Source organism: Symphalangus syndactylus, chromosome 17, assembly GCF_028878055.3.
Source record: "Symphalangus syndactylus isolate Jambi chromosome 17, NHGRI_mSymSyn1-v2.1_pri, whole genome shotgun sequence".
NCBI lineage: Eukaryota > Metazoa > Chordata > Mammalia > Primates > Hylobatidae > Symphalangus > Symphalangus syndactylus.
In genome coordinates this window covers 52,060,678-52,132,766 of record NC_072439.2, presented here as the reverse complement: position 1 = coordinate 52,132,766, position 72,089 = coordinate 52,060,678, and the positions used below count along the sequence as shown (strand labels likewise).

General features: G+C 38.4%; 1 long non-coding RNA gene across 1 annotated transcript; it reads left to right on the top strand.

The window, feature by feature from the left end:
* The first annotated feature begins 22,043 nt into the window (after positions 1-22,043).
* LOC129465331 (uncharacterized) lies at positions 22,044-53,811 on the top strand. Its single transcript, XR_008651940.1, has 3 exons — positions 22,044-22,181; positions 52,421-52,477; positions 53,559-53,811. It is a non-coding gene; the product is annotated as an uncharacterized lncRNA (long non-coding RNA).
* The last annotated feature ends 18,278 nt before the right edge of the window (positions 53,812-72,089 follow it).

Below are 72,089 nucleotides of genomic sequence, written 5' to 3'. Positions count from 1 at the left end.
TTGCCTTTTCTGCTTCATTAGTATATTTTCTTTGGTCTTATTCCTTGACAGTTCAAATAGAATCATATGATTATTACATTCACAATATGGGCACACAACGATTTGTTTTATCAACCCATTATTGATGAATTTTTGTGCAGTCTTTTTTTTGCTATTGGAAATATTGTTACAATCCTTGTACTCTTTGTTAATATGTGTGTTTCTTTAGGACAGGTATTTAGAATGAAATTGCTGGGCCAAAGATTTGCCCATTCAAATTTCTAAGAGTTGCTTCCAAACCACACTGTGAGAAGACTTTATCAATTTTTATCTCCATAAATTTTTTTAAAGAAAATAGTCAAAACCAGAAGTCCCATGAAACTAACTTAAGAGATAAGCAAAAGTGTCTATACCCCATTGATTTCCATACCAGAGGTAGGTAACTTAATTTTAGTTTTACTCTTTCAGTTATTCTCAGAAATTTGACTAACTCATGATTCTACCATACCCCTCATTCATTTTTTACTTTGACTTTACTTTGACATTCTGGTCAGTATGCTCATTTCTAGGTTTTGTCCTAGAAGTGTGTTTCAACTGGTTGGATCAACTTAGTAAATAAAGATGAGTAACTTTGTAAATAAAGCTAATTTCGACACTGTTCCTAGAGCCACTGGGCCTGGTTGTGCTGTTGTGCTCTACAAAGGGGACTCAAGGGCACTGACATCCTGTCTGTGCTCCACTCACCAAGCCCTGTGAGTCAGGGGAGGGCAGAGTCTGCTTGGAGGAAATAGTTCCTTTCCAAATTCATGTAAAAAATGGTTTATTGAGGTCTCAGCTGCCCTGATGATTCATAATTAAAATTTTTTTAATTTAACTGATTCTTTACCTCTCAATAAGGTTTGCCATATTAAAAGGATGATGAAAAATTTACAATTAGCCTTAGAATTTAAAGGGTAAGTATAGTTCAAACATAGTTCTGCCAGAATTTGGCTATAATGAAAAAAAGTTTTGGTGAGCTAAGGAACCCAATGAGAATACACATCATTAGGACAAGAACTATAATTGAAAATTCAGAAGCACTCTAATAATTTCCTTATCATTGATAGATTTTGGAAAATCATAAAATGAACTCATGCGTATACTGCCAAATAATGAAATAGAATAGGGCTAGGATACATCTAGTTTATAATTATTATAGCTATTGAGTATTGTTCCACTGTTAAATATCTTTTTTTTGGAAAGCCCTAACTGAGATATATTCAAGCAGATATAATTATTGCTGTTCCATAGATTCTAAACAAGATATTTCACATTATCTGTAATGAGGCATGAAGTAATTACAATTTCAATGGTGAGCACTTGATAAATTGTAGGTCATCTTCCAATGTAAGAAGACATCCTCACTCCACTTTATAATGTTTAAACTAGAACACACACAGTGTGCCTGTAAAAGCAGTCAGCAGTGAACGACTTAAATAGAAAATACTGAGCATAGAGTTGATGGACTGATGTGCATGGATTGGGCAAGGATCTCACAAAAATCTTAACATGAGCTGATCCTATGGGCCTAAATAACATCAGGAAAGGTTTAGGTTACACCCAAAGGTAGGAAAGAAGAAAGGAAAAGGACAGACTTGCCAAGGGAAGTATTGTTACCTGAAGTTTCCAAGGTAACAAAATTATCTTTTGGGGATACCTTTATAATAAGACACATGAGTTTATGAACGTAGGCTTTAAACTTTTTTATTTTTATTTTTATTTTTTTAGAGATGGGGTCTCGCTAAGTTGACCAGGCTGGTTTCAAACTCCTGGGCTCAAGTGATCCTTTCACCTCGGTGTTCAGAGTAGTTGAGACTTACAGACACACACCACCATGCTTGGCTATGGCTTTTTTTGTTTTTGTTTTTGTTTTTTATTTCTGGCGATGGCAGGAATGTAAATTTTAGGAGAGAATGAGAGACTAGCTCTTGTTAGGGATTCTAAAATTCCACTAAATAATTCCTGACTCTGACAGTTGGCAGGTATATTCTGGATGGGCTCTAATAAATTATATCAGTATTTAACAAGCAGAATTATTTTTGCTTTGCTTTCTGCGACTTTGGATTCACTCAGAAGGAAAGTGAGGACAGGATGAGTATGGACCACAGCTCTCATGCTCCTTCTGGCAGCTCTAAAACCATCAGAGTCTAAGACCATCCCTGCCCTTGACTGCATGGGGAGTTTGGATCTACTAACATGAAGTTGCCAAATCACAGTAATATCAAATTCAGCCTGGGCCCAGCTGTTGAGTCCATGAAGTTCTCAGGCAACATGAGAACTGGTAGGACTGGTAAGAACAGAGCATCAGGTGGGTGGGCAGCATAAGATGTGTGTGCTAGAAAGAGGAGAGGGGAGGATATGCATGTTAGCAACGACTATTTGCCACATTCTCTGAGGCTGGCAGCAGCTCTGGAGCAAGACATTCTGAGTTACTGGGGCAACAAAAACTGAGTTGGTAAAGCAAAGCCACAAGTAGTTCTTAAATTTCGTTTAAGCCTCAGAATCAAGCCTCTTTCTCATTAAACTGCTAAACTGGGTCAGTTTACAAATAACATTGGACTGGTCTCAACCACCTCATTAATTCTCTTCTAGTTTATGTCACAGAAACTAGTCTATGCCTTCTCACCTGTCTGTAGGATGATCCCCTGGTTAACTGAATATAGTCTATGTGTTTTTATCTAGAAGATATGTGTCCTGAGGTGAAATCCCAAATCATAAGACACCCATAATTTACCATTATAAGAAGACAAAGAGCTCAATTACAATGACAATAATAATAGTTAACATTCATAGAGTGCTTATGGTTAACTACTGTGCTGAGTGTTTGTACACATTGCATAATTCAATACGGAAAACATCCACTTTGAAATATAGACTAGTAGTTATTATCCTTATTATAAAGTTGAGGAACCTGAGTGACAAAGAAGTTAAGGAGCTTGCCCATGGTCACATCACTGGTAATGGCAGTAACCAAGATGTTTGGCTCCCATAAGGAAAACCTAACCAAACCTAAGGAAATCCTAACCCTTAATATACTCAAGGAGTATATTAAGGCTAGATCCACTTATTTATTGTAGCTTCTTTTTCTTCTCTTTATCCATGAATAATAAACTATTCCTGAACATCACCCTGGAAAGATAGCTTTGAGTTGCATGCCTCCAGTGCATATGGTATACACATTAAATTGTATACACCTAGTAACAGAATAACACGAAAGACTGGACCCAGCAGCCTGCTTGGCATACTGCAGTCTTTGAGCCCCCTTGCAGGACCCCCAAAGCAGATTTAGTGCTTCTGGGAAAGAACTGTCCCCTCTCAATCACAGAATTCAGTCGAAACACTGTGAGTATGTAATCCATGACACATAGTGAGGGAGGAAACCAGTATTTATCTATGGGGCTCAGCCCCCAGTGATAAGGGACAATATGAATGGGACTTTTTCTTTCCTCATGGTTGGCAGAGGCCCAGTCAAGCTGCCAGCAGCTCCTCCCACGGCCAGAGGCTTAAAGGAACTTCTGAGTCTAAAAAAAAAAAAAAACAGCAAAGCAAAGGAAAAAAAAAAAAAGAAAAAGCTAGGTCACCCAACAGGTAGAGCACGGCAGGTGGCAGGTGACAGGCTACACGCCCTGCTGCTGGGACTGTGTTCACAGCCTGGCTCTAGCAGTCCTTTTGCTATGGCTGTGAATTTTTCTCTGACAGCTTAATACTTTTGGGTGGGACAAAAAAGTGTTAATGTAGTGTAATTTTAGATCCATTTAAAGGAGCTTAATTCAGAATGCTCTCTCCCATTCTTTTGGCTAGGACGCCTGTGGGTCAGCATTTGAGATACAATTAGATTTGATCCAGCTGAGCAGGGAGTACCTTGCAGCCAGCTAGTGATCTGGAAAATGTTCATGACACCTTGTCAAGTGAAAACAACAGCATATAAAACACTAGTACACTTGAAATATGCACAGAAAAATATTAGTAGGATAGATACCGCCAAGTTAACAGTGTTTACCTCTAGATGGTGGAATATGGGGGGTTTCTCTTTCATTTTATTCTTCATTCAGATATCATTTGAGTGGTTTCCATGACTGAGGCATAACAGATTCTCACAAGTATTTTCTTTTGTATTTTAAAACATTTATGCTATACAAACATCTGTTTCTTTTGTAATAAGAAAAGAGCTATTTTTCAAAGACTACCTCATATCTCTAATAAAAATTTTTACCTCTTTAGAAGACAATCCAGTGCACAAAAATCCTCAACTTAAAAACAAGTAAACTATGATGTGACCATTCGTCTTACAAATAGATTTGCCACATGGTTATTTTTAATAGAGTGCTCCCTTGCCCTCCATATCTGATTCAGTTTTCAATAATTTGCCTCGATAACAAGGGAAATGTAAATTCAAACTTTGTAAATTAGGATAAAATTATTTACATGCCCTTTGGTTTAGCTTTTTAATCCAGGTTGGAACCAATAAATGAGGAAAGTAAACTATGGTGATGGAACGCCCTTGCCCACAAAATAGGGATACACGTGTAGCAGAGACGGCCTCTTCCCATTGACATCTCTATCAGGCCTGGTGAGCTGGATCTGCTGCAGGGACTCTGCTGCTCCTGCCCCTAACCTCGCCCCTTCTCCCTCTCCAACAAGCCTTGCTGCTTTCTCTCATTCATAAGTGCCTTGGCTGTGATGGGGCCAGTGGAAGGTGAGGCATGTGAGAAAAGGGGAATGATGCTCTGCAGCCGAGTGCATGGCCTAGTGTTAGTGCTCAAAGAACAGAATGAAAGAGGTTTCATTATTTTCAGAGTTAACCATAGAACTTGAGTATCTATCAGAAGGAGTTTTATGCAATCCGAGAGGCTGAGGGAGCCTTGGGCAGAGTGAGGGGTATAGTTGGTGCTGAGACCCCGCATCGCTCCTGTGGGGATTGAAACTGTAAGGGGCTGAGGGATAGAAACAAGGATCTGCCTATAATCAGAAACAGTAGAAAAGGTGAGTTGGGCCAGGACTAGTGTGGCTTTGTATGCCCACTTGAATCCACTCTATTCAGTTCCTATCATGTGCCAGACTACGCACTAGCATGGAAAATACAAGTGTTGTGACTCAACTGGCTTCCAAGGCAAGGCAAGGCAAAGTAAGGGTTGCATAGGTCACAAATCCCGTAATATTGGAAGAAGTTAGCCGTGGGTTGTGGGAGAAGTGTCTACAGAAAGTCTGAGCATACAGTGGAGACTTACAGGAGGAAAATATTTCCTGGAGTGGGTGGCATTCAAGAGGGTCACAGACTTTGAGAGGCAGGAAAGGGGAGGGGGATATCAGTGGATGTATTAGCTTAAACAAAAGTGTGAAGCTGGGAGACATTACCTGCTCCTGTCTGGTTGGAGGGTAGGGTAGAGATAGGAGCGCGGTGACACCCTCTGTACCTGTGCAGGGAAAGTGCCAGCTACAGAACTAATAGGGTTTGTTTTAACTATAGAAAGAGATATATGTCCATGGGTATCTTTTTTTTTAAGTTTGTATTTTAAAAGTGCAGAATCAGAGCAACCATCACCACTATCTAATTCCAAAATATTTTTTATCATCCCCAAAAGAAACTTCATACTCATTAACAGTCTCTGTTCTCTCCCTAGACCCTGGCAAGCACTAATCTACTTTCTGACTCTACCGATTTGCCTATTCTGGATATTTTATTTTATTTTATTTATTATTTTTTTTTTTTGAGACGGAGTCTCGCTCTGTCTCCCGGGCTGGAGTGCAGTGGCGCAATCTCGGCTCACTGCAAGCTCCTCCTCCCGGGTTCACGCCATTCTCCTGCCTCAGCCTCTCCGAGTAGCTGGGACTACAGGCGCCCGCCACTACGCCCGGCTAATTTTTTGTATTTTTTAGTAGAGACGGGGTTTCACCGTGGTCTCGATCTCCTGACCTCGTGATCCGCCCGCCTCGGCCTCCCAAAGTGCTGGGATTACAAGCGTGAGCCGCGCCCAGATATTTTATTATAAATGGAATCATACAATATGTGGCCTTTTGTGTCTGGCTTCTTTCACTTAGCATAATGTTTTTAAGGTTCATCCATGTTGTAGCACATACGAGAACTTCGTTCCTTTTGATGGTCAAATTATATTTCATTGTATGGATATACCACATTTTGTTGATCTGTTCATCATTTGATGGACATTTGAGTTGTTTCCCTCTTCTGGCTATTACGAATAATGCTGCTAAAAACATTTATTTACCCATAGGCATCTTAAATAAATACACAGGAGTATCCACTTGAGTGAATGAAGTTTCAAATATTTTCTTCTCTACCAATGAATGTGGAAGTCTTTCTAGGGCTTCTCTCTGGCTTAGCTCTCAAAAACCTTTATAAACTCTTTGAGGACAAGCTTGCTTTTGGCCAGCTTGCTCTTTTTGCAGGCTCTGAAGTGGATCCATTTCTGGGTTTCTGTTTGGTAGTTTCTTAATCTAAGAGCAGGCATTGCCCCCTCATTCCCTGTACAAACAAGGTTCAGCTGCCACCTGCATGTGTCAGGCTGGACAGTTATTTTACAGGGAGGATTCCAGGTCTCACATGTTCACTGCTATGCTCAGGGCTGTCTTGAAAAAAGCAGGATTTTCACCCTGCCACAATCAGAAGAGAAAAAACTCTAAACTCTGGGCAATCTTACACCATCGATGCATCAGAATGTTACCTAAATATTTATTTCAAAGAAGGAAACATTCAGATTTATTGTTTAAAAATACTCACTGTATAATATTCAAAACTGCATTTTTGTTCTTTTGGGTATATTTTTGAAATGTATATATTTTATATGTGACCTAGAGTCCGAGACAAGTAAATTGTGGCCCAAATCCAAAGGTCATTTCTTCAAACTACTTTTCTTTGTTCTAATTTTTCTTTTGATCCCCTTATTCCAAACCACAGCCTTCTTTCTTCTATTCCCCACTCAATAACTCTAGACCCTCCTTTGAAAAAGTCCCTAAATCATAGCCTCTCTTCTTTAATCTCCCTTTCCAGACCTCACCCCCTGGTCTTTCTAGTTACCTCATCCTCCAAATCACAGTTCTCCCTTTCAAAACTTTTAAAACTCATTTCCTAAACCAGCTTCTTTTCCCAAATCCACTTTTCTGAAAACTATAGTTTACTTCTTGGAACTGAAAGACACACATGTCCTACAATCAGTAATGGGGCTGGGACTGCTTCATGGAGAGAAGAGACCAGGAAGCTATGAACTTTGGAGGCTGTGGAGACACGTGGAGAGGCTGCTGGAGGCAGAAATTCAGAAATTCTAGAACCATGACTTCAGGGCCCTCTGGATAAGCCTGAGGCTGTGGGCAGCTGCCCTCATTTTGCTGAACTTTGATTTTCTCATCTGGCATGTACTAAGCCTCTGGTTCACAGGAGGTCTCAATAATAATATTTGTTGACTTGATTAAGTGGTCGAATGAAGGACTAAGACAAGGTGACTTCTAAGCTGCTTTCAGCTCTATGTAAAACTCTAATATCCATGAAGTCAAGATGAAGAGGATTGGCAGAACTTTTGAAGTTTGAATTATCCAACCAATTATTTTCATTTTGTTCTTCACTTTGCTTGTGTACATGAAGTCTTTTATTGTTGAGGAGGAAAATCAGTTGAATTTTCCTGGGAATAGATACAAGACAGTTTACTCCCCTCTTTGGACTCCAAACTCCTTGACTATATATCTGTCAGTAGGAGCTAATGAAAGTAACTTTGGTTCCATGGAAATAACTGTGAGGACTATGAAATCCAGCGATGTGAGCTGGGAGTACAGGACGTCCAACCAGGATTGTTCTAAAGTGCTCAGAATGTAGTAATGAAAGTGAAATGCCATGGCTAATAAATATTTGTTGATTGATTAAAGAACATCAAATACTGGATATACCTCTGACAAAAATATCTTGTAGCTCTAAGTTTATACACCAAGGACCAAATGTAAATGGGAATGGTGGTTTCAATTAACAAGTAACCCCTGTCAAAAAGTTTGAAAAAATTTTTTAACTCAAAATGGGTCACAGATCAAAATGTAGAAAGTAAAACTATACAACTTTTAGAAGAAAACATATGAGAAAATATTCATGAACTTGGGCTAGGCAAAGAGTTCTTAGATAAAACACCAAAAACATGATCCACAAAAGAAAAAAATGGATATACTGGTCTTCACGAAAATTAAAAACTTTGCTCTGTAAAAGACACTCTAAAGAGAATGAAAAGACAAGCTATAGACTAAGACAACATTTTCAGAAATCACATATTCATAAAGAGCTTGTATCCAGGATATATAGAAAATTCTTAAAATTCAACAACAACAACAATAACAACAACAACAAAAAAAAACCAAAAAAGAACGGCCAAGCACGGTGGCTCATGCCTGTAATTCCGGCACTTTGTCGGGCTGAGACAGGCGAATCACTTGAGGCCAGGAGCTCAAAATGAGCCTGGACAACATGGTGAAACCCTGTCTCTACTAAAAATAAAAAAATTAGCTGGGCGTTGTGGCCTGTAATCCCAGCTACTCGGGAGGCTGAAGCATAAGAATGAACCTGGGAGGCAGAGGTTGCAGTGAGCTGAGATCACACCGCTGCACTCCAGCCTGTCCCCCGCCCCCCCCAAAAAAGGAAACAACCCAATACAACTGAGCAAAGTATTTGAACAGACGCTTCACAAAAAAATGATATATGGACAGCAAATTAGCACATGAAATAGTACTGGAGTATATTAGTCATTAGGGAAATGTAAGTTAAAACCACAATGAGCTACTACTACACGCTTATTAAAATGGCTAAAAATAAAAACAAAATTGACATTTTCAAGTGCTGGCAAGGCTATGGAGCAACTGGGTTTTCATACATTGGGAATGTATGAAATGCTGGTAGGAATGCAAAATGGTACAGGCACTCTGGAAAACAGTTTGGCAATTTCCTACGAAATGAAACGTACACATATCGGATGACTCAGCAGTCATACTCCCAGGTGCTTACCCTAGAGAAATGAAAATTCAAGTTCACACAAACATCTGTATCCAAATGCTGATAGCAACATTATTCATAATTGCCAACAACTGAAAACTATTAAGCAGCGGGTGGATGGATAAGCAAACCATGATCCATTCATACAATGGAATACTACTCAATAAGGAAGGACTGTTGATATGTACAACAATATTGATTATTTTCAGATGTATTATGCTAAGTGAAAGAAGCCAGATTCAAAAGGTTACATAATATATAATTAAATTTATATGACATTCTGGAGGAGATAACACTATAGGATGGAGTTGCCAGGGGTTGGGGGTGGGTGAAGAGTTTGACTCTAAAGGGGAAGGATCAGGGACATGGGGTGAGAGAATTGTTGTGTGTCTTAATTGTGGTGATGGTTACGTGACTATGCATTTAAGACGTTCACAATTGTACACCCCCGCAAAAGTTAATTTAATATATGTAAACAAACAAAAAACTTCTCTAAGTAATGGAAGGGAAAAAATTTAGTCATCAGAGATCTACCATAGGTTAGTCATGAGGCTTTAATTTTTACTCAGAATAATCTTGTTTTTGATGCTAAACTGACTGTACAATGGGTACAAATGAATATTTTCCCGGTACTATATTTACATAGCAGCTAGAATGACCCTTAAAGACAATCCCAAACACAGGGCAGCTGCATCCCCTAGCTTTCCTAACCAAGCTATCCGACACTCAAGCTCCTGTAATGTCGGAAGAATTATGACTGCCCAGCCAAACAAGGCGTAGATAACACCACACCCTGCACTTTTCACCTGAGCAAATGTCACCAAGATCTCATGCACGTCATCTGCCTTGGTGAGTGTGCCGGCCTGAATGCAATCCAGGGGAGGCTTCCACGTCCTCCTCACCAAATCCTTCCTGACCTTGCCCCAGTGATTAGATCCTACTTTGATGATAGCTGAGATGCAACCTGGGTGCTGCCCGTGGGCGCGACTCAGCTTTGACAAACCTGATTTAGCACTCCATTTCTTTCCCTTATAAATCCTATCTTTAACCTCAGACCATTCATTGTTTAGGAATTCAAGGTCTCCTTGGGAGTCTCATGTCCTTGCCAAGCCTTTGCCAGGCTCTCGCCACTGCTGTTCCTCTACCAGCCCAAGGCTACATTCTGAAGCTCTAGGAACACGAGAGAGAAATCCAGTGCTCACATCCCATATTGACCCTCTTTGTGTTCTTGAATTACCACCTGCCTGAAAAAGCCTCAAAGTCTCGGGGGAACATTCTGGAGTCCCTGCTGCCGAAGAGGGTTTTTTGAGTTTTGGTCGTCTTCCAAAGTTTATTGTATGAAGTCTTAGTGCTTCACTGGAGTTTGTCATATGTCTGGATAATCAATAAGTTTCAAAAATGTAACTAACATAAGTTCCAGTTGAATTTCCAAGGCTAGTAGAATTGTGTTCTTCTTCCTCTCCCTTTCCCTCCTCCCTGCCTCCACCAACTGCCACAGCATATATTAAAAGCTGACGTGCCAAACTTTGCCTTCCGGCAGAAATTACCTCGGAAATAAAGCTAAGATTCCAGGGGTCCTGGCCTTGAAGAGAATCTAATCCAAGAAGACAAGCGGAACTGAGAGGCCTAGGAAGACTTAAAGTTGGAAGAAAAGAATTCACAGCTAATTTGGAGGATAAACAGAAAAGTAGTTCAGCATAATGTGAACATTTTTCCATGTGCTACAGCAAAGGAAGGGGATTTGGGATATTTAAGGAGGAGAATTGCCCTTTCCACCTTAGCCTTCTTTTCTCAGAGTTGGCATTCAACCACCTAAACAGCCAGAAACCAGAGGGCTGTTCCCACACCCACAATTTATATAGCTTTACTCCATTCATAGCAGGTAGGTATCTAACGACACTAAGGCTTCCTACCATTTTTTTTACAATTTCATTTTATTGCTCATGATTCTCTTTTGCTACTTTTATCAGCTTTGTGTCCTGGAATTTCGCTTAGCCTGGCAGGCCTTCCCTCTGCCACAGCTAAAAGAGAACTTAAATAGACTTTGTCTCAGGAGTGGGACATGACCCAGCCATCTGGGGTAGCATATATCCCTTCCCACACTAATTGTTCTACTGGTTTTTTAAATCCTTGCTTTCAAAAGAAATGTAATCCTTATGTTTCTACCTCATTTACAGTCAATTTAGGAAAGCCCTCTTTCGTAAGAGCTGTGTGATGTCCAAATAGCCTTCTTGACACACATGCCCCTTTTCAAGAGCCTCTAGAAGTCTTCCAAAGTCAAAACCAATGCCCTCTGACTCTAAATTGAAAATCCAATGAAACATGCAATTTAGGTGAATGCCAGAAAGTTTACCCTTGAATTTTCAGCTAGCGCCTACTCTCACAAAAGTATTTGAGAGCATCGAAATTCTAGAATCTAGAAAAAGAATCTCTAGTGTGTGCTAACAATTCACTTCTCTAGCATCAATAATTTCTGACCCTGCGCAAGTCCCAGCACCAGGAAGTGACGCATTTGAATTCCATAGGTCACCTTAGCATCTAGTAGCAATGCCCAAGACATGGGCTCCACAGCATACTTCCTGCATTTGAATCCTTCCTTTTACATCATAAGTTATTTGTAAATATCGAATGAGTCAAAGCAGGCAAAGGACTTATTGTAGTGCTGGACGTAGTCACTACTCGGTCCTATTACCTGTGATCACTAGGCTTTTGCACACTGCTCTTGGTGCTTATTGGGAACAATATGAGAATTTATTGTATCTACAGGAAGATATTTCTGCAATTTTTTGTAAAACTACTTTTAAAGATACTGCTCATTTTTCCTTTTAATGTCTCATCTAGTAAATAAGCCTTTGTTAAATTAATGTTAGATTACTCAAGCTAGAAAAACAGAAATGTGCCCTCCTGATTAACTAATAGGCTTCCTTTAACTTTAATATCATAAATACAGATGAGTGACTAGTTTTTAATTCTTATTTTATTCTTTGCTTTGGCTGTCAAAAAAGTCAGGGTTTATGTTTGGCTATAGTAGCAATCCTGAGTTTAGCAATAATAATAGCTCTCAGTTATTTATGAAAAAAGTGCTAATGTTTAAGAGCATTTTGTAATGTTATTGTCTGATTTTTGCACTCCAAAAATAAAAATTAAAAGAGGGCAATTCCTGCAAATAAATATACCTGAAATTAATACACAAGAACTTTTTGAGCCACTTGCTTTATTCCTGTCCTGGCTCTGACCTATGTTATATTCTGATATAAACAAGAGAAAAGTGTATGTAGTCTAATGTTACAGATTTCAACAGCTGTTAAAATCACACAGTAATTGTTCCTTCACACTGTGTAGAGTTACACCATGGTGAATTTGCTGCTCATACACAAGGAAGGAAATCAGAATCTAGGCATTGATGAGTACTCAATAATGAGACACACACACAAAATACTTTGATGCACTCTTCTTTCTTTTGTCTTTTACTCTAGTGCCATGTAAAATATACAGCCAAGACTTTCTGGAAGTTTCTGATTCTCCATTGCTTCATGGAAACGCACATGAATATAAAGCGTACAAGTGACCAGATCTGCGGCTACACCCATCAACTGCTTACTATCTCAGACACCCCAGTCCAGAGGACCACCAAGGGGAGCACAAATTCAAATTACAGTTCTTAGAGGTTCCAGATGGACTTTTCATTTATGATCATAAATGAAAAATTGAGAGAAAAAGAAGGCACAATGAATAATTTTGCCAGGACTATAGGTGTAAATATATACTAGACAAATTAGAATGCATAATCACCATACCTAACAGGCTCAGATTATTTCAAATCTACCGTTGCAATTGTTGGTGGACTGGAAAGGATGTTGAGCCAAAATATTTCTGCACCTCCCTTTCCTTACTGATGACTTAAATTTCACCATTACAGATTCATTCCTTTGGATTAGAAGTTGTCAACCAGGGATAATTTTGCCACCAGGGGATATTTGCCTAAAAATATTTTTCATTGTCACAACTGGGTTGGGGGCTGTCCCTGGCATCTAATGGATAGAGAACAGGGATGCTGCTAAACATGCTACAATGCCCAGAACAGTTCCCCACAACAAAGAAATTATCGAGCCCGAAGTGCCCATAGTGCAGACTGAGGTTTAGAAACCCTGCTTTGGGTTAAGCAGTCTCTTCTGTTGCTCCCATTTGAAGATACATGAAGATCAAGAGAATGATAAGACAAGCCACAGTCTGGGAGAAAATATTTGCAAAAGACATACCTGAGAAAAATTTACAATAGTTATCCAAAATATACAAAGAACTCTTAAAACTCAACAATAAGAAAACAACATGAATAAAAAAATGGGTAAAAGACACGGACAGACACCTCACCAATGAAGAGCTACAGATGGAAAATAAGCATATGAGAAAATGCTCAACATCATATGTCACTAGGGAATTGCAAATAAAAACAACAACGATACTATTACACACCTATCACAACAGCCAAAATCCAGAACACTGACACCACCAAATGCTGGAAAGGATGTGGAACAACAGGAACTCTCATGCATTGCTGCTGGGAATGCAAAATGATACAGCTGCTTTGGAAGACAGTCTGGCAGTTTCTTACAGAACCAAACATTTTTACCATAGATCTAGGAATTGCACCCCTTGGTATTTACCCAAAGAAGTTAAAATCTATACAAGTTTTATTTATAATTGCCCAAACTTGGAAGCAACCAAGATGTCCTTCAGTAGGTAAATAGAAAATTTAACTGTGGTACATCCAGGCAATGAAATAGTATTCAGTATTAAAAGGAAACGAGCTATCAAGCCATGAAAAGACATGGAGGAACATTAAGTGCATATTTATTAGGTGAAGGAAGCCAATCTGAAAAGGCTACATATTGTGCGATTCCATCTATGTCACTTGTTTGAAAAGGCAAAATGATGGAGACAGTAAAATGATCAGTGGTTACCAGGGGTTAGGAGGGGGAAGTGATGAATAGGCAGAGCACAGAGGGTTTTTAAGGCAGTGAGATTATTCTGTATGATGCTATAACAATGTATGCATACCATTATACAGTTGTTAAAACCCATAGACTGTACAGCACCAAGAGTGAACCCTGGTGTAAATGGTAGACTTTGGGTAGTAATGATGTGCTGATGGAGGTTCATTGATTATAACAAATGTGCCACCGTACTGCAGGATTTTGATAGTCGGGGAGGCTGTACATGTGTGGGGGGCATATGAAAACACTCTGTATCTTTTGCTCAATATCGGTATGAACTTAAAACTGCTTTAAAAAAAAGATACATGAAGGACACACATAAGTCCCTCATACTTCATATAGAATGATTTTATCAAATGGTAAGAGAAAGTGAAAAATGCAGGAGTAGCAAGTAAAAATATTATTGTCTTTAGATTATTGCCTATGCTGACTCTACTGTAGTGGACTGGGGGTGGTCAGGAGATGAGGGAGCTGACTGAAATTCGCTGATGCTTTGAGAGAAGATATAAAAATCATATATTCATTTATTAATTTCACTAGCCAAATTTTATTAAGCCCTGCTGTTGGCCAGAGCCTTAGGGATTTCCCATAAGCCTCCCATTTCCATAGTGGAAAACAACCTAAAGCTTGAACTAGTGAAGCCTAACATCCTGGCCATTCTGCTGTCCCCAGAGGCCACCATTTACCATGCAGTCACAAGACCTATGCTGGCATCATCACAACTTTGAGTATGAACCTTAAACTGAGGCTACAGCTTCCCCAAATGTGACATGATTGGTTTTACTCAACGATTATGCATTCCAGTTATTCATCTTGTGGGTAGATTCGAACTACAGCAGTACCCTGAGTTTTAGTGTGTAGAATGGGTGAAGTTGAAATGAGTGGGAGAGAAGGAAGACATTTATCTAAAGAAGCATTTCCCTTTGTGTCCCATGCATGCCAATGATTGGCTTCTGTACTCTTCTAAAATGTCCTAACTTAAACTATAGAGTTTGTCCTGTCCCACTAGCTTCAGACCTTAGAGACATACAGGGCATATCCAAACAACAACTAGTAATACCAACCCTGGTTACACTGATGACACCAAGACCCTATGTAGATGCCTCAGAGTGCATGTTGCTACAGAAAGACAGGCCAACTAAATTGATGGTGGGATTAGCATGTGCTGAACCCTAGTAAAAGCAATTTATTTTTTTGTCTCATTCCAGGCAGCCTTGGTGAGATTTTTCCCCACCCCACCCCCCAAAATAGAGAATCCTTGGTTTTCCCAAAAGTAGCATAATTTTCTTGATGTAAACAGTAGATACTGCCATAATCTCTTGTCAAAGATTTCTTCAGAAGGAATAATTGTTCTGTGAAACTTTAATTAAGGAAAGAAGTAGCTCAGTGAGTATGCAAACATATAGCAGGTGTAACTCTGAAAATTCCATTGCAAGTATTATTCTATGCAAAATATTATTTTTCTTTTTATATATGATGGGGAGGTGAGATTAAGAATTATTTTAGACCCCATTAAACCACTCCCCCTGTCTTTACATTTCTTCTAGTTATCCTTTCATCTTCTAAGTCCCTATATTTTGAAGTTTTCAATTCCCTTTTGTTTCTGACTTCTGTTTCTAGATTTTTATAATCCTCCTTTCACTGCCTTTCTTTTGGTTCAATCTGATGCCTTTCTTATTTCATTCTCTTTACTACAACATTTTCTATGTGTACTTTTGCACTTATTTCCACTGCCTTTTTGCTCCCAGTTTTAGTGTCTAATCTCCTTTATCTGTTGTGTGTGTATGTTTTGCTTTTTGCCAATAATGGTAATTATTTTTACTTCTGAGGATTGTTTCTTTCTTTCAAAAAAAAGATTTAGAATGTGAATGTTTTATCTGCTCTCATTTTGGTATCTTTGTTTATTTCTTGAGTCTTCCAGTTTGGAACTCTCTCTCTCTGCCACAAATTCTGCCCTTCAGAAACTCTTTTACAACATGCCATAGAGTGTGGCTCAATCTAATTAAGAGAATAGGAAAAAAAAACCCAGATGATGAAAAAATTGGGCTGAGATTATCAGCCACCAATATTTTGGTTTGTTAGAGGACTCTCTCCTTTTGTTTGAGTGGGTGGAGGGGCTGTCCACTGCAAATATACCTCTCTATGCCTTGATGACATGTGCATTGGAGGAGTTTCTGGAATAGATATTTAATGGCCTTCAATGGTCTCTGAAGGAAATTAGTCAGTGTTGCCAAAAATATCAGAGAACTAAGCAGAAGAGTAGGAATATCATGGAGCGTGGGCTAAGGGATTAAGAAACAAAGAAAGAACTGGAATGTTCAATTGGTTAAGGAAAATCTGAGTATGGATAAGAAACACAAAGCCTATGTCTGTGAATGTCCTAGAAGCTGTGTTATATCGTTTCACCTGTTACTTTGATGAATTACTATTTACTGTAGTGAAGCCACATTACACCATCCATGTGGGTCAAGCTTCCTTTTTAAAAATCTGACCTCAGGTTCCCAACACCTAGTCTCCTAAGGAAGAATAGCAGGAACTTTAACTTGTACTTAGGAATTAACAATTTGAATGCTTCTGTATGTGACTCTACAGATACATCTTTTAAAAAACACATAGAAATTAGGCAGTTTCTAATATTTTTTAAATAGGTAGGCCACTGGCTTGGGATGGAATTGTTCCTATGTGTATTATTTATTTGGAAGAGAATTTGCCTGAGCTAACTAGATTGCAAATCAGCATGTAATGTAAATTTATTGAGGGTTAGAGGTATGTCTTTTACAACCATATATCCCTGGAGAACCTACTGCAGAGCTCTGTACATTGTTAGCACTTAACAAATATTTGTTGAAACAATGCACAAAGGAATAAAAAGCAAATTTCGGTGAAGTTGGAAGGGACCCCAAGTGATCAGCATGTGCTTCTCCATCCGGAATGAGGTAAATGGACAAGTGCACATGAAGGCTTCTTTCTTTCCTGGATTCGCTTTTAATATAGGAACAACAGGGTCAGTTCCTCGTTCTTGAGGATTCATGGGGATTGGAACTTACAAGCCAAGTTCCCAATTTACAGAGTATGTGGAAACAGTTTGACGGACAAACTCTGTAAGGACAAAAGTGTATCACTTATCAATCACCTTCAGCAACCAAACTGGGCGTTCAGAACAGCCCTTGTTAAGTAACCATATAGGTGAGGCAGCACAGGAAATTCAAACAAAATCAAATACGAAGAGACTGAAATAATGCTTTCTGAGAATTGATATTCCCAAGTTGGCGTACAGATCTAGTTAGACACAAGGCCATTCTCTTTCCCATAAATTCAGGGAATACTAAGCTAAACCAAAAGCCTGTTTTATTTTAGTTGATTGGACAAAGTGGGCTTTCTAAAAGTTAAAGGAGACAAAACGAAAAGACTTCACAAGTATTGTTATAGAATTTACAGCAGGAACCAGCAGTTCGTTTTTCCTTCCGAATTTACAGCCTGTGACTGATGACTAGTTAGTGAGTAAGCAAGTATAGAGTAGTAAGTGTAAGGAAATGATAATTATTTCTTATCAATACTGATAATCGTATCAGTTTAATAGTAAGAAAGTGTGCTTTGCGTTGGCAAGACTCTAATTCAAAGTAGTATTTCTACAGTATGGACCTTGGGATTACTTTTAGCACATTGACCACCTTGTAAGCAAGACTTTGGCCCTCTTCATGGCACAGATATTTACTGGGCAATACCTTGCAGTACACACTAGGCACTGGAGATAAAGAAATCAAGGAGGTAGCAACTGCCTTGTGGAAGGGCGGTTTCGTCATGCCAACACAACCTAAGGGTAGCTCAGAAATTCCATCCTCAATGGCTTTTTTTCCCCTAAAAGCATAACACATACAGTAGTTCCCCCTTATTTGTGGTTTGTTACCTGTCGTCAATTGAGGACAAAAAAAATGGAGAATTCCAGAAATAAACAATTTATAAATTTTAAATTGCCCATTGTTTTGCGGTGATGAAATCTCTCAGCGTTCCACTCAGCCCTGCATGGGACATCAATTATCCCTTTGCCTAGGGTATCCATGTCCACACTGGATACGCTACCTGCCTGTGGGTCACTTAGTAGCCATGTTGGTGATCAGATGGACTGTTATGGTATTGCAGTGCTTGGGTTCAGGTAACTCTTATGTTTCTTAATAATGACCTCAAAGTGCAGGAGGTAGAGATTCTGGCATATTGTTATGATTGTTCTACTTTATTATTCATTACTGTTGATTTCTTACTGTGGCTAATTTATCAATTAAACTTCATAATAGGTATTAATGTATAGGAAAAACATGGTATATATAGAATTTATATCTGCAGTTTCCAGTATCCACTGAGGGTCTTGGAATGTATTCCCCACAGATGACAGGGGATTACTGTATATTGGTTGATTTGAATGGATTTCCTTCCCCCACCTTGCCACCTGATTCCACCACAGCCTCTTTGAATAGACCCCATAATTCAGACATGATAATGTCATGGTCTCTAACATGACAGTATTTTTTTTAAAGACTTTTAAATGAGTCTATATGTTGGCAACTGCAATTTCATGTGCATTTTTCTTGATAAATTTTGATTAGCTAATGAAGTATAGCAATACCTAATATTTATAATACCTAATATTTATAATGCCTCCTAATTCAGCCTCATATAAAAATTTAAATTAAATATTTAACATAGCATGTTGTGGTTACTTTGAAATATTATGTGCTGAGGTAGGGCACTGATTTGTTTACTAAGCACTGACAAATATATTATGTTTTATTTACTCTCAGTATCACTTTATTGTTGCCTTCCTTCTACTTTAGTTATGTCTTAAAATAACTGTTCTGTACTTTAGCAATAACACATATAGCAGAAAATTTGGAAAACAAATAAAAACTCAAAAGAAACAGGAAAATAAGTTACCCCAAATCCTGTCACACGTGGGTGGCTTCCATTATGTCTGGCAAAGCCTTATAATGTTTTTTTCATGTATCTTATGTTGCTTGACAAAAATTGCATCACATTATATTTACAGCTTTGAGCCTGTTTTTCTCTTAACAACATATTGGGGGCTGTTTTCCCACGTCAACAAAGATTCCGTTAAATGGCTGAATAGCATCAAAGTGTGTTATTCTTAAACTGCTGCATGCTGCCTTGTCATGGGCCAGTGGAAATACAGCCCCAGAAGCAGTGGTTTTATCCAGACCAAGTAGCCATTCTTTGCATTCTCAGTGGAGGGTCCTCCCCTTAGGAATGTGGAGCTGATGATGCCAAGTGTGTCCTTGACCTTATGGGCAGGATGGAGAGCTCTTCTATTTTCTCAGGCTTCTGCCTGATAAGGGTGATCAAACAGAAAGATTCAAGATTTATTACTCAGGAATCTAATTTATTTGCAGTTGTTTAGAGCTTTCATTGGTGTCCTGATCCTTTTATCCATTTGCCGCCTTATTTTAGAAACTCATCAGTTGAAACCAATATCAATCAACAAAACCCCAGTTTGCACCCTATTTACAATTCTGAATCAGTTTCTTTTCTGTTTTAGTGTTTCTCTTCTTACGTGATTGTTCCTATGGTGGTCAATATCAATATATCATATTTGGCTGGTTGTTTAAAAATGTAAACCCAATGGAAAATTTACCTCAAAATTTGACTGTGATGTGTACATGAATGGATGTATTTACCTATATCTATTATATTGTTATATATGTAATTTTTAATAATGCAAGCTCCAATTTTTAAAAACATTTTTCTCTTGAATGTATCAGTTATAAAATTCCTGAAGTTATTAAATCCTGTGACATGGCATCTTGATGCTTTTTTTTTTTTTTGAGATGGAGTCTTGCTCTATCACCCAGGCTAGAGTTCAGTGGCATGATCTTGGGCTCACTGCAACCTCTGCCTCCTGGGTTCAAATAATTCTCCTGCCTCAGCCTCCTGAGTAGCTGGGATTACAGGTGCCCACTACCACCCCTGGCTAATTTTTGTATTTTAAGTAGAGATGGGGTTTCACCATGTTGGCCAGGCTGGTGTCGAACTCCTGACCTCAGGTGATCCACCCACCTCGGCCTCCCAAAGTGCTGGGATTACAGTCATGAGCCACCATGCCCAGCCAATGCATTTTAGAGTCTAGGTTTTGGAAGTCCTAGAAAAGCTTATGATAATCAAAAACAATACATTAGTTCTAAACCATGACATAAAATAGTAATAATGAACAGTTCTGACACTCATGCCAAGTGTGCTGTACTTGAGCACTTTTCATATTTTATTTCAATAAACTTCTTAAAACACCTCAAAAACAGTTACTATTATGGGCCCCATTACTGCAGACGAGGGAAACACAAGTGAGAATTTCTTAAAAGCCTAATTTTTCACTACCTTTTTCCTCTAAGAAGGTCAATATGAATCTCAGTGCTAATTGCTCCCCGCTTAAAGCTAATAATGACACTATTAATAGCAATATGAGTCATCATTCATTGGGTGCATATCATGAGAAGCAGGTAGCAGGTACCTTATAAATATTATTCCTAATCCTCACGTGGTAGACTGTATTTGTAGCTACAATAATCTCTCCTTTCCACATGCTCCTCGGCAATGTGACCTAGCCAATCTCCCATCAAAAAGGGATTTTCTCCAACCCCTCCAATCTCCACTCCCTCAATTTCTCCACCCCATCCAGTAAGGGTGGGCCCTATGACTGCTTTGATCAAGAGAATACAGCAGAAGTGACATTATGCCGGTTTCAAGACCCAGGCCTTATGATTTTACCTGCTTCCACTTCCTGCCTCACAGAATATTTGCTATGGGGACCTAGCTACTGTGTAAGAAATGTGACTACTCTGGGACCACCATGTCATGAGAAACCCAAGCTGTATGGAAAGGTCCAAGAGTAAGGGTCAGCAAACTATAGCCCGTGGGCCAAATCTGGCTCATCACATTCTTTCTAGCTAAGAATGGCAGGGAGGGGCAGCCAAAAGAATAACAACAGTCTGTGATATGTAAAAAGTATATGAAACTTAAATAAAATTTTATTGAAACTGTCACACTCATTTGTTTACTTATTGTCTGTGGCTACTTTCATGCTACAATGGCAGAGTCGAATAGCTGTGACAGACATCATAAGACCCTTGAAGCCTAAAATATTCACTATCTGGACCTTTACAGGAAAAGTCTGCCAACCTCCACCCTTAGAGGATAAGAGGGAGAGGCCAGGAAGCATCAAGGAGCTAATACATATAAGTATATAAATATGCCATACATTTCAAACCTTCCACCTCCAGCCACCCAACTGATGCCACATGGAACAGAGACAAATTACCCAGCTGAGCCCTTCCCAAATTCCTGATCAACAATAGCAAAAGCAAAATAAATGGCTGTTTTAAGGCATTAAGTTTTGAGCAGTTTGTTACATAGCAAGAAATAACTGAAACACCTTGCAACCACCCTAAAAAGGAAGACGTTGTTATGCAAATATTTGGATGAGGAAATGGAAGCTCAGAAAGATTAAATAACTTACTCAAGTTCACACAGCTGGCAAATAAGGATCTCGGATTTCAACCCAGGTCCTTCACAATTCCTAAGCTTTGTGATACAGTAGCCCCATAATATTCAGCCTTTACTCTATTGCAATACATTTTATGCTCATGTCAGTCTTCATTAACTCAATAAATGTGTACTGACAATTGTCACCACAGGTAAGCACTGCACTAAGCTTTGTGGAGAAACAAAAGATGTAATTTAGATGGAATCTGAAAATTTTACTTAACTTTTTACTTAGCTAAGAAGACCAAGGGTTATTATAATGTGATGACAGATGAAATATTATAAATTCAAATTTGACACATTTACTCTGAAGGTGGTGGCCTACAGAATCCCATTCTAGGTAATAAAACTTTCAGAAAAGCTATTTGTTTGATCTTTATGTCACAGTTCTAGGACTTTTTTTTAAAGAGCAAATTGTCAGCAGTCAGTGAAGAGATGGCTTGAAAGCTCATCCTGCCTACCCGCAAAGTTAGTTACATGTTAGTGTTTTACTTTGTTTTTTCATTTCAGATTAACTGTCCTCTTTCACGTTCAAACCATATGTAACTGTAATTGAATGGAAGTTAAACATCTGGAAATCGTTAGGACTGAATAGCAATGAAAGGCAGGAAGTACAAGACTATGGAAAGTGATTTTGGACAACCAGGGTAAGGAATGCAAAGAAAACTATTTAAGCATATTCCAAGTTGTCTGCCATTATGATACACTCTCAAGGTCATTACTGGAAATAGGTCACTCTGAAGTGAAGGCTGTCAACTAGGAACACAGCTAGATGAAATACAGTATGGTGAAAATGGAGGTAACTATGGGTTTAAAGGTCATTTCCTCATTTATCAAGGGCCCTAGTTAGGTGTAGGCTGCTTGAGAGCCAAAATATGTCACCTTTATAACATCTGATAGTCAGTGGTTTGTTGGGACTGGCACATACCAGCTTACAATAACTGATTACATTTTTAGGAATTTTTGTGGGCCGATTGTTGAAATTTGCCATGGTAGGAGCACTTACACCATGGAATCTGGCAAATACAGTAAGTCAGGGCTCTTTTTTAAGAGAGCCAGTTTACCAGCACACCACTGAGACAGAGTTAATTAAACATGATTAGCCAGTAGTCCAAAATTCTTTAGAGTGTATGATAAACTATAAGGCATTCATTACATTTATGCTCTTCAATAATTTTTAGTGACATGAGAGACAAATCTGGAAGCAAAACTATAGCTCCAGTACAGTCCCCAAAATGCTAAAACATATAGCTATATACAGAAAATTATAAGAAAGAAAATACATCAATGTCTTCACAGTGGTTATCTTTAGGTTGTAGATTTACAGGTAACTGTTGTTTCATGCATTATATCTTTCAAGTATTCTATAAGCATTGCTTTCTTAATTAAAAAATTCAGTAAAAATAATGTATCTAAGTATTAACCTTTTTAAATTTTGTGTACAGGAATGACACAGGAAGGGTTTACAGGAAGAAAGTTTGGAAGAGGAGGACTTTCTCTTCTTAACTCATTCAGTCCTGTAAGAAAAGGATTGAGGAGAAACCATTATGATTAAATTGGAGCTAGGAGTTCAGCTAGGGTCACAGAGGGAATGAGTAGACAAGCAAAAGACAAATGAATAGAGAGAGGCAGGAAAAGGGAATACTAACATAGGGATCAGAAATTGTATCCCTAGCAGCTATATTAAGAAGCCATGTCATAGTCATTTCACTTTTTGAGCATCAATTTTTTCATCTCCAATGTGTGCAGTCCACACTAGAAAACAATGCACAAATTTCATTTTAATCAAGATGTTCTAAGTGAACTTCCTCTTAAGGGCAGCCAGCTTTCAGAGTGGGTGTGCGGCAGCATAAGACTCACCTGGCAAAGGAAAGTAGAGGAATGTTTGCTGGAGAGGAAGGAAGGGAATTGTGCAAGATGAGAGTAGAGGGGTGTCGTTTAGTGAGGGTGCTGGAAGAAAACTGTCCTAATTGTAAAACCTTAATGGTAGTATCAAAGGGATGTTTGGGGACAAAAATATGGTTCCACTTTTGTTTTATTTTATATGTAGATAAAGAACCCTTGCTTCTCACAGACACATTTCTAACTTCTACCAAGGAATTTCTGAATGTAGTCTGTATGACAAGATCCCTGATTGTGTGTTATAATAAGAAAATGAGGAATCTTCATTAGAACATTACTCTGAAACTAAATAAAATTTTTTAGCAATGTTTTAAACACATCTTTTAAGGTCCAGATTATTTTCTAGGATCACATTATAAAAAAGATCTTAAAAATATAATAGAATTTTTTTTTTTTTGAGACGGGGTCTCATTTTGTCATCCAGGCTGGAGTGCAATGGGGTGATCCCTGCTCACTGTAGCTTCAACCTCTTCAACCTCAAGCGATCCTCCTGCTTCAACACCCCAGGTAGCTGGGATTACAGGCACCCACCACCAAGCCCAGCTAATTTTTGTATTTTTCACAGAGACGTGGTCTTACCATTTTACTCAGGCTGGTCTCGAACTCCTGAGCTCAAGTTATCCACCCGCCTTGGTTTCCCAGAGTGCTAGGATTACAGGTGTGAGCCACAGCACCCACCCTAGTAGAATTTTTATTAGTTGTTAACTCTGACACTAATGTAGTTAGAAAGAGGTAGAAACTAATGGCTCAGTATATTACTTTATCTGTGGGTTCCAAATATCTATACAAAGTTGTTGCTTATTTCTACAATAGTTTCACGACTATTATAGTTATTCTCACTCACTTTGAAGAAAAAAAATCCCCTGATGTGATAAAGTACAATGGTTCCAACTCACATATTTAAAATGTAATAAAAGTTTAAACTTTAATCGTTTTATAAAACTTGTTTTAACGCATGCCATGTGTGCCTTTTTTTCAAGGAGATCTGTATTTTTCAAACAACTTTGTAAGTCAGTGTCATGTACACGTATGATGTGGGAGCTAATTGGTTATCTCCATTTTAATTGTATTTTTGAGACATTATAAGAAAAACATCAATGTTGCATTCCACTGGATCCCTCTTCCCAAACAGACCTGGATGAGTCTAGCTTTGCCCAGGACCGTGGACTTCCGTGTTTTGTGGGGCTGGGTGTTGAGGACATCGACACATCTGTAACCAAACCAGTGAACCTCAGTGGGAGCTGAGAGCCATGTCTCTGGAATGAGGGCCTCTCATTCCTTTGTTCTGGATATTTCCTGGCAACGTGTACACAAGCACATGCTATTAACAGATGGTAGAAGTCATAATTGGGATTTTTATCATAACATATCCCTCATGCTTCCACCATGAGCCAAAGAAGAAGAGATGCATGGACTAGCTAGCTTCGTCACAGCAGGACTAAAACCCCCTACTATACTTCAAACCTCCCAAGACCCGAGTCCCTCCATGACAGATTCAACCAATCAGTTAGATGTGGTTTTCAGTCAGAAGTACAGAGCCAACTTTGGCAGACACGTTCATTCAGATTCCTTTTAAGATCAGTTGTTAATATGAGAGTCACTGGAGCCTAGTTTATCTGGTAAGTTGAGGCATACATCTGTGCTGCAGAGCTGAGGCCTATGGAATTGGCAGAGAGCCCTAAACTTTGTACAGACAACTGCGCCTCATAACCCACACAGATGAAAAGGTCTCCTTTGCTTAACCCCATAGCTATGTGCTGAGCAAGTCAGAAAGAAAGCAGGAACAAGTATGGCAAAGAACTTAGCCAAAGAAGCTTAAGAGGATTATTTTTGATTTTTTGCTGTTGATGTTCAAATCTAGTGTGTGCCTTCTCAGTTCAAAATTGATGACCCACGTCAGCTTTATAAAAGCATACATACGTAGTGCATATTTTTGAGAAAATTAATTCTTCATAATTTATAAGTCTCTAAAGAAGTACTGTTCATAATGTTCGTATAACTCTTGTGCATTTATGCAGCTTGCATCATCCAAAGAATTTGAGGGGTTTTGTTAAAGGTATCTGCTGGCTCGGAATATTTCACATTACACCCAGGATGATTAAAATCGCAGGGCTATCCTTTGGGCACATGCCTGAGCATTGTAATCAGTGAGGTTTATATTTAGTGGTCAGTAGCATAGCTAAAGAAGTACCTCAGAGAGCTTGAAATCTAACATGGTGGTGGTTATAGCTGGTGGTTAGGAGCTGGGAATCAGATGGTTGGGTTCAAATCTGACCCTTTCTCCTACCAGCTAAGTGACTTCGATCAACACACTCAACTTCTCTAAACCTTGATTTCCTTATTTGTAAATAGGTATGAAAATATTATCATGGGGTTAATTATATCATTATAAAATATTTTAAAATATGTAGAAGAGATCATTATAAAATATATAAAATATCATAAGGTTGTGAATTTTAAATGAAGTAATATGTGAAAGTACTTACCATAATACCTGTTGCATAATATGTGCTAAATAAACATTAGCTATTATTTATACAAAGTGATAAACAGCGCTACATAATTTTCTGGCCTCACAGCAAAATGAAAATGTGGGACCTTTGTTCAGAAAGCAACGCAAAAAAAAAAAAAAAAAAAAAAGTGCTGTTAAAGGTACTTAAAAAAAGCTTTTTATTCTCTTTTGTGCTGTCTCTCGGCTTGTGATGGTGGTGTTGTATTTAATTACTAGACTTTAGTTTTTAGAGCAATTTCAGGTTTACAAAAAAAAAAAAAAGAAAAGAAAAAAGAAGAAAGTGGAAAGTGGAGTTCTCATATAACTCCCTCCAGGTTTCCACTATTATTAACATCTTGCATTAGTGTGGTACATTTGTTATACCTGACAAACCAATATTGACATATAATTACTAACTGAAATCCATAGTTTATATTAGAGTTCACTCTTAATGTGTATAGTTCTACATGTTTTGAAAAATGCATAATGTCATATATTTACCATTACAGTACCATACAGAATAGTTTCACTGATCAAAAATATCCTTTGATAACTGGCTAATCATATGCAGAAAAATGAAACTGGATCCCTATCTTTCACCATATACAAAAATTAACTCAAGATGAATTAAAGACTTAATTGTAAGACCTTAAACTATAAAAATCTTAGAAGAAAACTTTGGAAACACCATTCTGGACATAGCTTTGGGAAAGAATTGATGACTACGTCCTCAAAAGCAATTGCAAGAAAAACAAAAATTGACAAGTGGGACCTGGTTAAACTAAAGGGCTTCTGTACAGCAAAAGAAACTATCAACAGAGTAAACAGGCAACCTGCAGAATGAGAGAAAATATTCACAGACTATGCATTCAACAAAGATCTAATATCTGGAGTCTTTAAGGAACTTAAAGAGCTGAACAAGCAAAAAACAAACAACTCCATTAAAAAATGGGCAAAAGACATGAACAAACACTTGTCAAAAGATGATATACAAGTCACTAACATACATGAAAAAATGCTTATCATCACTAATCATCAGAGAAATGCGAATCAAAACCACAATGAGATACCATCTCATACTAGTGGGAATAACTATTATTAAAATGTCAAAAAACAACAGATGTTGGTGAGATTGTGGAGAAAGGGAAAGCTTATAAACTGTTGGTGGGAATGTAAATTAGTTCAGACACTATGGAAAGAAGTTTGGAGATTTCTCAAAGAACTTAAAACAGAACTACCATTTGATCTAGTAATCCCATTACTGGGTATATGTCCAAAAGAACACAAATCATTCTACCAAAGGGACACTTACACTTGCATGTTCACTGCAGCACTATTCACAATAGCAAAGACGTAGAACCAACCTACATGCCCATCAGTGAAGGGTTGGATAAAGGAAATGTGGTACATATACACCATGGAATACTACACAGTCATAAAATAGAACAAAATTGCCTGGCCAACATAGTGAAACCCTATCTCAGCTAAAAATACAAAAAAAAAAAAATTAGTTGGGCATGGTGGCAGGTGCCTGTAATCCCAGCTACTCAGGAGGCTGAGGCAGGAAAATCACTTGAACCTGGGAGGCAGAGGTTGCAGTGAGCCGAGATCGTCCCATTGCACTGTAGCCTGGGTGACAAGAGTGAGACTCTGTCTCAAAAAAAAGAAGAAGAAAGAAAAAGAAAGAAAGAAAGAAAGAAAGAAAGAAAGAAAGAAAGAAAGAAAGAAAGAAAGAAAGAAAGAAAGAAAGAAAGAAAATTGTGGTCTTTGCAGCAACATGGATGGAGCTGGAGGCCATTATCCTAATCAAATTAATGCAGGAACAGAAAACCGAATACCACATGTTCTCACTTATAAGTGGGAGCTAAACATCGAGAACTCATGGACATAAAGGTGGCAACAATAGACACTGGGGACTATTAGAGAGTTGAGGAGGGGTTGAAAAACTAACAGTTGGGTACTATTCTGTATCTGGGTGACAGGATCATTTGTACCCCCAACTTCAGCATCATGCAATATAACCAGGTAACAAACTTGCACATGTACCTCCTGAGTCTAAAATAAAAGTTGGAGCTGGGCGTGTTGGCTCACGCTTGTAATCCTGGCACTTTGGGAGGCTGAGAGGGTGGATCCCTTGAGTCCAGGAGTTTGAGACTAGCCTGGGTAACACTGGCAAAACCCCGTCTCAACAAAAAAATACAAAAACCTTAGCTGGGTATGGTGGGCACACCTGTAGTCCCGGCTACTACTGAGGCTGAGTTGGGAGGATCACTTGAGTCCAGGAGGTGAAGGTTGCAGTAAGTCAAGATTGCAGCACTGCACTGCAGCCTGGGTGACAGAGGCAGACCCTGACTCAAAAAAAAAAAAAAAAAAAAAAAGTTGAAAAAAACAGAAGATTCCTTGTGCTTGGCTTCTGCATCCTTTCCCCACTATTTCCCCCAATCCCCGGAAACCACTGGTCTTTTCATTGTCTCTATAGTTTTGCCTTTTCAGATATCATATAGTTGGAATTATATAATATGTAGCTTTTTCAGACTAGCTTCTTTTACTTAGCAATATGAATTTAAATTTCTCTTCCATGATTTTTTATGGCTTGATAGCTTATTTTTATTGCTGAATTTCATTGTATGGATATGCCACAGTTTATTCATTCATCTACCAAAAGACATCTTTGTTACTTCCAATTTTTGACAACTGTGAATAAATTTGCTGTAAACATTCATGTGCAGTTCTTTTGTGTGTGGGCATAAGTTTTTAACTCATTTTGATTTTAGCCATTCTAATAGGTATGTGGTGGTATCTCATTTTGTTTTAATCTGCAAATTTGTAGCAGCATATGATGTGGAACATTTTTTCATATGCTTACTTGCCAGCTGTATATCTTCTTTGCAAAGGTGTCTGTTCAGATCTTTTGCTCTCTTTCTAATTAGATTGTTTGTTTTTTATTGTTGAGTTTTAAGAGTTCTTTGTATATCCTGGGTAACAGTCCTTTCTCAGATACATCCTTTGCAAATATTTTTTCTCAGTCTGTGCCTTATCTTTTCATCATCTTAATGCAGTTTTTCACAGAGCAGAAATGTTTTATTGTAATGAAATCTAACATCAATGTTGTCTTCTAGAAGTTTTATAGTTTTACATTTAGGTTTGTCATCCATTCTAAGTTAATTTTTGTGTAGTATAAGGTTAGATTCTATATTCATTTTTTGCATGTGGATGATTAATTGTTCCAGTGTCATTTATTGAAAATACTATCCTTTCCCCAGTAAATTAATTTAGCTTTGTCAAAGATCAGTTGACAATAGTGTGTGGGTCTTTTTCCAGATTCTCTATTCTGTTCCTGTGCTCTATTTGTCTATTCTTTAACCAATACCACATTGTCTTGATTACTGCAGTTTGTAGTAACTCTTGAGGAAGTATAGTGTCAGTCCTCTGACTTTGTTCTTCTTCAATATTTTGTTGGTTATTCTGGGTCTTTTGCCTCCCTATGTAAACTTCAGAATCAGTTTGTTGGTCACCACGAAGTAACTTTCTGGGCTACTTTATTGAAATTGCATTGAATCTGTAGATCAACTTGGGAAGAACTGATATTTTAACAACATTGAGTCTTCTTATCCATGAACATGGAATATCTCTTCATTTATTAGTGATCTACTTTGATTTCTTTCATTAGAGTTTTGTAGTTTTCTTCATGTACCCATGAGATCTTATAGATATTTTGTTAAATTTATACGTAAATATTTTATATCTTTTATTTGCTATTTAATGTTGTTCTGAGTTTAAAAATTAAAATGTAAATTTTACCATTCATCTCATATCATGCAATTCCAGTTTTAAGTGCAAACATAAAACATTTAATTCATATGTAGAATCACCAGAATTACACAGTGGAAAATCTGTACAGAATGTATGTCCGTGAAAACAGCCCAGCTGGTAAATGAGAAGTGGTGGAGATACAGGCAGTACAGCTGATCACAGAAGGATGTTAACTAACTAGAGAATAAAGAATATTTCAGCTGGAAAGGAAATAATGTTGATCTCTAGTTCAAGAAACTAGGTCCCAAATGAAAAGTGGCCAGGGTCACACAGGTAAAGAGTGATGAGAACCTCTCTTACCATCCAAGCAGCATTGTTGAAATTCACTACGTGATATTAGTTCAGGTTTCTTATATACTGGATTTCAGGTCTGCTGACATTCAAAATTTTATTGAGCTTGACTAGATACTTCTGGGAATATTCAGATGTACACACTGTGAGTCCAAGTAGAATCCCAACGCAGTTACAACTGTCACAGATGTAGCAATACCTTTGGCCCCAAAACTTGTTGAAGGAGAGACTGAATTAGAACTAGTCACACTGACATGTTTTTAATATTAGGCATTGATTCTGCTGGGAAATATAAGAGGCATCTTCCTTCATGGGGGAGAAAAGTGACTAGTGTGTATGTGTTCTTGGCAGGAGTTTTTGCCATCTGAGCCAGGCTCAGATGGGGAGAACATCAGATTCAGAAGAGACCTCAGAGATAAACTCATTCAGTGGCTTTTAAACTGTGTTCTACGGATCCACACACATTTCATTACATTTATTTTATTATTTGAAAAACTAAGTTAAAAAATGCTTACTACTCAAATGTGTTACAGATCAAAGCTTGATGTGGTGGAAATCACAGATCATGATAATCTTCAAATGTCTCATGAGGAAATGCTATACACAGTAATTTATGAAATAGGTATACTACTTTTATCTGTGCTATGTATTGGGGAGCCATACAAGACTTCATTTTATGAAAGGATTCCCTTGCACAAAAGTGAAGTTTGAAAACCGCTGATCTATTCATCCCCCTCCAAATAAGCCTCTCAGAACTGTTGATAGATTCATAATACATGTTTAACAAATTTCAGCCATGATTATTTCCTACAGATAGAGAAATTGAGGCCTATGTTGACTAAGTGACTTGCCCAACACATCCAGATATTTAGCAGCAAAGCCAGAATTTCACCTGTGTCTTGACTCCTAGATCATTTTTCCTTTCACTCTATTGCAACCTCCAGATGCCATCCCCAACAAAACAGCTACAATATTAAGTCTTCCAGGCATAGTCTGTATTTACTGTCCCTTTGATCTATCCTTTTCTTAGTCCTGGGAGCCAAGAGGTGAAAAGAGAGAGAGAGAGAGAGAGAGAGATTTCACCAGAGGACTCCCCAAGATGTTCTTATTTTTGACGTCTTTAACACTGAAAAGAGACAAAAAAGTGACAATCCTGCTTTTAAATGTTTATCCCATTTTCCTTATAAAAACACTTATATGTGGCAGACCATGGATCCTAAATTTTGATCAGAAATGTGATCTTTCTTTCAGTGGTCCCAAAGATAACCAATTGTTTAGAGCCTAGAGGAAAGGGAAGAACCCACAGCTACCATGAATGAATAAGTGGTGAGTTCTGACCATCATCCTCCAACTCTACAAACTGTGGCACTACACACAAATTTAAGATATCCACAAACCCCACTTTTGAAAACTTTAGTCACTTATGCAGCCTGTTCTGAAGATACTTTCAAACCATTCCTTCTCCCTCCTTCTCTTATCATCTGTACATCGATATACCCTTGTCTATGCCTGTCTTTCTAGTCTTTGAACACCTCCAAATTCAGGCTTAGAGCAACAAATGAGTAAATGAGGAAAAAATTAAAGCCCTAAACCTCTTTACAAAGGCTTAAATGTATGATTAGAATATTATTGTAGTATCTACATGCAAATAATAGGAACTCAATAAATACTTGAATTAATAAATTTGTTTTACATATTTTTACTGAATATTTCTTATTTTCTGCCTACGTGTTAAAGTGATTGTTGAAAAGCACACAGATTGATAAAATGAATAACTCAGTAAGCAAAGCTGCCTTTATAGGGAGGTTCGGCCCATGCCCCACAACACTAGGCTACTTGCTGGTGGGTTTTAGTGATGGTGATGAGTGATTTACCTGAATTCGGCCATCTTTAACCTACTCCCCCTTGTGGTTAGTGTGAGACATTTTAAGGTGTCTGGTGTGGCTTTCACTCCTTTAGCACTATGTTCTGACCTAGAGATAAAATAATTCACGGACAAAACCAAACTCAAAACCAAAACATTTTGAGTGGACTAGTCTAATGTGAATGCTGAAAGACCTAGAGAGCCAGGCCCTTTTCTCTTGATCTCTTTCTTTCCTAAGCAGCTCCTTCACCTTCATCAAGACTCAGCTCAGGACCAACCCCTTCCAGAAAGTTTGTTCTGGTTTCTTGCTCTGTGAGTTTGGGGCCTCATCTTGTGATTGCCTTTATCAAAGAGCCTATCACTCTATGTCTCTGCTCACTAGGTAGGTATCCCCAGTGGACTGTGAACAACTGGAGGTGGGGGCAGGAACTGTGTCTTGCATTTCTTTATTCCAAAATGTCTTCTTTTGCCAGCTATAGAGTAGATGTTCAGTAAATGTTTGTTGAAATAAATAAATGGTTCTTGCCACTAAAAACTTTAGACAATTGGCATAATATCTCAGGTTGCAATTTTCTCATTTATAATCTTAGGGATTTAGGACTTTAAGTCCCTAAAGACTCTGTGTGTCTGGAATTACATTTATTATAAAAATATTCTGTAAGAATTGGTCCCCTTTTGACTTTCAAGTTCTTTTATTTGGGGGCTTTTGAATATCTTTTTGGCTCTATAGAATTGTATGCCATGGTATGTTAATATTGGAGGTGGGAATGGAAAATAGACTAGTAGTTACTAGCAAAGATGGCATTGAAGAGATTTCTTCATAAATAAATGTCTGAATGATTATTTTCCAAAGAAAATCATGCATTCCATATAGACCTCAAATAAGTTTTTATTTACATTTTTTATTCCATTTGAAGACATACCAGCTTGTGGAGAGGTCTAGAAGCATTTCTCTTCTTGGCTTGGAGTTCCCAACATATCAAGTTTTAATAATATTTGACTCAGGACCACAAAGCATTATTTAGCAAATATACAGTTTGTGTTGAAGACATTTGAGGAAAATAAAAACGTGAATAAAAAATTACTAAGCTTCCCGCAACGTGGTTTAAATTTCTATGTTGATTCAATGGGTGAACATTGAAAAATGTGTATGACTGTGAATCTAAGAATAGTAATGCTTAGTACGACTCTGCCATAAAACAAAACTTTGTCCAGGCTTTTCTCAAAAAGATAATGGATAACAAGTGTTGGCAAGGGTGTGGAGGAAGGGGAACATTTGTACACTGTTGGTGGGAATGTAGATGGATGCAGCAAGTATGGAGGTTTCTAAAGCAATCAAAAGTAAAACTACCATATGACCTGGCAATCTCCCTTTCGGGCATATACCCAAGGGAAATGAAATCACCACCTCATAAAGATAGCTGCACTTTCATGTTGATTGCGGCATTACTCACAATAGCCCAGATATGGAAACAACCAAGGCATCTGTCAACCAATGAATGGATAAACTGTGGTATATATAGTATGACTGAATATTATTCAGCCTTAAAAAAGATTCTGTTATTTGAGACAACATGGATGAATGGAGAGAACATTATGCTAAGTGAAGTAAACCAGACCACAGGAAGAAAAATACTGCATGATCTCACTTATATATGAAATCTTTTAAAACACTGAATAAATAGAAATGGAGAGTATAATGGTGATTGGGGTGGGAGGATGGGGGAAATGGGCAGATATAGGTTAAAGAAGACAAAGTTGCAGTTATATAGGATGAATTAGTGTAAAGATCTAATGAATAACATGAGGAAGACAGCTAAAAATATTACATACTGGAAATTTGCTAAGAGAGATTTTAGGTACTTTTACCACACACACAAAAGTAAGTATGTGAGAGGATGGATGTGTTAGTTTACTTGACTACAGTCATCACTTTATTGTATATGTGTATGTCAAAACATTGTGCTGTACATCTTAAATATATACAATAAAGAAAGTGTTCAAGCTGCCTAAGATCTAGAAGACATCAGAGAGGATTGTATACAAGTCTGGCAGTGAGGCCAAGTGAGAACTCATTGTCTCATCCCATGTTTCTCTTTTGTTTTTGTGAGAATTTGGGTCCATCTGAGGCAGAGAATGGTGTGCTCTAAGGATACTGAAAGCTGGCACTTTTGTTCTCCTAAAGTAGGAAGCACTCAGAAGTGGGAATGTTTTCAGGAGACAGTCCTTTCAGAACTGAGGTAAAAATTTTTCAAATTAAAAAAAAAAATTTTGGAGGCCATGGAAAGAAATTGATATTTTTAATGAACTAAGTTAGGACAGGAGGACTCTTCAACTGGTCAGAAAATAGAATTTCGAGTAAGGGGAAGAAAAATAAATGTAGATATCAGGATGTTTGTTGTTAAGCAATAATTTTTGGGTGTGTGTGTATGTGGTGGTGGTGGTGGTGTTGTTTTTTGAGCCTTACTGCTAGTTTGTAAAGATGGACTTTTCGATTATAAAGAAAACTGCAGTCCAGGCATAGTGGCTCATGCCTGTAATCCCAGCGCTTTGGGAGGCTGACGCGGGCAGATCACCTGAGGTCAAGAGTTCGAGACAAGCCTGACCAACATGGAGAAATCCTGTCTCTACTAAAAAAAACAATATTAGCCGGGCGTGGTGGCACGTGCTGTAATCCCAGCTACTTGGGAGGTCGAGGCAGGAGAATTACTTGAACCCGGGAGGCAGAGGTTGAGGTGAGCCGAGATCTCACCATTGCACTCCAATCTGGGCAACATGAGCAAAACTCCATCTCAAAAAAAAAAAAAAAAAAAGAAAAAGAAAAAGAAAACTGCAGTTCAAAATGTAAAATGACCCCATAATGAGGCCTGAATTTGCCTTTACTGCAGTCTTTTCAGGAATGTAGGCACAGGTTAATCTGTATGTACAGGATTATGTTAGCCTCTGAGAGACTCTGGGAAAGGTTGTCCTATTAAAGTCATAAAGGCTCTTCTTTTCCTTCAAAGCGTATTTTTTTGTCTATGTAGAAAATCTACCAGAAAACCTTACCAAATTTCTAAGGATGGCAAAAGGTGTTATCTTAGATCTTCTATTCATGTTTGGGAATTCTAATAAACTGAATTCATGTTTTTGTTTATTTGTTTGTTTTGTTTTAAATTTTTGTGAGTACATCGTACATCTATATATTTATAGGGTACATGAAATATTTTGATATAGGCATACAATGCATAATAATCACATCAGGGTAAATAGGGTATCCATCATCTCAAGCATTTATCCTTCTTTGTGTTTCAAACAATCCAATTATAGTCTTTTAGTTATTTTTAAGTGTACAATAAATTATTGTTGATAGTAGTCACTCTGTCATGCTGTCAAATACTAAATTTTATTCATTCTATCTAATTATATTTTTGTACCCATTAACCATCCCCAGTTATCCCTAACCCCCGCTGCCAAACTATCTTTTTCAGTCTCTGGTAACCATCATTATACTATCTCTGTGAGTCCAATTGTTTTTATTTTTAAATCCCACAGATAAGTGAGAACATGCAAAAGTTTGTCTTTCTGTGCCTGGCTTATTTCACTTAACATGATGACCTCCAGTTCCATCCATGTTGTTGCAAATGACAGGATATTATTCTTTTTCATGGCTGAATAGTACTCCATTGTGTATATGTACATTTTTTTATCCATTCATCTGTTGATGGATGCTTGGGTTGCTTTCAAATTTTAAGTATTGTAAACAGTGCTGCAACAAACATAAAAGTGCAGACATCTCTTCAATATACTGATTTCCTTTCTTTTGGGTATATACCTAGCAGTGGGATTGCTGGATCATATGGTAGCTCTATTTTTAGTTTTTTGAGGAACCTCCAAACTGTTCTCCGTGGTGATTGTACTAATTTACATCCCCACCAACAGTGTGCAAGTGTTGCCTTTTCTCCATGTCCTTGCCAGCATTTGTTATTGTCTGTCTTTGGATATAAGCCATTTTAACTTAGGTGAGATGATATCTCATTGTAGTTTTGATTTGCATTTCTCTGTTGATCAATGATGTTGAGCACCATTTCATATATCTGTTTGTCATTTGTACGTCTTCTTTTGAGAAATGTCTATTCAGATCTTTTGCCCATTTTAGAATAGGATTATTGAATTTTTTCCCTATAGTGTTGTTTGAGCTCCCTGTATATTCTGGGTGTTAATCCTTTGTCAGATGGGTAGCTTGCAAATATTTTCTCCCATGCTATGGGTTGTCTCTTCACTTTGTTGATTGTTTCCTTTGCTGTGCAGAAGCCTTTTAGCTTGATGCGATTCCATTTGCCCATTTTTGCTTTGGTTGCCTGTGCTCATGGGGCATTACTCAAGAAATCTTTGTCCAGTCCAATATCCAGTAGAGTTTCTCCAATGTTCTTTTTTTTTTTTTTAGTAGTTTCATTGTTTTAGGTCTTATATGTAAGTCTGTAATCCATTTTGATTTGATTTATGTATATTGTGAGAGATAGGGGTCTAGTTTCTGCATCTGGATATTCAGTTTTCCCAGCACTGTTTTTTGGAGAGACTGTCCTTTCCCCAGTATATGTTCTTGGCAACTTTGTCAAAAATGAGTTCACTGTAGGTGTATAAATTTGTTTCTGGATTCTCTATTCTGATCCATTGGTCTATGTGTCTGTTTTTGTGCCAGTCAGTACCATTATTTGAAGTCAGGTACTGTGATTGCTCCAGTTTTGTTTGTTTTGCTCAGGATAGCTTTGGCTATTCTGGGTCTTTTGTGTTTCCATATAAATGTTATGATTTTTTTTTCTATTTCTGTGAAGAATGTCATTGGTATTTTGATAGGGGTTGCATTGAATCTGAAGAATGCTTCGGATATATGGACATTTTAATAATATTGATTCTTGCAATCTATGAACATGAAATATCTTTTCATTTTTTGTGTATTCTCTTCAACTTCTTTTATCAGTGTTTTATAATTTTCATTGTAGAGATCTTTCACTTCTTTGGTGAAGCTAATTCTTAGCTTCTTTTTTGTAGTTATTGTAAATGTGGTTAGTTTCTTAATTTTTTTTCAGATTGTTTGCTGTTGGCATAAAGAACTGCTACTAATTTTTGTATGTTGATTTTTTTATCCTGAAACTTTACCGAATTTATCAGTTTGAATAGTTTTTTTGTGTGTGTGGAGTCTTTAGGTTTTTCCAAATATAAGATTATATCATCTGCAAACAAGAATAATTTGATTTCTTCCTTTCCAATTTAGATGCCCTTTATATCTTTCTCTTGTTTGATTGTTCCAGTTAGGACTTCCAGTACTATGCCAAATAACAGTGGTGAAAATAGGCATCCTTGTCATGTTACAGATCCTAAAGGAAAAGTTTTCAGTTTTCCTTCATTCAGTATGATACTAGCTGTGGGTCTGTCATATTTGGCTTTTATTGTGTTGAAGTATGCTCTTTTATACCAATTTTTTGAAGGTTTTATTAATCATGAAGAGATATTAAATTTTATCAAATGCTTTTTCAGTATCAATTGAAATGATCATGTAATTTTTGTCTTTCATTCTGTTGATATGATGTATCACATTCATTAATTTGTGTATGTTGAACCATCCTTGCATCCATGGGATAAATTCAATTTAGTCATGATGAATGATCTTTTTAATGTGTTGTTGAATTCAGTTTGCTAGTATTTTGTTGAGGATTTTTGCATCAATGTTCATCAGGGATTTGGCCTGTGTTTTTCTTTTCTTTTTTTGATGTGTCTTTGTCTGGTTTGGTATCAAGGTAATACTGGCTTCATAGAATGAATTTGGAAGTATTCCATCTTCTATTATTCAGAGTAGTTTCAGTAGAATGGGTGTTAGTTCTTTTTTAAATGTTTGATAAGGTTGTCATGTTGTTTCTGAGCTCTAACAAATAATATAAGCCTGTTTACTTTGTGACAACAAAAATTTGTTTCTCTAGGAATGCATATGCTTTCCCATTTTTTATGTCTGTTCCTAGAAAAATAACTGTGTATTCATATATCAGGGCCACTGGACTTTTTTAAAAAAAATAGAAAAACAGGCATAACTTTATTTTTGATTTGTGGGGCACTATTAATAAACCTAGTACATTTGTAGCACTACAATGATGTTGAAGCAGGAAATTTCCCTGACCCCACTGTGGGCAGGAACTGGAGTGCAGGCACTGGAACTAGTCAGCTGCTTCAGCACCAGCAGGGGCAAGCTCTACTCACTCAAACCCACAGCGCTTCACCCCTTGCTGAAGGGAGCATGCAGGTGAGGAGGTGCATGAGCTGGGGTGGGCGTTTTGCAGTGCCAGCAGGAACAAACTTTGTACCAGTCCTGTGGCAGTGTCTTGGGGGTGCCTGTGACCCCTGAAGCCCCAGAAGGAGTGTTATAGTCAGTGCTCTTTTAGCTTTGCTATCCATGGACAGCGTAAGTGTTAACAGCTCAATAGAGGGTCAGCATGACAGCCTTTTGCACCCACACCTGAGTTATTTTCTGGCATCCAGGAAGAATGTTGCATAAATGAATTTGAAAGATGGTCAGTGTGGGGGATTTTATTGCCAGTAAAGGTGGCTCTCAGCAGGAAGGGGAGCTGAAAAGGGGATGGATTGGGGGAAGGTAATCTTTCTCTGGAGTCAGGCTGGGGATGGCCAAACTCCTCTCCAAAGCTGTGCCATCAAGCTGTCCCTCTGAAGTCAAGCCACTTCTCTCCATCTGTAGTTTCTGACATCCAGGTGCATCTCCTCTTCTCCTCTCTCTGCTGGCTGAGCCTGGGGTTTTTATGGGCACAGGATTGGGGCAGGGGAGGCCGTGGGTGGTTTTGGAAAAGACAACATTCCAGTGGGAAAACAGGGATGTATGTTCTCACTTTGGGCCACAGTTCCAGGCTTGAAGGTCAGGCCCTTACTGGGGACCTGCCCTCTTCTGCCCAGAATTTTCCTGTCTCCTGTCCCTATCAATGTGAAAATTGGTTTTTATTTAAAATGATTAAATATTAGTTAACAGAATCAAAAGTTTTTTATTGCTAGAAAGACTTAAAAAATAGATCCCCCATTGATCTATTTTTAGGCTTTGTGGTGACAGAGCCTGGCACTTAAGGGACATTCAATAAATATTTGTTGACTCATGATTGACAAGTGTCAATTTTGAGGCTAAAATGAAAAGTCCACTTAGAGTATAAGAAGTTTATATAACTTACCTTAACCACTGTAATGATTTTAGCTGAAGTTTTCATTTTTCTTCCTTCATTTGGATTTCCTGACCTCTGAAAAGTGGAAGACAATTTTATGTTAACAAAAGTATCTCTAGGCCAGGCATGATGGTTCATGCCTGTAATCCCAGCACAGCCCTTTGAGGCCAAGCCAGGAGGATCACTTGAGCCCAGGAGTTTGAGACCAGCCTGGGCAATATAGCAAGACTGTCTCTCTACAATTTTTTTTTTTTAATTAGCTGGGTATGGTGGCACATTCTTGTAGTCCCAGCTATGCAGGAGGCTAAGGTAGGAGGATCACCTGAGCCTGGAGGTCAAGGCTGCAGTGAGCTGTGATCTTTCCACTGCACTGCAGCCTGAGTGACAGAACAAGACCCTGTCACAAAAAACAAACAAACAAACAAAATCTCTAAAACCTCTAAAATAATGTGATGTCTGGGATTAGCTTCAAAATAATGAACAAGATGGGCTACAAGTTCATCACTGTTGAAGTTGAATGATTCATACATGGGGGTGCATTATATTATCCTCTCTACTTTTATATATATCTAAAACTTTTCAACATGTAAAGTTAAAAAAAGGATTTATAAGATTGAAATGTAGTTCCTGTGTCTTTCCCAAATATTTATTTCTCATTCTGGGTCCCTTACTTAAAAGACAAATGAGGTTGGGGAAAGCATTTCCAGGCTCCAAAAATTTGATAGTATTGCTTATCTCCCTAATCCTAGGCCTCCTCTTTAGAAGCTTCTGGACAGGAATGAAAGCTTTTGGAAGCTTCCCAAGACTTACAGTTGAACAGCCTACTTTAGTTTCCATTACCTTCTTTTCTGGTTGGAGAAAAAAGCCCTTTGGGTTCAACAATTTACAGGGATGTAGCAGGGGAGGTGGTTTTCCATTGAGAACGAGATAATGGCAGCATTCCTTGCCTGAGAAAGGAGCTGCAAGGTGCTATTGCCTCAGGGCACACTCCGGACAACTGAAACCAGCTGTTGCGGACTGGGCTGGCTTTTAATTAATTATTTTGGTAATTGCGACGGCAATTTTCCCTTTTCCTTAGTTTTTGAAAAAAAAAAAAAAAAGCAAACACATCTAACTATTTATGTAACTACTAGAAGAAACACGAGGTTCTTAGCAACAGACCTAGTGTACCTTGACCGAATTGTATCATGTTTTGTGGGCATGGACTGCCATATAATTTGTGAGTCTTTTTTGATCACTCGGGTTTTGCTGGTAATATTTCAACAAAGGGAGGAGACATTCGGGGCTGTCTTTGCTCTTGCCTTGTGAGATGTTCTCACCCTGCTCCAGTATAATTGAGCCAATATGAGTTTTAATCTTTTTTTCCCCATTAAGAAATGCTCAAATTTATATATAGAACGCTGACATCCAATATATATTTAAGAAATTATCTCTAGGCCGTATAAAAGAAACCAAATACATTTGTAACACTACAATGATGTAAAAATTTGTTTTGTTTGACTTAAAATGATTAAATATTGGTTAACAGAGTCAACACTTTTTTATTGCTAGAAAGACTTAAAAAAACAAACCCTGGAGATTATTCTATCTGAAAGTTCTTATTTATACAGTAGAAGTTACTGATGCCCAGAAAAGCAGTGTGACTTGTCCACTATCACAGGTCCCTTTGAGAAAACTCAAGTTGCTTTTGCTCTCTCTGAAAAGCAGTTTTACAAGGCCTGACAAGAAAATTCACTCAGCACAGCCATAGTTCAAAAATTAGTGAGCCATAGGAGCTATGGCAGAGTAGAAAAATGAATTTGCTGTCATCTGCTGTTTTATTTTGTGCAAGACACATACCATGGAACCTCCAGCTTTAGGGTTCTCAGGGAGACAATGTAATGTAATGTTTCTATTACAGAAAAAAATAGAGAAAACTCAGCCATAAAAGATCCAGTTCAAAAATTCAGTTAACGTGCATTTGGGAAATCAAAATATCCTTCTCATATTCAAAGAAAATAATTGCTGTTAAAGTCAATTTGGAGGAAGTCTGCTTTTAATAATACTTTCTTTAGAGAATAGTCACTCAAAAAATTGAGAAAATAGATTCAGCTTCAAGTCAAATATTCTCTATACACTATACTGATAAGACAGAAATTGGGGGCACGAGGAGTCTTTTAGAAAAGAATCAGTAAATAGAGAATATATTACCAAGTGAAATGCATCTAACATTTTATTTCTCCTGAAGGAATATTTATAAGAATTAACTTTCCTCTGTGTATGAAGTGTATATTATTTACAGCTATTTAAAGCTACTAAAAGAAAATTGATAAAGGCAATTTAAAAGTGTTTAAATTCTCTTAACCTTTTTCATTTTGACTTATTCCAACCGCTGCCACCATACATAGAACCTTTCCCATTCTAAAGGAGACAGAGACCACTTTGTGGAACAAAAGTGGCTTTAAACACTTATCTTGAGGTCTTGGGAGAGTGGAGAAAAGAGGGGGGAAGGGGAGGAAAGTAAGGAGGGTAGAAGAAAGGACTCCTTTCTAACAAACCTTTTAAGAGCAATATTCTTAGAAATATTTAACTCCTATAAACTTTGCCTCACATATTTGCCAAGTGCTAAAAAAAAAAAAAAAAAAAAAAGAGTTAAGGAGACAGTAATAATAGTGGGCTATAAAGGTGGAAGGAAGACAACAAAGATAACTCCAGGAAAGGAACAATGCCTGTGCACTGACCCTGGGGAAGGAAGCAGGGGCATATACGTCTGGACCCTTGAGTTGCGAAGCACTTGACCTTCAGTTCCTCTGTGGACAATGTAAAATAAAGAGCATCCCCTGCTTATTTTAATTCCAGTTAACCTAAGTGCATGAAACTTGAGAACTGAGTCATCTGTTCCCCCTAGCGCTAATGAGAAATTTTGAACTGAGTAATTTCACATGTATGAGCTGGATTATCTATCAAAATGATTTCCTGAAAAAATTGGATAGTGATTTACTGTGGATATTATTTATACATGATACTATTGACATACTGCAGATATTATTTTAAAGGGCCTCAGAACTTTTCTTTGCTCATGATCTACTGTAAGAAATACATTTTATATCACAACACATATATGTGAACATGTAAATCTAAATTACTGAAATGGAAGTTTCATTTAAAAAATACTTTTCCGGCTGGGCGCGGTGGCTGATGCTTGCAATCCCAGCACTTTGGGAGGCCAAGGTGGGCAGATCACCTGTTGGGAGTTCAAAACCAGCCTGACCAACGTGGAGAAACCCAATCTCTACTAAAAATACAAAAATTAGCTGGGCGAGGTGGCACATGCCTGTAATCCCAGCTACTTGGGAGGCTGAGGCAGGAGAATCCCTTGAACCTGGGAGGCGGAGATTGCAGTGAGCTGAGATCGCGCCATTGCACTCCAGCCTGGGCAACAAGAACAAAACTCCATCTCAAAAAAAAAAAAAAAAACCAACAAAAAAATACTTCTTAGTAGGCATGATGCATTCTGATATTTTTCCATTTCACTGTATTATTTTTTAAAAAATTCTGGATTCTAATCCATTAAATTGATTTTACCACCTACAAAAGAATTGAGACTCAGAGTAGGAGTCAAAATCACAAACATAAACAAATCAGGGTGCTGATTGTACTCGAGAATAATGTGAAATTCAAGTATATTTTATTTGAAACAAACAAGTCTGGTAGAATCCAGAAGTTATCAAGTTTGCATTTTATTTGTCATAATGTAAAACTTCAAATTTTTCAGAATCAGATATTTTTCCAATTAGCATGTAGCTTATGCTGGTAAAAGACAATTTGGCAGCATAGCTCTTTTAAATATTAGACATTTTGCAATGAGAAGAATAGTGATTTCTCAGTTCTGGGGGCTCTAGTATAAATTTGGAGACTTAGATAAGAAAGAAAATCTTCTAAATAGAGAATTGCAAGAAGGAACTGACAATAATCTGGAGATAGAAAAGGGTTCTTAAAAATTGCAAAATACTAACACATTGCACACTTACCACTGAATTTAGCTTTCCACAGGATGATGAATGCTTCCAAGAATTTCACAATTAAAGTATCTTAAAGTTTTGCATTCCAATGCCCTGCTCAATAAATGCAGGATTCCCCTCTGTGTTATTCCTTCAATCATTACAAATATATTTATTAAACAACCACAATATGTCCAGAGATGCAGAAAGCAACAAAATTTAAAAAGGTGTCCTCAGGGCGCCTGCAATTAGTTAGAAGAGATAAAAGATGAGCAAAAATATCCTAAAATGGATGCTTATCCCCAATAAGCAGTGAGCTCCCCCTATTTCTTTTCTCCTGCCACAGTAACTCAGTTCCTTTGATTACTGGCTACTTCTTTATTAGAGAGCTCTGGTTGTTAGAAAGTTTTTTACATTGAATTGTTCCTTCAGTGACATCAGTCCAAATTCTATTTCTGTCCTTGGTGGCCATACAGTTAAAAAAGAAACAAATTCAGAGTAAACCCTGCTTTACCAGATTGACATCAAAAGGGGAGACGCATTCCTAATACCCCATGAAAATCTGAGCGGAACACACCCACTGGCATCCCAGTTTGAGAAATGGTAACTCCTGGACTGAATCCTATAACAGAATCAGAACCATAGACTATCTTAGTTGACGGAGACCCCTCAAAGATATTTAGCTAACTTCTATAATTCTTTAAATAGGAAAATGAGTTTGCAACCTAATCCACTGAAATATTTTCTAGGAGACGTGATTTTGATTTTATCAAGGACATCAGTGGGAAAATAAGATTCACTTTTCAGAAGTTTAATTAAGTCAACTTTGCTGCAACAGATTTTTTTTTACCCCAGAGGCTGATATTTGATATGGTTTAGCCCCTAAAGTAACCTTAAACATAAGGCTCTGGGCTTTTTGATGAAGAATTTGTGTACGTAATATCCCCAAGTGAGCTGAAGTTAAGAAGAACTAGTATGAACAACTAATAAATTGTAGTACAGGGTACAATTTATGTAGTACATAGCTTTTTCAAGCTATGGATTATTACTGTTATTATACTATATTCACAGTTTACAATGCGTGTTCACAAACCTGCTCTTTTTAAGCCTTACAATAATCTTTGAAGTAGGTTTTTTAAACCTTTCTTTCACAAAAGGGAACTAAGAAAGAATTGCTCTTACACTCATAGCAAATGAGAACTGGAATAGTGTAAAGATTTTCTAGTTTAACTCCTTGATTTCATAGAACCCGAGGCATGTAAGGGTTAAGCAACATGGTAGATTTAGGACTAGAACTCAGGAATAAGACTCTCAGGAGATCTGTTTGCCTGAGGTTCTGCACCTATTTGCCAGAATCCTGTGGGGGTGATCTGTAAGTCTCATCAGATTCCTCTAATTGGACCATGTTATACCTCGTGTTACACAAATTCGTTTCCTCACTTGGCTATAACTTGGACATCTTTCTATGTTGATACCTATGTTGCGATCTCATTGTTATTTTTGAAGGGTGAAATAATTGGTACTCAGTAAGTATGCTCCAATGCAGTAATACCTATTATTTGTGCCAGTGTCAGTCTTGACTTGTCTGTGCCTGTGCCATATTAGCTATTAAATATTTTGAAGAATGATTCCTAGTCCTTTCTCTGTATTCCAAAATAGAGCAGCTGTATCTCTCAGTTCTTGAATGTAACCCACTAGATTTCTCAACAAACCTAGAGCTCAACAAAGGCTAGAACTATGTGATAAGCATGCAGATCTTCACAATGCGAGGCAGACAATCTGGTGTTCTGAGAGCAAGACTGAGGTCTTTCTGTAGATGCCCAGGCCATACGTGGAAGTTGACACTTGGCAACAACAGGTAACTTTTGTTATTTTATTTTCCACAAGAATTCTGTCTGTTAGAGAACCTTCCATGGGTATTCTAATCATTTCTGCTCTTTTGGGCAAATTTAAAGACATCGTAATCCTTAATGATAGTCTCTGAGAGGTAAGAAAGCAGGATTTCTTCCTCCGTACCATCTTGAGTCACAATTGCACATGCGCAAACAGTTGAGCAGAATATCCTTTGATGGAGTCACCAAAATGGCTGAAAAGGGCAATGATTTGACTGATGGCAAAATCAGATATTTGCCATTTGATGGTAGAATTGGATAAGGAAATATTTTGGAATCTCCTCTCAGTTTTCTCATCAAGTATAGTTTTGACAGAATGCAGAATGTAAAGTGGTTTGGTGTTTTTTTACTCCAAGCTTCAAGATAGAAAACTTTCACCACTCTTGTGAATTCCTAATGAACTCAGTATTATTCAGTGTCATGTGTTGCCAACATTTATGCCTTGCAGAAAAATAAGCAACTCCATAGCGTTTTATATTAGATATTTGTGATTTTGACTCATGTGTCTGTCAAAATGACAGTTAGAGTGTTACTTTGGACTGTTGGGATTTGCGGCATGTTGGAAAATCAAACCTCTTCCTTTGCAGTAAATGTGAAACCATAATTGATGTAACTTCCTTTTTTTTTTCTCCTGTCATCATCAACTAACCCCCAAAATGATAATAATCATCGTCATGTAATCATGAGGAGTACTGTGGGAAAGTGTCTGTTCAGGCTGGTCGAGCAATGAATGAAGCTGATAGTGGTGGATGGGTGGTGTAGTTGTTTTTTCCAGGGAGTCAAGCTTTTTAGATCTCTGACAAATGGAATTGCTCTTTATTTTTCATTTACACATTGGCTCACAGCACAATACCTGGTGCCATTTAATGGAAACTATTACCCAATCTAAACAAATTTACTTTAATAATCCACTTATTTCTGTAATCATGATGTATTCATCTTAAGCGCTAAAAGAAATAGAGGAAGAAACAAATACATTTTGAAAGCCTAAAAGCTCCTATTATCATGCTATCAAGGCATAACTTGATAGGGCCTAAAAGCCCTATTTTTGTTTTATCAAGGCAAACTTTAAATTAAAATAAAACTTATGCTCATCTTAAAACAGAAAACATTCTGCTCATGGTAAGACACAGAGCAGTGTAAATTACACACATGCATGATGACATCAGAAGTAGCTAACAGACATGCTCTGACCTGAATTAATGTAGGACCAACTCTCAATGTGTTCTCATTCAAACTTCAGCATACTGCACCAGTCAATATGATTTGGTATAGGTTTTCTTATTTTAGGTACTTTTATGAAAATGACAGATATTGCTTTTATCCCCTTCCTCTCCTGCCCCTCACCCAACATGTACACAATTAAATTATATAATTGTGTATTATTGTCAAATGACACAGTCTATTTCTGGAGATTCTGTTATACTACCCTCAATTTTCTCCTCTACCAACAAGCCTATTGACAACATCTACATATTTGCTCTTAGATATTCCTTCTTTGATCTAAGGAACTGAACCTTGTTTAAATGAAAGCAAACACCCCTAAAAGGGGTAATGTTTAAAGATTGTATCAGTCATTAACACCATAGCATAAATTGTTGAATTCAGGTAATTAGCATTTATTACAGGGTTTTTGAGGGCCTGTGTCAGGTCCAGTGACAGTAAAGACATACCCTTGAGGAGCTTTTGACTTTTGTCCTTGTTTCATTTGGTAATGTTAGACAAGTTGATTCACTTCTGGGCTCAAGTTTGTCATCTGTGAATTGAAGGGACTGGATTACAGTAATGGCTTTTTAAATATCTGGGGATTTCCAGGCTTTCCCTCTGGAAAGAAAAGGAGCTGTAACCAGTGTAGCTCTTGGTTCACTTATTTATACCTTAGGCCTTTTTGAAGCTTTTTTTTTGAAGAAAGGGATTTTCAGCTAAAATATTAAAAATTAACAGTTCTGGAAATAACCTTACTGGATGATTTTCAAGATTTTTTAAAAAATCATTGCCTCCAGTGGCATTCAACATTCTGTAATTTGACCCTATTTTCTCTATTCACAATAGGATAACCTCCTAAGAGGACATTTTCACTGAGAAGAGAGAAGTCCAGTAGGGCACTCTCTGGGGGTTTCTTGGCATTGGTCAGACAAAGAACTAAAGTATTTAGTGCTGTGTATGCCAGTGTGGATGTGCAGGAGGTTGCACCCAAGCTCAGCTTGACAATTTCTCAAATTTGCCAGAGGGTAGGCCTGGGGCTTACCAAAGCCTGGGCCACCAACTTCGTGAGAAAAAGTTTCCCTCTGAGGAACTTAATTTCCACCAATTCTCCCACTTCAGAAATGTCATTTATCTCTAAGAAGTGCATTTCCTGCTACTTTTCAGAAAGAAGTTTGGGGCTTCAATAATTCCACTGGCTACATTTCAGCAGGCAAAATGTAGCTTAAAAATATACATAAGAAAAAGGAACTTTCTACACAATAATCTCATCTGATATGGAGAAACTTTAAATACAAACCATATTATGCCTTTGGCTCTTTTCCTCCAGCCCCAACTTGGAATCTTTTCTGGAATTGTTCCAAGAAAACTCTCTTAACAATGTCAAAAGAAATGTTAGGACACTCTTTCAACAGTCCTTTAAAATATTAGAAATTGCAAAAATCACTAACTGATTTGAACTGACCAAAACAGAGAAGGGCTTGTTGTTTGGCATGATTTTTATGATGCTCAGATAAAATCTCTTCTTGGACTGAGAGTACAAATGGAAAAGATTGAAAGCTATCTGGAATCCTTTTTATTGGGGGCCATAGGGTTTGAAGATTGAGAAAAGCCTCACACTTCCTTAACTTCCCGCCATTAAACTCTGAACTTTAGGACCGAAATAAAATCCACTGGGCAAATTTACAAGGGCCTCAGAGCGGCTATCCTAGTGGGGGAAAACACAAGGGGAGGGAGTTGGACTTGGGAATCTTAGCATCTTCTTGTTGGTCCTGACTGCAACAGCATGTATGGTTGGAGGTCTGAGATACAATCTCTACATTCCAGAGAAAAGAGGAGTATCAGTAAAGTAGGAAGATGGCCCAGAGACTGGAGAGACATAGGCAAGTAAAAGTAAGTAAACAGTGATAGTTAGCTTGAGGACTAAGGTAGAGGTAAAATGGAATTGTCCATGCCCACCCCTCACTGATCTTTGAACCCACTCAGCCTTTTGAGTGACTTCTGGTCAAGAAGAAGCCTGGATTTTTGGAGTGTGGTAGGTGTAGACTTTATTACGTGCCATTGTCCCTGAGACAGCTTTTTGTTGAAAGAGGAGGAATTTTAAATATATCAAGTGTATTAGTCCATTTTCATGCTGATGATAAAGACATACCTAAGACTGGGTAATTAATATAGGAAAAAAGGATTAATGAACTTACAGTTCCACATGGCTGGGGAGGCCTCACAATCATGGCAGAAGGCAAGGAGAAGCAAGTCACGTCTTACATGGGAGGCAGCAGACAAGAGAGAGCTTGTGCAGGGGAACTCCTCTTTTTAAAACCATCAGATCTCATGAAACTTATCACTATCACAAGAACAGCACGGGAAAGACCTGCCTCCATGATTCAATTACTTCTCTTGGGGTCCCTCCCACAACACATGGGAATTCAACATGAGATTTGGGTGGGGACACAGCCAAACCACATCATCAAAAGAATACAGATGTCCAGTGAGTTCTAATGATGAATATTTTCCTCCAACTAGGAGGATCAGAACAAGTGTGAGGTACTTGACTAGAGCCATGGGTTAGGCACTAAGAAAAAGTCTTGCTTCAGACACTAGACTACCCAGACGAGGACTGCCCTTTCTCTGATCTTTGTAGTCCTTCTTGGAAAGGCATCATTCATAGTGAAGGTATCTAACTTGGCTCAGACTTGGTCCTCAGTGAGGCAGTATTTATAAAATGAGTTTATTGCTAGTTAGTAAAGATGTTCAGAGGATGTACTCTGTGTCAAATGTTGTCTGTTTGGTTTTTTTTTTTGGTAAGTCCAAGGTAGGCATTTGCGTGCCAGTTCTTTCTATCAGTTCTCTTCTTTTTTTTTTTTTTTTTTTTTTGAGGTGGAGTTTTGCTCTTGTTGCCCAGGCTGGAGTGCAATGGCACAATCTCGGCTCGCCGCAAGCTCTGTTCAAGTGATTCTCCTGCCTCGGCCTCTCAAGTAGCTGGGATTACAGGCATGCACTACCACACCTGGCTAATTGTGTGTTTTTAGTAGAGACGGGGTTTCTCCATGTTGGTCAGGCTGGTCTTGAACTCCCAACCTCAGGTGATCTGCCCGCCTTGGCCTCCCAAAGTGTAGGGATTACAGGCATGAGCCACCATGCCAGGCCACTTTTCTTTCTTTATGGCTTTTCTGCATATGAAGGCATAGAGTGTGATGTTTTCTATATACTTTGAATTTCTAAAAAAAAATTCTATTTTTTTATAGAAAAAAGTCAAAACCACAGTATATTGTGTTTTTAAAATAATACAATATTTTGTGTTAAATTGATTATATTGTGTATTGCACAATACTATTTTATAATTCTGCTAACGCCTAGTAATGTATCTACAACCCTGTATCGAAAGAAGACTGTGTTCTCATGAAGAACCAAAACAACAGAATCTCATAAAATGGGCCTGTGCCTCCAAGTACATTATCAGTGACTTCTGACTTTTGTGGTATCTCTAGTCAATGAAACTACAAAGTGAGATCATTTGGAACTTGGGGGAGGCTAGATAAGAGAGAAAGCAAAACTTCAAAATACAAGACTGGTTTAATCAAGACCAGGGGACCATGAACTGTTTGGGACTCAGAAGAAAAAAAGGAGAACTTGAAAGTGACTATAATAAATAGGCCCCAATCTGCTGTTCCAAGATTGCCTTCTACTTGATGGGAAAATTGTGGTTCCCCAAAGTAAAGACTATAAATTTGATTAAGGGATCTGCCTGGAAAAGGGAGTGAACTCTGACCTCTGGGAGAGGGTTTTGCCTCACCACATCCTATGTGTACACTGGATGAGTAATATTTATTATTGGGCCATGTGATGGAACGACGAACAAAGGTTGTTACTGGTCATCCTGTGTCCATCACCGCAATTGCTCCTCTTGTGGAATGTGATATATTGCTGTCCACCCTCAGCTGTTTTTGAAGCAGCAACAAATGCTATTTTGTAAATACAGCTTAGAACCCCTGGACATGTACCAGGACAGCTTATCAAACATATTGCATGTTCACTCTCATGCTCAGTTGCAGAAGGATCTCCCAGCACTTCCTTTGCCATGGGGCTGTGCTTTAATTGGCTGTGAATGATGTCATCACACTGTTTACTTTTTTTAGTGAAGGCAAAGATCTGAGTGTGATGTGCATGTCCACATTGTGTTAGGTTTTGGAAGTTTCTGTTTGTCTTGGGTGCTTCCTCTTGGACTATCTTTGTAAGTTTAGTATTTGGGTCCTACTGTTAACAAGATGGGTTTTTTCTGCAAACATAGGGCAATCTGTACAATTTGAAATGAAATTTACAGATAAAATTCTGCCTTGACAAAATTTTAAGACAAGTAGGCTTTGTTTATCATTGAGAGTTGAATTGGCAGGTCTTTGCAGCTCATTTCCACAAAGCAGAACCTGTCTGGGAAAAAAGATATTTGACTAGGTGATATAAGAAAAATAACGAATTTCTTGAGCTTACAGAAGATTGGATTCCTCTCTGGCATTTCTAGAGAGGTAGGAAAATGCTCAGTGTTAAGTTAAAAAATAACTGATTAAACTGTAGAATTGAACATATGCAATACTGGTCAGCGGATGTCACGGAATAGACCAACAGATTTTCAGGAGGGATGAATCCTACCAAAATGTCTTCAAAGTTTTGGTTTGTTTTCTTCTAAGTATGATTTCACCCTGCTCTATGCCAGGAATATTCCAGAAATTTGGGTTGCACAGTTAAAATAAGAATAATAATATTTTTACAATTACTTTTATTATAATTTGAAGGTACAATGTCCAATAAAAAGCTGAAGACTCTAGTTAAATAAAAACTAGGCTTAAGAACCCAAGGGGGCATCCTGAGGCAATGTCAGTTCTGGACATTTAAGGCTTTCATATCCTCATTAATCCATCCACATGATAAGCCTAACAAATATTTGTTGATGCTGATGAGGGCTATTTCACATGATTTCAGCATATTCATTAGAAGCATCTACATACCAAAGCATTCCTCAAAGTTGATTTTTGATTCATTGACAACTTTGGCTGATACCATGGGATTTCCAGAAGTTGCATTATTCTTTCAGGGCATTCAACGTAACTCACTCACTTGAAACTGCTTTCCTGGACAAAATGTGTTTCTAGGTCTAAGGTGAGAGAAAAATAAATAAATAAATAAAAGAACAAAATGTGTTATGCTTTTATTATAGCACACTGATTTTCTAAAAGGCTAAATTACATTATGTAGATAAATATAATTTTGGGTTCTCATCAGAATGTATATTTGTCTAGAACCTATTAAACTTCTTTAAACGATTTGTAGGCATTATCCAAAAATTCTCTAAAATATTTAAAATCTTGAACTTAGATAAAACTGCTGTAAAATTTATTTAAAGTTAGGAAGTTCTGTAAGCGGTTGTAAATTGCCAACCTGCTCTGTGCTTTGCAGAATCACAGCTTGAACAGGGCCACTAGGACCTCAGGATGATCTATGACCCATAGCATCCACTCTGTTGTCAGACACTGCCTATGATGCAGAACTTACCTTTCATGATAAGCCTTCCAACCTTATGTGGCTTTCAGAAGAAATTTATTTAGTTGGCCTTGGGCAACAGGTTTAACTTTTCTGGGTCTCAGTTTTTTCACTTGTCAAGGTGCTCAGTCATTTTTGAGTTTCTGCTATGGGTCAAGCAATCCCAAATCCCAGATATTTTCTTGTGGGGGCTGGAGGAGGACAAAGACAGGGTATAAATAAGCAGAAAAATGGAATGAAATAATGTGCACAGAAGTTTTAGGCATTAGGAAAAAAGTTTAGCTTTCCCAGGGGAAAGGCTGGGACATTAACAGTTATGAAGACACTATGGTGAGCAATTTAATAAGGTTCAAGGAATTCTGAGAACACTGAAGAGCACTGAGAACATCACTATTTGATTCTTTAGCAGCTCCTTCCCCTCCAAGCTCATGAAACTGATTTTCCTTAAAAACAGGTTAGTGGCTCTGTTCTCTGGATCAGGACTTCACTCTAGGTACTCCCATCCACTCCCTCTAGAGTCTCCTAGACTGTACATGCCCATGAAGGCAGGGACCCCTTCTATTTAGTTCATTTTTCATCCATATCACCAAACCCAAATCTGACATGGAGATCTCAATAAGTATTTGCCGAATAAAAAAAATACATGGACCATATCCAGAAGCTAAAGGGGAGCTACTACAGGAAGTTACGTAAAATAGTGACATGCTTTTCTCTTCCCTCATTAGGCAACCTGGAAGCATACTTCTGGTAGCAATGGGGACATGAGTCAAAGGGGACTTGAGGTAAGGAGGCCTTGTAGGATGGTATTGCAATAATTCAAGTACGAGTGATGAATAGGTGAAATAGGGTGATTCCAAGGATACTGGGGTTAGCCTTGATGGCTTACTGGCCACCTGTATCATTTGGATAAGGGTCTTGTTATTGACAATTGAAAATATCCTAACAAAAACAGCTGGAGCTATATATTTAGTAGTCACCAGCCAATGGGTGACTGCTAAAGCCAGGGATGTTACAGAGACTGCCTGGGAAAAGTAGGTTGAGAATGGGGTTCTGTGCACCTTACATTTGTGATTGCATTCAATTCTGAATTCTAGCCTATGACCCAAGAGGCCCTAAAGCATCAAGGTACATCTTCTTCTGCTTAATTTCAAGGTTATTGTGTGGAATGAGTGAGATAATGTAATGTGCTTAGCACATAGTATTCAATAAAGGTTACCTGGCATGATTATGAATAATTTAATATGTAATTTATATCTAATGATGAAAATACACTTCCACATGTATGCTTATTTAATTTTTCTTTTGCTTGCTTTAATGCTCCTGTCATTTCCAAGCAGAACGTTCCTCCTCCCTCCCTCTCTTTCTGTCTGCCAGGGATGACTTAACCATTAGACACAGTGGGCCCAGTGCTTAGGCCCACAGAACTTTTAGGAGCACACAAAAATGTTTTTATTTCTTTCAAAATCAGAAGAAAAAGATGAACTTTCAGGTTGAAGAAAATATTTTTATGCATAATATAAGTGTATTCATCTTCATTCCAATGCAGTAGTAAAATAGAAATTTTAATTTTTTTTTTTTTTTTTTTTGTGGAGGAAGAAGCCCACAAAAGTCAGGATGCAGTCCTGTTGCCTTTCCCCTTTGAGCTGCTGTTTTTCTCTTTTTGTTATTCTCTCCATCTTCATCTCCTCCTTGCCTTCACCCCACTCTTTACTGTCGTAATTCCTAGTATTCTTCTACTTCTAGCATTATTTGGCCTATATCCATATGACTCCTTCATATTAAGTGAAAAAATAAAATAACATAAAAACTAGCATTTTCCTTGCATTGGTTTTCCTTTCCTGTGTCAGCTCTTTAATTCCTCAGGTTATCAGCTTTCAGAGTGAAGACATATAATCCCTATTAGAGTGGAAGCCTTAAAATCGAGTTTGAGACACACCTTCTGGAACTGCACCCTCTTGGGAGCCTGATTTCCAGTGAAGAGTGTTGCTGCTTTGCATTTTTCACACTTGAACACAGTGAAGAAGATGAACATTAATTAGGATTATAGTGCCATGGAGGCTTACTGTGCTGTGAGAACTCACAAGAAAGAAAATGCCATTTCTTTTTTTGGATGCAATTCTGAGTGTCATGTATGTATTAGTTCTTGGGCCCAAGCCAAGTTACTTTAGGGGTGATATACAATCTGTTATTTTTAGATCATATTGGGTAAGGGTGTAGGCTACTATTTTAGGATAGTAAGAGAAGATAGGTTTGTCTAATTTTAGATGATCAGGTTTCCTAATATGAATCTTCCTTTAAAAAGTATTTTTGAAATGTTATCATTTATAGTTCAAGCTTATGGAGAACTTAATGTTGGAAGCATTCCTTAGTTCAAGGGGATTTCATGCCTGGGTAATTTTCGAGTTTGATTGTTTTCTAGCTTACTTGCCTGACTTAGGATCCGTGCTGCTTCTTAAATTTCACAAATAATGAGTTAAGGAAGAAAAGCAAACACACCAAAAACAAACCAATACTAAACTCCCTTCTCCAACAACCAGACTGTCCCAGGGAGATGTATGTAAAGTAAAAAATAAAGTGACAGGATTCCTGTTTCACAAATAACTTGAATTCTAATTATTTTTTAAAGACAGATTTAAAACAAAGCATTTTATGAATAATATACAGATCATTAAGACTATAAACGCTAAACTCTAGCATATAACATAAGCCTCTATTTCACCACAGAAATTCACACTGATTACCCAGGATGATTTCCAGATGTTTACTCTCTGCATGTAATAAAATGTCGGTAAAAATTGTAACTTAGCTGCTATTTAAAAAAAAAAAAAAAAAACCCAACTCTCAACAGACATGTGAAATTTTCACCGAGACTTTCTCCCCATAGAGTCACCCCTCTCATGACAGAAATCTTCTTCAAAAATCTCTGGCTTACTTAAACCCACTTTTAATTTTAACCAGGGAAGAGAAAGTTGAACTATGAAATGTGATGACTGGGCGCGGTGGCTCACGCCTGTAATCCCAGCACTTTGGGAGGCCGAGGCAGGTGGATCACCTGAGGTCAGGAGTTCAAGACCAGTCTGGCCAACATGGTGAAACCCCGTCTCAACTAAAAATACAAAAAAAAAAAAAAAAATTAGCTGGGCATGGTGGCGGGTGCCTGTAATCCCAGCTACTTTGGGAGGCTGAGGCAGGAGAATCACTTGAACCCAGGAGGTGGAGGTTGCAGTGAGCCGAGATGGTGCCATTGCACTCCAGCCTGGGCAACAAGAGTGAAACTGTCTAAAAAAAAAAAAAAAAAGAAATGTGATGAATTGATCGCTTCACATGTATCAACCGGGTGGAAATTTCCACAGAATTTGCATAACTAGAAAATTGGTACAAGTAAATTATTGGGTCTGTATTCACAGATGTGAAAGGGAATAGGAAAAAGATTAAAATGGCAATAAAATTAAATCTTCAGGGAGAATCAAAATATCATGGTAAAACAGGGTATGAATATTGTCTTTTTATGTGTCAAGAATTTGAAATTTGTGAAAATATGCACTGGATCAACTTGGAGCACGACAGTATCATGTACAGCAGCTGAAGAAGAGACAGGTGCCACATGAGGAAAAAGGGAACAGAGAGCCAGGTAGTTCAAAGACACCGGAAAGTAGTTCAAAGATGGATATTATGTAGAAGTCATTAAAATATACTAAAGAAGGAGATGCTAAAATAATCAAATACAGGATAATAAAGTGGAAGGGGAATACAGTGAGGGAAGGGGGAGGAGGTGAGATAATTTGAAAAGAGAGAAGAGATGAAGAGGTAGAATGAGAGTACGCATGGGTGCAATGGTTCTGTAATGACCTGTTTCTCATGAAAAATGCATTATCCTAGAAAGGAATGATTTTTCTCCTCCCTCACACTACTTTGATTTGTGTGTTTACAACACGCTAAGCCCACTGGGATGCAACTGAGGATTCAGAGACTTTAGAATGATCAACCAGACACTGCTATTCCAAAAGACACCAAATGCAGTGTAAATAATTAAATATCAATACAAGTCAACTAACATCTGTTGAGTGTGCACTCTCAGAATGATGCAGGCATCAGCCTTCTGATAGACCTTAGGGTTTTGACAGAAAGCAAAAACCCAGATGAATAAAATGGTGATTTGGGAGACAGGGACTCAAAAAAGGCAAATGTAACTTAGCTCAGTAGGTCATAGCTTTTTTGGGATAATAGACTTCTTTGTGAATCTGACGAAAGCCTCAGAGCTTCACCCAGGAAAATACACATTTGTGTGTAAAATAAAAATTTTGCTTATGTCATGGAGTTTATAGATTTCCTGAAGTTCAATTGTGGGCCCCCTAGTTTAAGATCCTATAGTAAGTGCTGAATTTAATAGATGCATAATTTTTAATAGGCAACTGTTTAAGCTACATACAAATTCACTTCAGTTAAAACCTTAGGAATGGTTGGAATTCGTGAATTGAACTAAAGAGTCATTGTCAATCCTCCAGTGGAGTTAAATTTTGAGGGGTTTGTTTATATGTTTATTTACACCTTGCCATCCTCTAGAAAAATTATGACTTATAAAAGTACATATAATACAAAAATACAAAATAAATATTTTAGGAAAATAAACATCAACCCATGTTTAGGATTGAGGAAGTTGAACTAGCAGAACTTACAGTGTCATGGTAGACATAGGTTACAATTTTGTAACTTCCTGGTGGCTAAAGTTAAGATGAAGTAGGCTTAATTGCAAGACTAATAACAATCTGGTTGTTAGATTACTGGTTAGGATACATTAGGTTGCAAGTAACAGAACACCTCACCAGGAGTGGCTTGCAGGCATTGTTAGGATTTTTTTCTAACAGCAAGAAGCCCAGAGGTAATTCAGTCATATTATCAATGATGCGGGCTTTTTCTATCTGTCATCTCTGCTATCCTTAGGATGTTAGTTTCCATCATACTTGTAGCTTCATTGTCTCAAGTGAACTGCTAACTTGTGACATCATATCCATGACCAAGGCAGGGAGAAGACTAGAGAGCTCTTCTCCATCTGTAGCTTTCATCAGGAAGCAATTGCCACCTTAAAAGCCCCCTTGTAGACTTCCTTTTACATTTCATGGCCATAACTGGATCATATGAACACCCTGGCTACAAGAGACACTGCTAAATTGGTGTCTGCCATTCTGGCCTTTTTAGAGCAAGGAGGTCAAAGGAGGGTCTTGGGGATGGCATTGGGTTAGTATCTTTTACAAAGGATATGAACAGTTTTTCCTGATATTGAGCAACCTCATTCCTGGGTGTCATCAAATAAAGATACTGTGTGATACATCAGACCATGCCCTAATGTCAACCTATACAATAAATATAGCAGTGAGTTCTATCATGTATCATGGAGTTTCATGGTTCTCTCTGTAGGCTGATGGCTTAGACTAAGGCACAAACTGGGAGAAGGCAGGTCTACAGGAAGTCAAACCAATGTATTCAAGTACAAAGCCTTGTTATGATCTAGTTTAATCCAATGGTAACATTTAGCTTATCTAGAATCACGTATGAACAGCAATGCCCTTGAACCACCTTTCCATAAATATTATTTCTCACAGCTGGACATTGAATAAGAATGGGACCACAGGGAGTTAAAGGCTGTAATCTCTAACACAATCTCACCTGGAGCACAAAAGCCTGCATTGTTAATAAGGACAGATACATATGCTTTGACAACCAACCAGGGAGAGAGTAAAGTTAAACGCTCCTTATAAAAATTCAGAAGCATAACTAAGACATGTGCCTGTTAGACAGATGATCACTGGTGGTTAGACTGGTGGAGGTGAGCCCCAAGAAGAGGTAATTATTCTTTCCACTATCTTCCCTTAGAGTTTGTCTTTATCTCTATGATGGTATGTACAGCCCATATTTACGTAGTTTGCTGGCTATCAGCCTACTCATTTTGTAGCCCCTGATCATGTTATCTTTTATATAACAGACTTGGGTCTAAATTTAGAAATATTTAGAAAAAAATATCCTTTTATTGAACAGTGAATAGTAATTGCTTAGGTAATATTTGGAGGGACAACTTTGAACAAAGAAATCAATGACAACTTATTTCATTCTATTTTCAGTACTAATTATTTGACATCAAAATATTGGCCAAAAAACGCAATTACTTTTGCACCAACCTAATATCAAGCATTACTTAAACTTTCACTGCTTGAAGACCAGAATACTTGGTGTAATGGACTAGACACTAGAGGTTAAAAGCTCAGGGCAAGAAACATATGTGCCTTCCCTTGAAGAACCTATGAACTAGATGAACTGGAGGAGCATAGAAAACATATCTGAGAGAGGAAACCAGAACATTTATAAACACTGTTGTTTTAATAAAGGGTAATTCTACATTTGGAAGAAAAAGGTACAATTTAATTATAATGCTTTTATGTCCAATTCTATGTTTAAGGTATTTGCTTGATTACAAAGAACTAAGGTTTATGACTTGCTTTATAGTTGGAGGTGTTAATAAATGAAGAGAGTTGGTGAATGGAGTCTCCCTATGTGAAACTTTTAAATGTATCTGTGAATATGTTCTTCATCATTTATACTCAAGCTACATCTTTTGCACTAATTGTTGGTTTACATTAGAAACACAGAAACACAATTTGAGAATTGTTTTTATTGCTATAGACATAAGGAGACATTTTCATTTTATTGGTGGTTTAGTAACAAATGGAAAATTACATGACACAAATTACACTTACTTGAAAGAATAACAGGAAATGAAAGATGATTGACATGTGGCAATAACAAAAAAGCTTATTTATTCTCACAGAAAATTAAAGAATTAAGAACTGGGATGTCAGTTATCTGGGAAGTGTGAAATTCTGGACAAAGAATTTTAGATACTATTCAGAGAGTGATTGGTGCTTTTTATATTTTTGCTATTAGATTATAAATTATTTGAGAGCAAAGCCTGTCCTCTAGTTTTACATTTATTTATTCAATAAGCACTATGGCACTATGTGGGGGATCAAAAATAAATAAGAAATAATTTCCTTTCCTCTGTGGACCAGGGTCTATTTTGGAAGAAATAATGTTTATACAAAAAAAAAAAAAACCGTAATAGAGGATAGACTGTTCTAAATCTCACACAGGAGATTAAAGCAAGTTCCCAAGATTCTGGGAAGAAAAGAGTATCTCCAGCTGTCCTGCGTCAGGAAAGGCTTCACAGCGGAGGTGACATCTGAGCTGGACATTAGGGGGCCAGCAGTATTTACCATAGGGAGATGGAAAGAAGGACATTCTGGGGAGGAAAAACATTGTAACTAAAGTGCTGATGGCAGAAAAGAGGCTCATGTATAAAGAAGAGAAAATCATCCAGTTTTCCTGGTCCACAAGAGCTCAGTAAGCAGAGAAATGAGAGATAAGGTTTAAAACATGAGTTGAGGTCACGAAAACATGGAGAGCCTGTTAGGTTTAAATTAAGGCCCTTGGACTTTGTTTGATAGATAACGAGGAGCTATTGATGGTTTCTTGAGTACCTGATAGACATTAAACATAAGTTTTTTGAGTGGATGAGGTGTCAGGTGATCCAAACCATGCTATCATTCTGTACATTCTGAAGTGCCTAACACAGTGTTAGCACATAATAACTGTACAACAATAGTTTTTAATTGGCTATAGAAAAATACATAAGCAGGAGAGCCATCAGAAAAGGTACTGAGAATGTCTGACAGCTTAGAGATAAGCCAGACATGCTCTTTTGGCACTCACTGTTCACATCTAGCCGCTTCTACACACTCTTGTGTCACAGGGGCTGGAAGGCTAACAACTACATTTCTCAGGCTCCCTTGCTGCCAGAGTTTGAGGTGAAGTCCAGGAAATAAGATTCTTCCCATGAGATTTGGAAAGTGAAATGCTGGTGGAGCCCGTTTTTATTTCTACGGCGGTGGTAAGCCCTGGCAGAAATGCATTTTGTAGTGGACAGACTTCACAATCACCCTATAGTGACCAGCTTCATGAATGTGAAGCAACTGTGAAACTGGCAGCAGTTTCTTGACCTCTGCATGTTGACAATGATTTCCTGACCTCTGGTTCATAGCTTCAGGGTTATAACCTTATAACCTAGCATCAGCATGATCTGTAAGTCTAACAGGACTTCTTCACATGCATTTCTACAGCTCTTCCACTCTTCCAACGATTTTGTGGCACCCCATTCCCTGTATTAAATTCCTTTCTACTCGAGATACCTAAACCCTTTTCTATTTCCTGCACTAAATCTTTCCAGGAACAAAAGATGAGGAAACTTGCATGGCAGAAGGTGAAAGCCATTCAAAGGCAAGTCAATGTGGGACTGAAGAAAAATACTTCAAATCCAAGGCTCTTTTATACTACTAAGGGCATCAAAGTGCCTTTCAGTCTGTGTCAATGCAGGCCTTGTCCTCCAGCCTCTCTCTTACTTACCTAAAAAAAAGAAACCATTTTTTTGCCAATTTATAAATATATATATGTATATATATATATATATATTCATTGTAGAAAACTTAGGAAATACAGAAAATTATAAAGAAAGAAATAAAAAGCATCAGTAATTTTACTAGTGGGAGATAACTTCTTGAATCAGTAAAGGTGAGGTTAAGCTGTGAGAGACAGAAAACTCAACATACAGGCAACTTAAATTAAGTAGACATTTCCCAGAATGAGCAACATTGCAAAACCCTGTCTCTACAACAAACAAGCAAACCCCACAAAAATTAGCCAGACATGGTAGCATGTGCCTGTAGTCCCAGCTACTGGGAAGGCTGAGGTGGGAGGATCATCTGAGCCTGGGAGACCGAGGCTGCAGTGAGCCATGATCATGCCACTGCATCCAGCCTGGGCAACAAAGCAAGATCCTGTCTCGAAAAAAAAAATTTTTTTTAAAGTAAACATTTCATTCTTTGTTTCTCACATAAAAAAGTTCAGGAGGCCGGGCGCGGTGGCTCACGCTTGTAATCCCAGCACTTTGGGAGGCCGAGGCGGGCGGATCACAAGGTCAGGAGATCGAGACCACGGTGAAACCCCGTCTCTACTAAAAATACAAAAAAAATTAGCCGGGCGTGGTGGCGGGCGCCTGTAGTCCCAGCTACTCGGAGAAGCTGAGGCAGGAGAATGGTGTGAACCCAGGAGGTGGAGCTTGCAGTGAGCCGAGATCTTGCCACTGCACTCCAGCCTGGGCGACAGAGCGAGACTCCGTCTCAAAAAAAAAAAAAAAAAAAAAAAAAAAAAAAAGTTCAGGAGTAAGTAGTCCAGGGATAGTGGCTCTAAGACCATCAGGAATCCAGGCTCCTTCTCTCTTACAGTTCTACTATTCTTGACACACGCTTACACTTCATTGCCCAAGATGAGTGCTCTAGCTCACTCTCTCATACTACATTCCAGCCAGGAGAAAGGGAGAAAGAAAAGTAAGAACATATCCCCCTCTCTTTAAGGAAGTCACATGTGAAATTTTGTTATGTCCCTTTGTTCCCTGTGGTCATACCTATTTGAAGAGAAAAGTGAGAAATGCAATCTTCATTCTGAGCAGCTGTGTACTTAAGGGAAAACTGGGGGTTCCCTCCTGAAGAAGAAGGTGCGAATGGGTATTGGAGGACAGTTAGCACTCTCAGTCACATAACTGTAACTAGCCAGTCCTCCTTCATACAGAAGCATGCAGTTTTCTCTTTCTTGGCATCTCAGGTCCCAAAGCCACCCTCATTCCAGGTATTAATGCTTCTGCTGGTATCATATTTTGTCACTTTGGCCTGTTGTCCTTTCCTGAAGCATTTTGCCTGGACTACTTCTATTCACATTAGTTACTTTTATTTTTTATTTTTATTTTTAGAGATGAGGTCTTGCTCTGTTGTCCAGGCTGGAGTGCAGTGGTGTGATCATAGCTCACAGCAGCCTTGAAATCCCAGGCTCAAGCAATTCGCTTGCTTCAGCCTCCCAAGTAGCTAGGACTGCAGATGTGCTCCACCATACCTGGCTCATTTATGATTATTACTGTTTTAGAGATGGACTCTCGCTATGTTGCCCGGGCTGATCTACAACTCCTGGTCTCAAACGATCCTCCTGCTTTAGCCTTCCAAAGTGCTGGGATTACAGGTGTGAGCCACCATACCCGGCCAGCATTAGTTATTTTAAAAATTCTTTCTCTTATCAGTCCACCTCAGGCCACCTGACTTTTCTCTTCTCAACTTACCTGAAAATGTAACACCCCACTGAGCCCTCAGATCAAACTTTTTTTTTTTGAGACAGAGTTTCACTCTTGTTGCCTAGGCTGAAGTGTACGATCTTGGCTCACTGCAACCCCTGCCTCCCAGATTCAAGTGATTCTCCTGCCTCAGCCTCCCGAATAGCTGGGATTACAGGTGCCTGCCACCATGCCCGGCTAATTGTTTGTATTTTCAGTAGAGATGGGGTTTCACCACGTTGGCTGGGCTGGTCTCAAACTCCTGGCCTCAAGTGATCCACCCGCCTCGGCCTCCCAAAGAACTGGGATTACAGGTGTCAGTCACCATGCCTGTCCTACAAACGGTCATTATACAAGTTTGATCTGGCCAGGTGCAGTGGCTCACACCTGTAATCCTAGCACTTTGGGAGGCCGAGGCAGGCAGATCACTTGAGGCAAGGAGTTTGAGACCAGCCTGGCCAAGATGGTGAAACCCCATCTCTACTAAAAATACAAAACTTAGCTAGGTGTGGTGACACCCACCTAGGCTGAGGCATGAGAATTGCTTAAACCCGGGAGGCAGAGGCTGCAGTGAGCCGAGATCATGCCACTGCATTCCAGCCTGGGTGACAAAGTGAGACTGTGCCTCAAAACAAACAAACAAACAAACAAACAAACAAACAAACAAACACCATTTGTAAAGCCACCTTGACCTGTATCTGAGTCCTTTTGCAGGAAGGGCTGCAGGCTGTATTGCCTGTCCTTCTTCTCACCCACTATTCTATCTTTCCCTCTAAATGTCAAGTCGTTCTTTAAAACAACACCTCCCTGAAGCATTTCCGGATAATTGCAGCTCTCATGCTCCTCACAGGAAGCGCCAATCAATGTCCGTTCTTCTGTGCCTTACCAGGGCTGCAAATTATTTTCTGTTCAGTACAAACTGTGTTTCTTCTGATTTTTAGCCAGTATTCTTTCTAGGTCCTTTAGAGTCTGAGTTTTCTCTAATCATATTCTTCTTTTTTCACTTTTTCCACTCTTACATTAAAAGCTGCTTAGGGACTACAACCTCTGACCACAGAAATATATGCAAATAGACACTTAACGCAGTCTGTTGGTGAATTTCTCTCATGGCTTCTTTTAGGCTAAGCAAGCCTCAAAGAGCATCTTCTGGCTTCTTTCTTGGGACCTATTATGGCTCTTATCTACAACATCTTGGGCTTCCCAAAGCTTGAGGTTTTGAGAATCAACCATAGACAGTTGACTTCCAGTGCTACTCCCTAGGAGAAATTCCCTGGCTGTGAGAGTTCCTTGCTTAAATAAGGCAGGAGTGCTTTCTCAAAGAAATCAAGGATCATTTCACTATCTAACCTCTGTGAGTGCAACTGGACAAGGAAAGGAGTCTTTGGGGCCTGTAGCAGTTAACAATAATCTAGGTTATGCTGCTATAATGAACAACAGTCAAATCTTAGTGGCTTTAAACCAAAAATGTTGATTTCTTGCTTATGTTACTTCTCCCATGTGGGTTGGCAGGAGGACTTTGACATAATAGAGTCCCCATACCAATGACCCTCATTCCAGAGAGGAAGAGTTCTGGAGCGTCTTGCATCAATAATTCAATATTCCAGCCAGGAAGAGACCCACATCGCTTCTGCTCATTGGCTAGAACTAGTCACATGGTTCTGACCAACGAGACCAGGAATTACAATCTACCTTGTGTTTGAGAGGAAGGGGAACTAGAAATATTTAGACAACAGCACTAATGATGTCCACAGACCCAATTGTAATGATTAACATTCACAGGCTAGTATTTGACCCAGACTAACTTGAGGCAATTGCAGGCAGCATTTCTAAACCTCTTTGTATTTCAATCAAAAGAAATCACTTTCAACATTTTGCTCCTAATTACTCTGTATCCCTTTCAAATTGTTCCAGTTCAAGGTGAAATCAGTGAAATGTTTTGAGAGCCCTGGTGCAGAGTTTCAGGCCTGTCACAGCTTCTTTGGTAACATCTTCGCCTTGGCACTTGGGTTCTCCTTGAGTGTCCTCCCCACCCTCTTCACCAGCCTCAACCTCACTCTGCCTACCTCATCACCCTGGGAGCTGCTTGCATGCATCACTGTTTTGGTGGATGGCAGCAATACACAAGGGCACCTCATTGTTGGAAAGGAACTGCCTTCCGCCTGCCAAGGACAAATGCAGACACACAAAGCAATATCAAGCAAGACTTCACATCAAAGGGAACGCTGCCTGGGCTTGCCAAGAGCAGGCTGCCTCTGTGTCTTTCTCTTCAGCCTTGTCAGTATTCTTAGGGTCCAACAGGCCTATGGTGTCTCTGCCAGGCCGCCTCATTCACCCAAGCACTCCTGTTCACTCTGACACCAAAAGCTCAGGGCTCTCCCTGAATCTGGGCTCGACAACTTGAACGGAGCACAATGCCAAGTGTTTAAAAATGCTGCATGATTAGGAAGGAAAATCTCTAAGAAATATTTACTCTGTGAACTCTATATGAGTAGGAGAACAGAATACTTTGCCTTGTTCAGTGAAGCAACACATAGAAAGTTAAGAAATCCCTGCCTAAGACCTAGGAAAGCTTACCTAATGAGGAAGGAAGAATGCTGTATGAGTGGAGATTTGGGAACGGTGGAACCAACACTGAAATTGACACTGGCTGGCCTGGGCATTCAGACTTGACGGGAGAAGTCGTGTGACAAACAGAAGATCCAGAGAAACTTTAAGTTCTGCTTCAGAACCAACAGAAGAATTCAGGTTCTGTTGCTTTAAGGAAAAGAACACGTTTGTTTTACAAAGAGGATGAGGGAAAAATAGAAAACAGAGACTGGCGGACACAAAGAAGGGGATTGAAACTTTATTTTAGACAGCAGGTAAGCCTATCTGTCTGTTCTGGATGCTAAAGAACTCTTCTGGAAGGATACAGTCATCATCAAAATATAATGGAAGTTACAAAGTTTTAAAGTCAAATATTGTGAGAACTTGAAAGGGGAGATGGTCTTTTCCATTTTTTTTTTTTTTTTTTTTAGTTATGAAAATCTAAGGCTCAGGAATGTCAAGGGGCCTTTTTGCAGTCACACAGCTGCTTAGTGACAAAGCTGTAGCTAGAACCCTGAGCTTCTGACTCTCAGGCATGGGTTATTAAATCACAGTGTGGTGTAATGGTGCTACGTGTGGCACGTGATCAGAGAGCACCGGTCTGCAACTTCATCAAGTAAGGTATTTTTAACATGGTGACTTCAACCTTTTGACTAAGCTCTTCCACTGTAGCCAACCCTACTGCACTGTTCCAACAGCTTCCCAGAATGGTAGTAATTAGAGCAAAGAAAAAAAAATAGGACCCAGAGAAAATGTAACATTTCTTAGTAGTGGGAGGAGGTGGAAATAAATGCATTTACATAACTTTCTACTTTCAGAACACTTCATGTGACCACAGGTTATTAACCTAGGGTCCATGGAGAGAACTCAGGCATTCCAGGACAGGAAAAAAAAATTACATCTTTTACTGAACTCTCACTGAAATGTGTCATTACCTTCATTATGAATGTAGGCAACAAATCACAACAGTGTTTGCAGTCTTTGGACTTTTTCACTAATAGAAATAAACATTTTCACATTATATTAGCTGTTGCAGGTATCTTGAAATATCTTTACCTTTTTTATCACTTTGCTATGATGGTAGTTTTTAGATGTGCTGCTAGATTTTGTTAAACAGTGCTTAATTAGCACCTGTATTACTATTCCACAGATTTTTATAAGTGTTTTGATAATATTTCAATATCATTGGATTCTTTTATAATTCTATGTATGTATTTATTTTAAGCGGTTAAAGGCATTATTCTGAGAAGGGATCTGTAGACCTCACCTGTCAGAGGGGTCCTTGGCATGAAAGTTAGGAACTCTGACATTTGAGGGGTCAATGAGTGTCAGGTTGCCAATGGATACCCATGTCACTAGGTCCCCTGTCCCTGCACCATCATTCTGTGGGCTCAGAATGAAGGGATGCTTGCTTGTCATTCTGGGTTGGAGAGCTGCCAATATCTCTTGCCACAGACTGTGTTTATAATTCCAGGGTGTGCCAGCCTTTGAAAACTGACATGATTATATTGCAAAACGTGACAGAAAAGAATCCATTGTTTGGCATTATTATTAAAATTAAGGCTGATATGGAGTTGGTAATATTTGTATTAAGAGGGCTGTGTTCACACGTCCATGGAAGTTGACTTTTCTGCGGGAACTGACATTTTAAAGTCCAGTCAAAAGGAAGTCAATGTTTTCAAAGATGACAAAAACTGATTTGGCATGGTCAATACATGTTCAGACTATTATTAAGTAAGAAAAATAAAAATTTTAAATATTAAGGAACCATTTCCACCTCTCAAATAGGCCAAGAGTTTTAAAGATGGTAATTCTCAGGATCGATAGGGTGTAGTAAAATAGATATTTTCCTAAAGTACTCACAAGACCAAGGCTTGACATAACTTTTCTAGATGGCAGATTGGGCTTTATGTTTTAAGTGAGTGCTTCTCACCCAGTAATTTCACTTCTAAGAATTTATTCTGCAGGCAGAATTACAAAGACATTCTCCAAAATATTATTCATAACAGTAAAAAAATTGGAAACAGCATGAATTCCAACAACAAGAGCTTGGTCAAATTATGCTACATCTGTAGGATGAACTATTATGTAGCTAATTTAAAAAATAGCCATTCTGACAATATGTAATGATATGAGGAAATGTATAAAAATAATGTAGACTTAAAATACGACACATAAAACTGCAAGTATAAAATAATTCTGTTGTTTAGTTTTAAAATATTCTTTGTATTTCTTTGCAATCTTACCTATGTACATATACCTATAGAATATGTGTGTGTAAAAAACTAGAAGGAAATATATCACAGTGTCAGGGTAGTGGCATTTAATTATTGGGTAGAAGCATTTTAATTATTTTTATTTACTTCTTTATGTTTTTGGAACTCCTGACGTTAAGAGAAGCAGCAAGACACTGTTTTTAAGAAGATGAGCTGGTGCCACATGGGCTGATGTGTTTGCTGTGCCTTCTTGTTGCTCCAGACAAAAGTTTGTTTTGCTGGTTGCTACTGAGTGTTATTTTTCTTGTAACCTTTGCTCTCTTTCCCCACCATTGGCTTCCAGATGTCTGATTTCACCAAGTTCAGGGCACTTGACGCATGTGCATTTTCTCCTCTAACTTGAACAGGAAATTCAGAAACTGCCTTAAGCCTGCCAGCCTGATAGAGCCAGCACCAACATGAGTATCAACTCAAAACCTCTTGGCCTCATAAAAAATAGCTTGATGGGGAAATTTGAAGCTTTTGTAAAAACTGGTGACTGAGTTTGAGATAGGGAAAGAATTTTAGGAGGCGTCTGCCACTCTTTCGTCTTGGTCAATGATGGCTTCTGCCTAGTTGTGCTTTCTGCATGTTGTGGGTGAAGAATGGAGATAAAAAATAATAATTCGACAGCAACTTAACCTTTTGCTGATATTTGGTAGAAAGTGATAAACTTTCAACTTGCAGTCATTATTTAGCATGTAGTGTATAAATTAGCTGGAAAAAATTCTGTTTAAATAGATGAAGACATATTTTCTACGGATTTTACCTTGAAAGTGAGAAATACAAAGGCAATTTTCTGTTTGTGAATGTTTGTTTTAGCGTTCTATTATTTGCAGTGCCATTTAGAATTTTGGAAACATTAGAGTCTATATTCTATTCCTCCTCTCTTTCTTAAACTTGGATCAATTTTCTCCTGGGTGAAGTTTAAAATAATAAAACCTGGGAAACCATTTACTCAATGCCGCCTGTTGCATAGCAATCTAAACAAACAGGCCCCTTTCCTCTGTTAAGAACTTCCAATAAGACAAATCACAAAGCTTGTGTTTAAAAAAATGATTTCCAAGTTCCCCACCCCCAACCCCATTTGAAAGCTTCCTTTAAAAAAAATAGAGGCAAAAGATTGTAGACAAGAAACTTAATTGACTTTTTAGTGAGTCACTTCTCATGCTACTACAGGGATTAGAAAACTCTTTTATTTGTGGTGAGGCCAGAGGATCTGAGCTGGACACATAAATACCAAGCCAACCAAAGCAGGACAAATAATAAGAAATAATAGTAACCATCAGGTGGTCAGTATCTTCTGTGTAGCAGACACAGTGCCATGTAAGTTATCTAATCTCACAACAAACTTCCTGTGTTGGATATCTTACATTTGCACCCCCAGGTCCTCTCTCTACTCTTTTCCATCCTGTTGTCTGCCCAGGGAGGATGACCTATTTAGACAGCAGCAAAGGGCTTGCTTACCCAAGAGTACTGGCAGGAGAGAGGAAGGAGGAGGTAAGATCAGAGTATGTTCCTGGCCCCTTCTCTGTTGGTTCCCGCAGGTTGGCTGTGTCCCTCCACCCAGAGATACAGCTCCTGCCAGGCAGCCCTTTCCATTCCACTCCCCTCCCTGGCTTCCAAGAATGGCTCCTCGATGCTTCTTCATTCAGGTCTAGTGGTGGGAAGAGCTCCCTGTGGTTGCCAGCTCCATATTGAAGTGAACTCTTAGGCAATGTCTTCTCATGCAATTTATTGGGAAATCAATCAGAGATTGACCTTTGCTAGACAACCTCTAGTGTCTTGTAAATGTTATTTAAATTTTGAATTATTTGTCTTTTCAAAATCATGGGCTTTGGCACTAAGTAGTTTTGGCCTTGACTGTAAGCTTTGTCAACACTGAACACCTGGACAAAGTATTAACCTAGCAGAGCCTCAATCTACTAAAAATTAAAGAGTAACAGTAATATCTACCTTACATGGTATTGTGAGAATTCAGTGAACATATATAAAATTGTATTACAAGATACAGCACATAAATATAATTTTATTCCTCTTTTTTCCCTCTTTCCTCCAACTAGGGGCCAAATTTAGCTAACATTTACTGAGTGATTATTATGTGTCATGTACTAGTTTACGCATTTTATACATATTAATTGATTTACATCAATCGTATATACTACTATCCTCTCTTTTACAGGTGGAGAAATCAAGGTGCAAAGAGGTTAAGAAACTTGCCCAAGGTTTGCCAGGACATAGATGGGAGTACTAATTCACAACTAGATGGTAAACTTTTCAAGGCAAAACCAACTGTATACCAAATTTCTTTCTTTCTTTCACAGGGCCTAGCATGATGTCTTCCATACGTAGGTTTTCAATAAGTGCTGATTTTATTCCAGGAGCAAAGGCAATTAAGCTAGGGTTGCAATAGTTAGGGAGCCAGGAGATCCACATGGTCAAAGTAGCAGCTGCTTTCACGGAGCGGCAGTAAGGCGTGTTGCTCGAATTTGGATGCAAGGTCCTGGTAACTGAGGAATAGGCCGCTGCCGGAAGGTAGAGCAGAGAGCAGCCAGTTATCTTGCGGAGGGGTGAGGAAGGAAAGAGAACTTGAGCTGGGAGGCCAGCAACGGTGGAAAGCTCCCCAAGTGAAGCTTGAGCTCCTCTCTCAGCAATCCTCCTGGCCTTGAGGAGACAGTAAATCTCACTCCATCCTGTGGTTATACCACAGAAGCATCTTTAAAAACACTTAGTCCCAAACAATGGGCCCTTTCCTGCTGCTTTTCTTACCTGAGCCAGTAACCTCAGAGCTTTCTGGGATTTCTGTTAAAAACACCGAGATCCCAGGACTCCTTCTCTGCCAACACAACTGTCGCTCACGCCAAGCATGGGACATATGGCCGAGCATCTGGGAGGGAGAAGATGGGCCAGGAGTGCTGGCAAGCGGCACATACTTTCATTATAATGGATGTGTCACAGTAAATCATTTTGTAAATGTCCCCTCCCCTCTGTGCTGCATAGCAAAACATAAAGGAAAACGAATTACCCCCAGCACCACAATGCTGGTTGAATATGCCAAAACTTGTGCCTGAGACACTTACTGACATTTCCTTAAATATCTTCTTAATATCTTGGCCAGGTTGGGCATACCAATGGCATTACAGAGCTTGCAAATCAATACCCCAGCTGTTTTGGTTTTTTAATAAAACTGAATGTGATCTATTTTAAATGATTGCCTTCCGCCCCTCTAATTTTCTACAGGGCTTTCAGAGAGCAAGACTATGGGCAGCCCTGAAGTCAGGACTTGGCTCTGAAAGGGTAGTTGTTCCTTTTGGGAGTGGGGGTAGAAATTAAACATTTGCTGGATTACTGTCATCATTTTTTCCTAGTCCTCTAGTCTCCCAAATCTAGTGATCTACATGATTTACAGGACCAATTTGTGGTTTGCTGCTGTTTTTAAAAAATGAGTTTACCAAAATGTTGCGGAAGAATCTAAGGGGCTTAGCTTCTACAAATCAAATTGATTTCTCCATTTGGGATCAGTCCAAGTGATTTATTCATAATTTTATTAGAGATCTTTTCCTAAAGAAATTCTTTGTCTCTGATTATCACCATAAAGATAATTGAAAGAGCTTCTACCAAGAATTTAGTCATATGCATGCGACTTTTGCCCCTCTGAAAAATGGAATATGTAAAACTGTCATCAACAGCAACCATCTTGGTTACTGGACATCCACAGTCCTCAATAACAACAAGAATTCCTCATGCAAATAGGGAGGTGGTTCTGTCACATTTGGGGTCCCGGTAAGCAGAAAAGCCCAATCAAAGTACCTATAAATCAGAGTTTTATAAAAATGTTAGTTGACTGCTACTTATGTGGGTCATAAATGTGACACCACAATAAACAATTAAGTTTCTTTGAGGATGTATTTGAGGACTCTTTTATTGGCTTTGAGAAATCACAGTACTTCCATCAGGAAAGTCTCATCTGCTTGTGCAGTTTATTGCTTTTTATTTTCTGTAGTTTATACAAAGTGTCTAAGCTTTTTTCCTTCCAATATTTTTCCTGGGCTACATTAGTGCAAGTCCATGTTTTCCCTGGGCCAGCAGGACCACAAACCAGATTAAAACAAAAAGGGAGCTGGAGCCTCGGCTGGGCCCCTGGAGAGGCCTCCTCCCTCTGCCTTCCCCACCCCTGACCTCTCACAAACCAGCTTCGAAGGAACCGAAATTTCTCTCTTTCTTTCTCTTTTTTTTTTTTTTCCTGACCACAGACAAAATCCTGTCTCCTTGGTTCTCTGAAAATTATCCACTCCTGAATTTTACCCTTAACCACAGTGGAGGAAAGGGAATAGCTGAGGTCAGGAAATATGGAAAGAATGTTAACAATTTACCACTAAAATATACATTAAGATTATTTTCAGCAAGTGTAATCCCCACGTTGAACTTCTAAATCTAGAGTTCTCCTGTCATGTGACTATATTCACATTTATGTATGCCCCTTTCGGCTTCATTTCATCCCTTCCTGAATGAGCTCTCTGTGAAAGGTAGGACTGAGTGCAAATAGACAAGTGAAATCTCCAAGTTTCCCTCCCTAGTTAACACTGATTACAAATGTCGAAGTGGTTCGATGAAAGTAGTTGTTTTTTACCTGAGCTAGTGCACGAATATCATCAGAGATTTTAATAGGCATAAAAACGGAAGTGAAAATAGACACACAGGTCATACTTTCAATCAAACAGCTAGTTCTGTATAGAAATCCAAAATTATAAATGTTTAGATGCTGTTATGAGCAAAAGGAATGAACCAGGGATATCTCATCTCAGGTACTTTTAAGATAATCACAGAATGCTAGCATTAGAAAGAAATAAAGAGAGTCTTTCATTCAACTTCTTCATTTTCTATAGGACAAAACTAACAATAATTACTATTGCCAGTATATATGTATTTTCTCATTTAATTATTACAACAATCCTAGAATGTGTCACATCCATTTTGTGGAGAAGAAAAAGAAAGGTGAAGGAACCTTCCCAAGGTGAAGTGGTAGAGGTAGGATTCAAACTTGAGCACTCTGGTTCCCATTCAAACATCAAATTGGAGGTCCTCCAAGGACTTGAACTCATTTCTTTTGGAAACCAAGGAGTCTTTGCCCTACTCTGGGGCAAGTAGATGGCTGCTAACTGCCTGGCTTTATCCACCCCTTCTTTGCGCCACGTCTCACCCTCACTCTGGCCTCAGGTTGGTTTGGAGTGGCTGTCATGATTCAAGATGGATGTGCCTTTCCCCAAGGGCTGGGGCCAGTGCCTCCCCAGACACACATGCTGCGTTGCATCTGTCGCTAATGGGATTTCCAGATTTCTGCCTCTTCATGAG